This window comes from Perca fluviatilis, chromosome 11, assembly GCF_010015445.1.
Source record: "Perca fluviatilis chromosome 11, GENO_Pfluv_1.0, whole genome shotgun sequence".
NCBI lineage: Eukaryota > Metazoa > Chordata > Actinopteri > Perciformes > Percidae > Perca > Perca fluviatilis.
This window is the reverse complement of record NC_053122.1, coordinates 3,795,641-3,860,121: the sequence shown is the minus strand read 5'-3', so window position 1 is coordinate 3,860,121 and position 64,481 is coordinate 3,795,641. Positions and strand designations below refer to the sequence as shown.

General features: G+C 38.5%; 2 protein-coding genes and 2 long non-coding RNA genes across 5 annotated transcripts; 1 reads left to right on the top strand and 3 right to left on the bottom strand.

The window, feature by feature from the left end:
• Positions 1 to 34,687: 34,687 nt before the first annotated feature.
• Positions 34,688 to 44,302, bottom strand: LOC120568332. The gene is made up of 6 exons (XM_039815756.1): positions 44,110 to 44,302; positions 43,689 to 44,015; positions 38,603 to 38,647; positions 36,397 to 36,711; positions 35,894 to 35,968; positions 34,688 to 35,536 (listed from the first exon to the last, which is right to left on the bottom strand). Exons 1-6 carry the CDS (start codon positions 44,150 to 44,152, stop codon positions 35,388 to 35,390), a joined length of 954 nt encoding a protein of 317 aa, XP_039671690.1. The 5' UTR covers positions 44,153 to 44,302; the 3' UTR covers positions 34,688 to 35,387.
• Positions 44,303 to 52,431: 8,129 nt separating this feature from the next.
• On the bottom strand, positions 52,432 to 56,224 carry LOC120568529 (the record flags this gene model as incomplete). Its single annotated transcript, XM_039816100.1, has 4 exons — positions 52,432 to 52,735; positions 52,860 to 52,955; positions 53,396 to 53,704; positions 56,098 to 56,224. Coding segments are annotated over 4 exons (690 nt in total), but the record flags the coding sequence as incomplete, so codon positions are not given.
• Positions 56,225 to 56,615: 391 nt separating this feature from the next.
• On the top strand, positions 56,616 to 59,927 carry LOC120568335. 2 transcript variants are annotated; one of them, XR_005640700.1, is made up of 3 exons: positions 56,616 to 56,759; positions 57,792 to 57,866; positions 59,712 to 59,927. It is a non-coding gene; the product is annotated as an uncharacterized LOC120568335 (long non-coding RNA). The 2 variants fall into 2 exon arrangements; XR_005640699.1 differs by lacking the exon at positions 56,616 to 56,759 and having other exon boundaries at positions 57,627 to 57,866.
• Positions 59,928 to 61,781: 1,854 nt separating this feature from the next.
• Positions 61,782 to 64,323, bottom strand: LOC120568336. The gene is made up of 3 exons (XR_005640701.1): positions 64,121 to 64,323; positions 63,922 to 64,026; positions 61,782 to 61,999 (listed from the first exon to the last, which is right to left on the bottom strand). It is a non-coding gene; the product is annotated as an uncharacterized LOC120568336 (long non-coding RNA).
• Between the last annotated feature and the right edge of the window lie 158 nt (positions 64,324 to 64,481).

Here is a 64,481-nt window from a genome sequence, read left to right as displayed (position 1 = left end):
ACCGGGACCCCCCCCCATTTGTTGTATCATGTTACCATGATAACATGGACGCTCTAGTTGGGCTTGAAGATGAGATGCAGATGTTTGTTTGAGGGGGTGAAACAACAAGATGACTTCTTTGTCTTAGCTTATTTTTCAACCCGTTCTCATTCCGAACTTGTAAAATAAGGACGTTTGGAGAGTGGCTGTCAGCGTCTGATGCGACGAAAAAGGCGCCCTTCAGCGTGTTTGTACAACGCACCGGGGAGAGCCGCAGTTAGATAAGATGTAGCGATTAGTATGTAAGGGAGAATTTCTGCGTAAGAAGGTTGGTTGGGGTGGTGGATGGGTCAAACACAAGACTTTCGTCGCTTTTTTCTTTCCTCCCACGTGTCAACAGAACTGTGCGACCCTTTCCTAAACCCAACCGTCCCGCTCTTCCCGCACATCACGGAACAGTACAACCTTTTAATAGTCCCGACCAAGCGCGTCAAAAGGGACGGCAATAATGCCGACCAAGCACGTTTACTTGAAACGCTAAAGGAGACTTTTAGCGTCAATAAGAACGAGAAAGGCTCCTGACCAAACATCCTTATTTTACGAGTTTGATGTGAGAATCTGTTTTTTTTTTTTAAATACTGCGGTCGAGTTAAATAACGTAGAATCATAAAGTATTATAATAAGCAATAATGATACATTACTACACATTCTTATACATAATTTCAACTGTTTTGTTAATTTGGCTTTAGTACTAAATTAATAATGATTCATGATTTAAGTAGAAAATATAAGAAACCACTGGCAAATACATAAATACATACATCCTTTTCATTTTTGCTGAAATAGAAACATCAATTTGCTTTATTGCTAAATGAAGCAGAAATTAATTTTTTAAACATTGGATTTTTAATTTGTTTGTCTATAGGCCTGCAGCACATGGTTGAGTACTGAGCATTGAAATCAAACTCCAGTTCCTGGAATGATCCTTTAACCAGAGTGGATGGTTGTAACTGTCATTGTGTTGTTAATGTGAGAAAGGCTGCAGAGCAGAAACCCACACAGCCCGTCTGCTGCAGGAAAGGAAGTGGTGATTCGCTGTCAACAGTTTTTTATGATTTCTAATAACCACTGAGAACAGATTCATATCTGCTGCTGCTGTAAACACTCAGGAACTCCTCTTCCTCTCTGCAGCTGTGTGTCTTTTCTCTTGTGGTCTGGAAGCCTTTTTTTCCACTGAGCCCTCTACCCACACACAGTTTAACTGAGCCCAGAGAGCAACAATGATGACCCACCTGGAGGTCACGTCCATGGACTTTATTTATGGGGATTTTAGCCATCAAAGGTGAACTTTACAGTTTACACTTGGATTTGATGAGAGTCCTCATACAAACACGACAACTCACATGAGTGTTTCTGATCTGATGTCTCAGTGGTTAATGTCTGCAATGAAAATAAGGCATCTTCTTATTAAATATGTGTTAATTTGCATATTGTACTTACAATGTTGTACAAGTCAGACTCATGTAAGTGCTACAGAAGTGGAAATTTCTGGCTCAAAGTATTAGAACAAAACCTTTAAAGATAAGGATAAAAAAATATTGACATTTTGATTACAGGGTTAATATGAATTTTTTTAAGATTATTTTTTGGGCACTTTTAGGCCTTTACTTCCACAAGACAGATGAAGACATGAAAGAGGAGAGAGAGGGGGAATGACATGCAACAAAGGTCAGAGCCGAACCCGCGGCCGTGGCGCCGAGGAGCAAACCCCTACATATATGAGCGCCTGCTCCACCAACCGAGCCAACCCGGCCACACAGGGTTAATATTTTAACTAATAGATATGATCATGAAACCTCCCCAGTTGATTACCTACATTAAGACAATTAGTTTTTGTATTATGAGTTTTCTGAAATTTAGTGTTTAATACTGTTAATGTATCAGTAATAATTGTGAAGTCTGGACTGTTGGTTTGACAGAAGAAACATTGTGAAGGAGTCACTTTGGGCTCTGGATAATTTGGGATGAACTTTTCTCACTATTATTACAACCCAATCAATCAATTAATGAAGAAAATAATCAGCAGATGAATCCAGAATGAAAATAATCATCAGTTCAAAGTTCAAAATGAGCTCCAGCTAAACCAACTCCAACAGTAATATACTGCTTTTACATTAACGCTGAGTATTAATAATCTAATTTATGATATTAAAACAGTCACAGGGGACATTTTAACTTTCAAAACTACATTTCACTGATGATGCTTACAGACTTTCACTGAAGGAACATTTTCATTGCAGGACTTTTACTGTAACAGAGTATTTGTACTGTGTGGTATCACTACTTTTACTGTAACAGAGTATTTGTACTGTGTGGTATCAGTACTTTCACTGCAGTAAAGTTTTCCGAATGAAACTACTACTGTGTAGAACATTTCCTTCACACTGCTGCCCCCTAGTGTCTGCAACAACAACCTGATTCACACACACAGCCTTTACTGTAAGGGTGAATCCCAAGTCTCTTATTTGATATCTCCTCGGTCCTCGCTGGAACCAGAACTTGTTCTGGCTCTCCTTCATGAAGGCCGTCTCAAAGCTCTTATTCCTGCCCAGAGGAGCGAGGATGGAGGAGGGATCATCGTGGAGCTATGAGCGAGGATACAGAGAGCAGCCTTCCTGGAAGCCGTGCAGCTGAAAGCCGCTGCTAACTCCGCCCAAACAGCTGACAAATTCATGTTACACTTTAGAGGAAAGGACGTCTCATCTCTCTAAAACACATTTCCTTGTTTCCTCTCTCCTCACATCTCGCCCATGCTTCCTCCGTGGGATGGGAAGGAAGGAAAGCAAGTGAAGGAAACGTGGAGACAATTTAACAACCTGAGACGAGATTCAGTTTACCATCAGCAGACCCAAACACAATCTGTGGATTTTTATTATTTTTGTACTGTTTTTTCTGCTTGGGTTGGAGATGTGATAACATTCTGAGTTTTATTTTATTTTCTGAAATGTGTTTAAAATCTGTGAAAAATCAGCAGAACTCTGCATCTGCAGATTCAGCGTGGCCCTGACGATCACATGTGACAAAGCAAAGATTACTTTCTTTATCAATTCATCTGCTGATTTGGTCTATAAACCTTCAGATAAAAAGAGAAAGATGTCTTTATGACTTAAAATATTCTGTTTATTCATTTTACTGTAAAACAAACAAAGTTGAGACTTTTTTTTGCATTTGTGCTTGAAAAAAGTTGAGGATTAATTTTAATTGTCAATTGGTCAATTATTGGACCAAATATTGCTGCTGCTGCTGCTGCTGTCAGGATTTTTTGTGTATTTAATCTCTGTGCTTTCTTTGTCAAATGTCTGCTCATTGTCATTACGTGTGTCTTTTTATTACATTACATGTCATTTAGCTGACGCCACAGCAACTTCCAATTAAGTGCTTTCAACCCTGAAGGTGCAAACTCCAGACAACAAGTAGTAAGTGTAAGTACATTAGCTTTAAATAAGCAAAACTACAAAGAGACATGTGAAAGTGCAGCTTCAAGAAATAGGGTTATATATATATATATATATACACATAATTTTTTTCCCCTCTTCTCTTCTTTTCCTTCTTCATGTTTATCCGAAGTGTAGTCAGAAGAGATGTGTTTTTAGCTTAAGGCGGAAGATGCGTAGGCTGTCGGCCATCCTGAAGCCAATAGGGAGCTCATCCCACCATTTGGGAGCCAGGACAGCAAACAGTCGGGATTTGGTTGAGTGATTAGTTCTCCGTCGCTGTGAGGGGGCAGCAAGCAGGTTGGCTGATGCAGAGTGAAGTGGGGGGGTTGGGGTATATGGTTTGACCATGTCCTGGATGATGTAAGCTGGGGCTGATCCCTTCGTGGCCCTGTATGTGAGTACTAGTGTCTTGAAGTGGTTCCAGATGCAACTGGTACAGTGAAGAGAGCGGAGGAGCAGTGTAGTGTGAGAGAACTTGTAATGTGTGTCTTTTCCTGCGACTGTAGTGTTGTTCCTAGTGTTTCTGGATTTTCTTTTAGTCAGTTTTAGACCTGCTTGCTTCAGAACACTTTTTGTTGCAGCCGTTTTAATTTAATAAACCTTGGAAACCTTACGCTGCCTCCTTGTCTTGAGGCCGGCTTCACGCTGCCTGTGTGGCGTGAGGCGGCGTTCTGCGCGTGTCAGCTGTGTGGCGTTTACTATGTCTGTTCACACCAGAAAGGTGTCTGACGCCACTGCTCCTGCTGCTAGCCTTGTCTGGACATATAGTTTTTCCATTCATTTACTGCACTCAAGCAGTAGTATACTTCATGTTAAACATAAATATATTCTGATCTGATTACAGCAAAGACAACGTCGGAAGTATTGACCGGCAAAATAGGCTACAAAATATTTTGTTCTGTATGGACAGGTACAATATTTGAAAATGGATACTCATTTATTATAATTTTTTATATTACATTTATATTTGCATTTATGTCAAAACCTCGAGACTTTCAAACATCAATATGTCATTTATTAATATGTATTAGTGTCAAAATGACATATAAACATCTTTTGTATTCTATTTTGCCTGGAAACGCTTCCAACACCGCAAATAGGTGTCCTACTTCTAGCATGCATCGTTTTTGGTGCGGCTCGAGCCGAGACGTACGTGTCAACGCGGCAGGCAGTGTGCACGCTCTGGCCTGTTACCATGGGAACCCAAATAAAACGGACAGCCGCCACGCAGCTGACACGTCGCACGCACGCAGCCAGTGTGAAGCCAGCCTAACTCTCTGCATTTTGGGGTCCAAGCCTGCACAAATCCTGACACTAGGCCTCTTAAACACACTCCAAAATGGAGATACAAGACAAGAACATTTCTGTACTTACAGGTTCACTCTTTGAAATGTTACCCTAACAGTACAATTTAGTTTTTAAGAGGCCAGAACTGTACATTTCGACCAATTTAAGGGTACAACATGAAAGAGAGAAACATGTGTACCATTTCAACACCAAGGGTAAAAATATGAAAAATGCACTCAAGCATTTATTTCATATTCTTGATATCAGACGTCAGTTTCCTCAACGATTTCAGTCTTTGTCAGCACTAGTTAGACATCTCGTTTCACTAGTTGAACAACACCTCTCACTATTTACTCTTTATCATCATCTAGTTATCTAGTGAGGATCAAAATGTCCATTAGCTAACTAACTAACTTTACTATTATACTTACAGACTTTCACTGAAGGAACATTTCCAATGCAGGACTTTTACTGTAACAGTGTATGTTTACATTACATTTACTGCAGTAAACGGATCAGAATACTTTCTGCAACATTGCATACAAGAAACAACAAAAAGAGACAAGAAAAACACAAATGAAGAAACACAAGACATGTAGTTTGAAGCAGTGAGTCTCAGCAGCCACCAGAGGGCAGCAGTGTCAAAGTAACAACAGGAGGAGCACAGAGGTGATCATCATTTTATTGGTTATTATAAGGATCCCCATTAGCTGTCGTCTAGACAACCTGCTGGTCTTCCTGGGGTCCAAAAACAAGAACTACTTTAGCAACATTCAACAAGATTTCATCCATGTTATATTACACTAAAACTCAAATAAGAAAAGGTAGGACTAGGTGACCAAAGTCAGTCTTGTCTGTTCCTGTCTGGGCAGTGTGGACTGGCAGTTGGTTTATGAACATTCTAAAGACGACCAACTGACAACTGCCACCCAACTGCCACCAACTGACAACAACTGACAACAACTGCCAACTTTAAATACTTTGTTGGTATTTGTTGGAGCGGTGTGCAAACTCCTTTAAAGTGTAAAGTGCAGGTTAACCACCACAACCAATTAATATGTAAATAAAGTGCTCAATATGTATATATTTAAACATTTCTGTCTTGAAATGCGTTAAAATAACATTTATTGGGGTTTCTTCAAAGGTAGCATGTTTTTTACAGTAACTGGCGATGACGGCGTCATAAGAGGGAGTAGCAACCCCTAGCAGGTACATAGACAGGCCAACAACGGGACAATTTTATCCATTTTTGCCGTCTTATTCATCACTAAATTCACTTCTGACAACGTTTTGGGCGAGAAATTAACTGTTTAGATTTCGAATATAGGCAGTCTTGTGAAAATCGTTGCTGAATTGACAATTTGGTTCAAAGTTTTCGGAGTTGAGAAGCTCCGAAGTAACGCCGACAGCCAGCAGCCTGCCCCGGCCACTGGCTCGTCGCCGGAAAGTTTCGGCTCGGACACCCCGCTGTAAACCGGAGGTCTTTCAGACCGGTCTCACACACACACACACACACACACACACACACACGCTGTAAACCGGAGGTCTCTCAGACCGGTCTCACACACACACACACACACACACACACACACCGCTGTAAACCGGAGGTCTCTCAGATCGGTCTCACACACACACACACACACACACACACACACACACACACTGAGCAACAGCGCAGCAGGCAGAGGAGAGAGTGGGTCACAGAGGCAGCAGTGAAATCAGCCCACGCCAGTAGCCACAGACCTCACCCAGGAAACGAATCAGCCGTTTGTCCTGGTGGACCCTCTGCCCTGTTTCTGATGTACTCTCGACATCCTGCACAAACACAATAGTTTACCATTTTTGCTAGCTAGCTAGGTCTCCAATATAACTGCTAGCCTACTGGCTACTGTCCGTTAGACTCTTGGAGTCCCTCTTATGACGTCACCCCCCCCTAGTGGAAGGGAAGGGAGTGCTTAAAACCACTGTAAAACCAAATTTTCATATTATATTCAGCATTTTGTTATAAAATGCCATACAAAAACAATGGTGGGCGGCTCTAATCTTTATGTTTAATAAGCACATTGCTTAACTTCATGAAAAATTTAACCTGCAATTTACACTTTAAGATGAAATGAACCTGTATGGTTGGTTATGTAAATTATGATTGTGTTTTCAAAAGCTTGAGTTACCGCGGTGCACCGATAGGTTGTTTCATGTTACCATGGTAACATGGACGCCAAGTTCTGCTTTTAGAGATGCAGATGTTTTTTGAGGGGTGAAACAACAAGATGACTTGTTTGTCTCTGTGGTTTGTGTTCTGTCGCTCTGATCAATGATAACAGATGTACCGCTTATTTTTGGAAAATACTGCGGTCGACTTCTTAAACGCGTTTATGTGTATGTATAATAATGATGTATTACTACACATTCTTATTCATAATATCCACTGTTTTATGAATCAGAGTTTTAGTTAACAATTATTTATGATTTAAGGAGAAAATAAGAAAAATTTTTTTGCACACTTTAATTTCCTTTGTAATTTTATTTTTAATTTCTTTATTACTAAAAATAAACAAATATAATTCATGTTTTTTTTATTATTTGAGCTGTTTCTTTTTCAGATTAATGACGCAGATCCAAGCTGAGAGAGTGAATACTGAGCGCTGAAATCAAACTCCAGTTCCTGGAATGATCCTTTAACCAGAGTGGATGGTTGTAACTGTCATTGTGATGTTAATGTGAGAAAGGCTGTAAGTATTTTTCAGGTATTATATTATATATGCCTATTTTTAAAGCATTTAATGATTAACAAATACCTGTGGCCCATATACCGCATGACCCCAGGTATTACCGAGCAACTCACCATAAAAGATTTGTCCTGGAGAAGACTCCAACGTGGAACACCCACACCTACTGATCTGTATACAACAACTGGTTACATATATTTGTTACCTTTGGTTAGATGTCCAATGACAATGATTTTGATCTATATTACTATAATTAATTATTTTAACGAAATCCAAAAAATAAGGATGAAAAAACAGAAACTTTTATTTCTGCTCATTTACATTCATTAAGAATGTTACACTGAAAAAAGAAAAAGCTGCCACACTCTGCATAATGTATTAAAGAGAAACACAAGAACAGAAAAAATACTATGAACTATGAAATATCTACCAGACAGCTGATTATTCAAAATGATCTATCAATATACAAGTTAAAATTAAAAGTAGAAATAAACTAAAGTATATAAAACACCACAGAATTTAAACGTAGTAACTGCTAAGATATATATGTATTTATATGGTTAAGATGACAACTACAAGTCATAATTGATATTTCTGAATACTGATCAAAGTGATAAATGAGATGAATTGATGAGATTTGAAGGCGAGAAAAGTCGAGCAGAAAACAGTCAGTCAGCATGTGAGCAGCTGGTGGACGGTCCCTTGTTTCTGAGGATCATCAGCAGAGAGAGTCCACAACAGTACACCAGACTCTTCACTATCAGCTGGGTGTACAGCAGACAGAACAGCTTCACCCTGCACTGGGACTGGAAGGACACTGACACACACACACACACACACACACACACACACACACACGGAGACGGAGACGGAGACGGACACAGTTTCAGTATGTTCTACTCAACCCGGTCTCACTTCGAGCGTACAAATAACACGGGTTTCTACCTGTGAAATAGTGCGCATTGTGTACGCGAAAGTGAAATTCTACGGCATTACATAGCGGAGCTCCAATTGAAGTAATGGGGACCGGTGCGTTTTATACGACGCGAGCTCTCGCGTAACCGCCGTTGTGTGTTATCGCGGAACAGCATACACACAAAAAACATAGATATGGTTGGGTTTAGAAAAATAATGCAGGGAAAGGCTTTAGTAACACAAGAAAGTCACAAAAACACACTAATAAACGGTTGGGTTTTAGGAAGAAACATTAGGGAAGGCTTAACAAAAAACACTACAAAGTCGCAAAAACGCCGCCATAAACATCAACACGCTAATAAACGGCCTAACAAAAAAAACACATGCTGAAAATCGCCAAACACGGGATGCTGAAACACAGGATGCTGAAAATCGCTAAACACGGACGCGAACCCCGGTCTCCTGGGTGAAAGTCCCGTGTTTTACCCATCCATCACCCCAACCAACCTCCTTACGCGGTCCCACGCCCCTTTATACTATAAACACAGTGGTTTCCATTACTGTAATTGGCGCTCCACGTATCTACTGTACGCACAATTTCACTTTCGGCACACATTGCACGTATTTCACAGGTAGAAACCCGTGGTATTTGTAATGCGTTTTTTCAGTGAGACTGGGCTGCAGAACAGCTTCAGATCTTCATCAGTATAACTTGGATGTTTCCAGACGGGATAACCACCTTCACATAAAGACGGGGTCCGCTACAATTTACATGAAAGCTCAAAGGCCCCTATTAAAAACTAACAAGTCAAATCTCTACCAAGCTTTTCAGTTATGGAGCCAGGACAGTGACTTTAAGTGTTGGCATTGAAAACAAAAGCTGAAGTGCAAAAGGAAACATAGTTATTAAAGGAGAGTCAGCAGGTGATCTTACAGTCAGCTTCCTCCAGAGCTAGCTGGTCTGGTGGATCTCTCTCTGGAGGACAGGAGGCTGCTGGAGCTGGAACCTCTGAAACAGAAAAGCAGTGAAATGTTTGGAGTTGCAGTGACAAATGTCAGTCATCTCCTCCTCTGCTCTCTTTGACAGCATCTCCACATGAAGCTGAATCACTGCTGAACACAGTCACCAAGCCTTCATCACTGTCAGCTCTGTGCGTTGCTATGGTTGTTGTACAAAAAGCAACAGTTTGCAAGGCTGCTGTAGAGATGCTGACTTTTTCAAGAAGCTGGTTGAAGGAATGAAAGAGGGAGGCTGTGTTCACATAATCCAACAAGTCCACCACCGCTGGAACAAAAATCCTATTTTGCACAGCTGCATGTTAACGGGAGTATTAGTGGAATATTGTCTTTTTCAGAATAAGAGATGAAAACTAATTATTATAATTAAGTGCATTTAAACGTAGTCAGTACTGAAAACAGTCACCAAGCCTTCATTACCTTGTTCTGTTTGGGCCTCCACTGTCCCCCCCTCATGTAGGACATCACAGCGGTATTTATATGTGCTGTTCTCTTTCTGATGGATCAGCAAGATGGAGGCGGTGTGTCCTGACTCTCTGATCTCCAGCTGTTCTATATCATCAGGGGGCAGCTCCTCCAGAGGACCAGTCTCTTCCGTCTTTTCCAGGAGAACTGGACCAGAGGAGGAAACATGGCTGAGGCCAGACACAGCAGGGAGCTCTTCCCTCCAGGTGGGCTCTGGATGCTGCTGGGTACACGCCACCACGGGCTTCACTCCCGGCTCATCTGAAGTTTGACAGCAGCAACAAGCAGCACAGACACACATTCACACAGTCACCAGCAGCTTCCAGCACTGCATTCAGTCTGATCCTGGAAACTACATGGACTCTGATCACTAAACTACTCATCAATACAGCACAAAGTTCACTACATATACTGGATTCACCTTCATATGGAACACACACATCATCTCATGTCAGCACGGGTTATATGGGGGACTACAGACAATAGGGGATTAATCTAAAAAGTCTATTCACTATAATTATTATTACTAACATAATATAGTGATGACATTTTCGTTGATAGAATGAATTTCTTTCTCTATTATGATAAATAAAATGTACTTTCAAATGTAATACTCGAGCAATTTTGAATTATTACAATCTATATAACATTTTAATATATATTGAAACTACACAATTCATAAAATATGTCATATCATTGTTAACAACAAAGTTCACGTTTATACACAACTACAATAAAATGTTCAACAATAAGTGATAAGTAAATATAACAACAAAAAGATTTCCAATTATTTATATTTTAAATGTATGCGGGTCAAAACAGATAGAAATCACTGTCTCTCCGGTAAGTTAATTAATTGTAATTATAACAGCCTCCACTTTCAGTATGAACTTTAACTCATCTATGACTCTGTTCATGATGTGTTTATACATTTTATATAAAGATCAAATATAACAATTTATTTGAGTCTTAGTCCTTATTTGATAACCACTAATGAAAAACTATTCATAGGAGCCAATAAATATTGACATTGAAAGAGTAGAAATAATTTTTACATAAAAAAAAAAATCTTAACATTAAACCGTGAATGATTTTTATTCAACAGATTCTCACTCCCATCTCATAAAATACAGACTCTTGGTCCGGTGACTTTGGCGTTGTTATTGACGATAAAAGTCTCCCTTTAGTGTCAGATCTAAACGTGCTTTATCTAAACGTGCGGGGTCGGGACTATGCGGCCCATTTTTGACTCAGTCAGGTTTAGGAAAAGATGGTGGGGGCTTACGTTTCCATGACACGCGGGACAAGAACGGGACGGGTTGGGTTTAGGAAACGTGACACGCCGGACCCGATCCCGGTCTCCTGGGTGAAGGTCCTGTGTTGTTTGACCCATCCACCCCCAACCAACCTCCCTACGCAGATTTTGGGGCTTTCATACTACTCTCTACCGTAGTCTCTCTTAATGCTAAGTCATATTCAAGCTCCATGTAGCTGCTGCTCTCCCTGGAGCGCTCTACAAACACGCTGAAGGTGTTTTTAGGCCTCTCTTCAGACGGCTGACAGACACTGTCCAAACCTCCTTATTTTTTACGAGTTCAGAGTGAGAACGGGTTGTTTTTATGATATATCAAATTTAAATAAAAACTGCAATATAATAAACAGACTACCTTGATTCCTGATTGTAAATTAACATATAATAATTATAAAATATGTTGAAATATATATGAGTGTTGTAGAGTTAACTTACATATTAAAATAAATTACATATTTATCTTTTCATAAAATACAATTATCATTTTAATTACTACAAAAGGCTACATATAACATATATATACATATTTACCATATTATATTTTACTCTAATTGCGTAAGAAACAAATCAATATATCAGTAATTTCATAGTTTTTCACAACAATTTAACCTTTTATACACAATTACAATAAAATGTTAAGATTATGTTAATCATAAAATACTGTTTATATTAACGGTGCGCTAAGATACAAAAACAATAACTGTTTAAAAGGATTCATTAATTATCCTAAACAATATAAATAAAGTGATACTATTTACAAAATACATGTAGTGATATATATTAGATTATGTTTAACATCATATATTATCTTATTGCTGATTAACTGAGAGAGATCCAATACTGTATGTTTCTAACATTTCATCAAACTTTTCTATAAATCAGATTAATCTCCTGCAGAAATAAAAAATAATTGGAGTTGTGCAGAGATATTTAAACATGTTTTCAGGAACTATGAACCTTTTTTATGTAACAATAGCTGCAAGACTGCAAGAATTCTCTTCTACTGATGAAAAACTAACATATGAAGCCTGAAGCAGCAGAAACTCATTAAAACTAATTACAACTTGTTCATTAAAATAACTGAAGGAAATGAATATTTATTCTTACCTGTTACAATCAGTTTAGTTCCAGAGCCAAAGATCCTGTACCATGCCTCTGCCTCTCACAGTGAAACTGAGTGATACAAAAACCTGTCAGCTGTTGAATGTGTCTGCTGAGGTGAACCAGTCCATATTATTAACCAGTATCATATTCCAGCTCCATGATGTGTTTCTCTAATGTTCATATTAATATGACTGTCTCTTCTTTTATGTCCTTTTTAGACCCACTAGCAGAGTGTCTCTGTGGATCGTTGGTTCAGACGTTCATGTTCCTCCGAGGATGAATCCTACTGACTTTGATAACGTTTTTATCCTGTAACATCAGCTCACATTTTTATATTTAGTCCATTACTATAAATGTATAATGTCTGTGTTGCAGTGTAGTTACTGACAACACACCCTTCAGGAAGGCCTCATCACACAACACCACAACCAAGGTATTCACCAAATCAAAACCACACTCTAGAGATCTACACACCTGACCGTTTGACGAGCCCCCCAAATATGTTACCGACAGCAAACAAACACAACTTATGTGGCCCGTCAACATATCGAATAACACCAAACCTGAGGATTAGTTAAAGGAAATTAAAATTTATTCACAAATGAACTATATAATTAAACCAAAACTACAGGAGTCTGGAGGTCTGGCCAAAAGAACAAAAGAAGAGGGAAGAAGGCCATTGGACCCGAACTCCCCTCAACTAGAAAGTAGACTAATTCAATTCAATTCAATTTTATTTATAGTATCAAATCATAACAGACTTATCTCAAGACACTTTACAGATAGAGTATGTCTAGACCACACTCTATAATTTACAAAGCCCCAACAATAACAGTAATTCCCTCAAAGGCAAGCATTAGCAGTGGCTGTTGCCACAGTGGGCGAAAAAAAACTCCCTTTTAGGGAGAAACACCCGGCAGACCCAGACTCTTGGTAGGCGTTGTCTGGCGTGGCTTTTGGGGTGTGATGAACAGTGGCAATAATAGTCACATTAAAGATAATGGTACAGTGACTTGCCGAAGGTAGTCGTTGTAGTTCAACTAACTAACAGAAATAAAGCCACCGAAAACTAGACTACTAGACCTCCATCCTCAAAGCAAAGAAACCCAAAAGAGAGAGAGAAACCAACGGTGATCAGCTGCTTCAGTCTCAGAGACAGATTTCTGTCTCCCAGCCTCTTTATATCCAGGGAGGGCCCCCTCAATCAGAAATCAGGAACACCTGAGATGAACAGAGGGAAAAGAGAGCAGGGCAGGGAGCGCCTAACATCCATTACTATACATTTATAATGTCTGTGTTTCAATGTAGTCTTGTTGTTATCTGAAGTAGAAAGAGTTGTGATCCTCCTACTTTTATATAATTGCTGAACTTAAGCTCAGAAATATTAAAGCTGAAAGAAGCGTTATTGGATGAAAAGGTTTGTTGCAATTTAATCATTCATTCAAAGTGATTTCAGTGTTTGGATGAATATATATAGGGTTTGACATTAATATAATTATACTTTGTTTTAAAACCTTCAAATATCTTCAATCCATATTCTGTCACATGTTGTCATTAGACATTTCTCTGTTGATTAACAGTTTATAAGACATCTTAAAATGTGTATAAATATTAGGATGTATCCTCTGGGGACCATAAACATCATGTCTGGTCTCTGGTTCTGGATCCAAGTTCTGGTTGGATGAAAAGACTAAAATGAGATTATCTCATTATCTAATTAAATCAGTTCCAACATGTGATGTTAGAAATGTGTCTGCAAAGCTTTTATTGTGAAGGAGACACAGGAAGTGTTTGCATTAAGAGCAGATCAGCATTGTGAGGAGGAACAGACTTTATTCCTGCAGCAGGTCAAATCAGAGGATTTTAATCTTTAAATGTTGAAGCTGGTTTTGGTTTCATCATTTTTGACAATTTTGTCTAAATGATTGTAATCAGGAACTGGTTTTCAAAAAGGAATTATTCATGTTTTTATCACATGTACATACATTTATTTGTATTATTAATGTAATTATTTGTATAGTTTTCTGTTTCAGATCTTTTATTAGTGTTTCTCTGTGTTGGTAAGAAAAGAAACTTCAGCTCAGTTCAGTGTGTTTGTGACCAGTGTTAGAAAACTTACTCAGGAAGTGGAATCAGTTACTTGTTTGTTATTACTACTTAAAAAGTAATATTATCTTCCATATTGCTTAGTATTAAAACTAATTAGTTACAGTACTTGTTATATGACTATATTACTTAATGATTGGATTAATAAATTGTAATCCCTTACACTAGTCATTACTGGGGAAAGTATCCTAATAATATAACAGTAATAGATTACTTAGTAATGTGTTACTGCCCAACACTGTTAGTGACTCTGGCTGAGATGGAGGTGAAATATGTGAACCTGGGCTGTGGTTTACTGATCTCTTCCTGTCACAAACACTGTTTGACATCTGTTCATCTGGAGGTTTTTGTTCAGGCTGCAGGGAGCATTTCTCACTGTGGGGATCAACCTCCAACAGCAGCAGTAGTAGGTGGCTGAATGATCGAAATTAACCTTCTGGATCTGCAACTCAGAGCCGTCCTCTTCATACACAGCTGAGAAATCATCTTCCTGAGGATGATTGAATCTCTTATGTATGTTACCATTACTTTTGTCAATAGCAAGAATCAGTGTGACTGTTTCTGTTTCTTTCTTCTGCAACCAGCCAACAGAAGATCCGCTGTGACACTGCTCAGTGCCTCGACAGCTGAAGGAGACGTCTCCACCAACTCTCCTGGTCAATGTTAAATCCTCCTGAATCAGCTGTGTTGCCATGGCAGCCAGCGCTGTAGAGAAACAGACAGGTAGATGAAGGTGAGTGTGAGCCAGTGTTTGTTAAAGGTGGAGTTTGTTGGCTCCTGATTGGCTGGAAACACTCACCTGAACACAGACAGCACAGAGCAGCAGCTGGGAGGAAAAGCATTTAGTTCAGTGGTGTTTCCTCTGGTGAACCTGGGGAGAAGTGGTGCTCTGATGCAGCTGAGGCCAAACAAGGACGAGCTGTGAGATCAGACGGAGGGCCACGTGGTTTCTAACAGCTCCTCACATCTCCCATCAGCCCCTGCAGCAGACACATAAGGCTGCTGTCTGAGTTTAAAAACAGGTGGATCATTTTATCTGATAAAATTATATGAAATACAGAAAATTAATGTGAAAGTATTTTGATGGGTGAAGTCATTTTTCATTTAAAAACATTTTATCAATGTTCATGAAGTTAATGTAAAAGTAAAAATGTTACATTTCAGGAAGAAATATTCAAATATCTTTAATATTTTTTTTTATAATTTGTCAAAAATTTAATTCAGACTTTTTTAATAATTAGATTTTTGTGATAAATGCAATGTATTCCTTAATTTTCTTTTAAAAATTCCAAATTTTTTGACTATTTTTTATAAACTTATTTTTAATTTTTTTATTGTATATTTACTATCTTTGATTTATTTTGATATAGTTAATAACAGTTAATACTGTTAATGTATCAGTAATAATTATGAGGTCTGGACTGTTGGTTTGACAGTATAACTTTGTGAAGGAGTCACTTTGGGCTCTGGGTAATTTGTGATGAACTTTTCTCACTATTTTTACAAACCAATCAATTAATGAAGAAAATAATCAGCAGATGAATCCAGAATGAAAATAATCATCAGTTAAAGGTTCAGATTGAGCTCCAGCTCAACCAACTCCAACAGTAAAATCCTGCTTTTACATTAATGCTGAGTATTAATAATCTAATATATAATATTAAAACACTCACAGGGGACATTTTAACTTTCAAAACTACATTTCACTGATGATACTACTGTTGTTACTGAGTAGAACATTTCCTTCACACTGCTGCCCCTAGTGTCTGCAACAACAAACTGATTACACACACAGCGCTTTACTGTGACGGGGTGAATCCCAAGTCTCTTATTTGATATCGTTGATTCTCCCTCGGTCCTCGCTCTGGAACCAGAAGTTGTTCTGTGTCTCTCCTTCATGAAGGCCGTCTCAAAGCTCTTATTCCTGCCCAGAGGAGCGGGGATGGAGGAGGGATCATCGTGGAGCTACGAGCGGGATACGAGAGCAGCCTTCTGGAAGCCGGCGTGCAGCTGAAAGCCGCTGCTAACTCCCGCAAACAGCTGACAAATTCATGTTACACTTTAGAGGAAAGGACATCTCATCTCACTAAAACATATTTCCTTGTTTCCTCTCTCCTCACATACCTCCCATGCTTCCTCCGTGGGATGGGAAGGAAGGAAAGCAAGTGAAGGAAGCGTGGAGACAATTTAACAACCTGAGACCTATCCCAAATATTACTATTACCAGGCATTACTACTACTACTGTGGCTGCTGCTGCTCCTAATACTGATAGTTCTTTCTACTTATGGGCTGACACTCACTGACTTAATGTTATATAGTTAAATGTACATTTTATTTGTTTCTGTATTTATAGTTTGTTTATTTCATGTTAATATTTTAAAATGTTTTTATGTACGAACCATCAACCCCAAACTAATTCCTAGTAAGTGCTACTTACCTGCGCAATAAATCTCCTTCTGATTCTGATTCTTAACTTCATCTGTTTCAATTCAATTATTTTATAGGATGCAAGAATGCAGTAAAAATAAATCTAAACTAGATTCAGTTTACCATCAGCAGACCCAAACACAATCTTATGATTTTTAAAAAAATTTTTTACTGTTTTTCTGCTTGGGTTGGAGATGTGATAACATTCTGAGTTTTATTTTCTTTTTCTTAAATGTGTTTAACTCTCCTGTTGTCCACAGGTCAAACTTGACCCCTTTTTCAAAATGTTTCTATATCAGAAATGTGGGTTTCTTTCAACCAAATTTTAAAACAAAATAACCTGGATGGTTCCATACACCGTTCTTCACCAGTTAAATAAATGATCAGTTCACTACTTTCATTGAATTTGGGTGTTTTATTCAATTTTATAGCATGTAAAGAAACATTGATAATAGAACGTTGAAAAGTAAAAGTGACAAAAACATCCGGAAGACAACACAAGGGTTAAAATCTTTTTATGTGTTTAAAATCTGTGAAAAATCAGCAGAACTCTGCGTCTGCAGATTCAGCGTCGCCCTGACGATCACATGTGATAAGCAAAGATTACTTTCTTTATCAATTCATCTGCTGATTTGGTTTATAAACCATCAGAAAAAAAAGAAAAAGATGTCTCCGTTGACTTAAAATATTCTGTTTATTCAGTTTACTGTAAAACAATCTCAAATTTGAGACTTTGTTTTGCATTTGTGGTTGAAAATTACTAAAGCAATCAATTGATTATGAAAATAGTTGCAGATTGATTTCTATTTATTGACTAGTCAATTAATGGACCAAATATTGCTGCTGCTGCTGCTGCTGTCAGGAATCAAACTTTGACTCTGACTTTTGTAAAACACACAACTGCTTCAAACTAGGCGTCCCTAGTTGTGTTTTTCCTGTTTTATTTTGTCAGTTCATTCCCTGTGTTCCTGTTTCCTTGTTATGTGTTCATGGTTATGTTTTCCCCCGTGTTCTTTCTGTGTTCTCTGTTCTGTTTTCCTACTTCCATCCTTGTGTAGGTTTTCATGCTTCAGTTTCCTGTTTTACTTCATCATGTCTGTTTCTCCTGTGTCATGTCTTGTTTTACTTCCCTGCCTTGTGTGTTTTACCTCCTTTGTGATTGTCTGTCCACCTGTTCATGAGCCCTCATGTCACCTGTAGCTCGTTACTACCCTCGTTATCTTGGGTATTTAGTCTCTGTGCTTTCTTTGTCCAAGTCCAAAATTTGTATGATTTCCAGAAGACTACAATAGAGAACATATTCTGGAGACTGCTCATCAGATCCGAGCTTCTGCACCAGCAACTGTCAGCATCTTATGAAAAAGAGAGGAAGATGGAGGAACAGAGAATGCTGCTAGAGTCTGAGATCTCAGAGCAGTCAAATATGCAACAAGCGATCCAAAGGAAGGCTGAGGAGGATTTGCAATCCAAGGAAGATCTGTTTACTCAACAACCGCATGAAAATAAAGACCCCTTCCAGCTGCAGCTTGTCTCAGTAAATGCAGAGCTGAACCACTACAGCGAGACACAAGCTGCAGACTTCAGACTGGAAAAGGCTCTACTGGTTGACACTTTAAGCAAAAAGAAGGCTCTTGTTCAGGAAAAGTACTCACTGCCAGGCTACTCCAGGTAATAAAGAATCAGAAAGCTCTGGAGAAAGAACTTAAAGTCCTGGTGATTGAGGAAAAGAGACTTGCTCAAGCCAAACAGGCCATACAGAAAGCGAAAGAGGAGCTGGAAATGATTAGAATGCAGATACTCTTGAAAGAAAAAGCTGAGGAAATTGAGACGCTAAAGCGAGGCCTGCAGCAACAGCTCTTAGCTAAATTGGAGGCCGCAAAATTCTACAGGGCTCAGATTGTGACCACACACTGTCCCCACACAACATGACACCATTCAGTTTCACCACTTTTACAGTACAAAAAAAATATTTTTTTAATTGATATTTTCTTTCTGCTTGTTACTTATTGATTGCTCTACAGTTTAATGTGCATACTTGGTTGGTTTATCTGTTTGGTGTTAGATTAGTAGTTTGGACTAAGTGATTCATGCTGATAGCGATTTTAATTTAATAAACCTTGAAAACCTTACGCTGACTCCTCGTCTTAACTCTCTGCATTTTGGGGTCCAAGCCTCCACAAATCCTGACACTCCACATGTTCCCCTAACAGTACAATATTGTTTTTTAAGAGGCCAGGGGTCTCATTTATAAACGTGGCGTACGCACAAAACGGGGCTGAAAATGTGCCGTGCACGCTTCCGCAAAGGTCTTGATTTATAAAAAACAAACTTGGCCGGAGAATGTGCGGTCCTCCACCAAACTCTGATCCATGCGCGCAGTATTTTGGAGACAAAATAGGATTTGGCGACGCAGATGTTGAGGTGGTGAACTGAAGTCAGACTGCAGAAAGTACATTTTTAAGTATTTTTAAGATTACTCGTAATATTTTCTAGTATTGATGCCTCACGCTCATTCTTTCACTCCACATCCAGCCGCTACCATGAAGATGAAATCCAGCAGTGTTATTTGCGCTTGTACTGAGTGATAACTGTTCCATAAACACCTTCAACTCAAATCATAAATAAAATGTGTTCTTAATATTTAATCGGTGCTGTCGCCGTCACATTGTCCACTACGGAGGGAGGAGAAGATGGCCCGACTGCATGGAATACAGGATAGCATCAAATACCTTACCATTAGATAATGGCAGAACACAGTGTAAATAACTAAGTATCTGTCTTTAATACTGTGCATATATCATCAAATGTCAAAGTCTGAAAATACAGCCGTTAAGCTCTCGATCAATCGTTACACTTAATGTCCTCATTATCTGTCCAAACTTTAATACTGTTTTTTGACAAAACCTGCATGAAGAAAAGTGTGTTTGCCTAAAACACTTTATTTTGTCTTCAAATTGTATCTCGGGATGGGGAATACTTTCTTTTTAGCTGTGATGGCAAGGTGTTAACAATCACAAATTGCTGTAAACATATAAATACTGCGGTGACCCCGTGCATAATGCTGCATGATGGCACTGCAGGAGGACTACGCTAATGGAACAATCAGGAGAAAAAGAGACTTCAGAGACTATGACGATGACTGGCTAATATGCCGATTTAGATTTTCTAAAGCTGAGCTCTTGGATCTATGCACTGAATTGGGTCCAGTAGAGAGGGCAACGCACCGGAACCGTGCAATCCCGGTCCATCCCGGTCCAAATACAGGTCCTCGCCACTCTGGGGGCAACCGGCTGTTTCCTGACGGAAATGTCAGACAGATAAGTGTTTGTTTTTTTAAATAAATATTATATATAATCTTCAACTTTATCACTAAGGCTTGTTTGGATATAATATATAGTTCTCTTAAATCTTATCATATACGTCTGATATATCGAAGCTGTCCCCGAGTGCCGTAATGCCTGCCATTTTGGACATATTAATATATGTAGTCTATAGATCAGGGTTCCATACACTGTGCAAGAACAGGCCGAAATAATAATTCAATTTGCAGCAATTCCTGAACGTCTGAGAAGTTTTTTGCTTTTTTCTCTGCGAGTCATCATGATTCGGTGTAACAACTGCCAGTGTCATTCATACACTGATCAGCATTCACAAGGTGCTTTGCATTGAGTATTTATGGTTAAAAATGGGTGTACACAGGGCGGGATAAGAGGCTGATCCGCTACGCATGCTTGTAGGTAATCTCTGATTTATAAAGGGAACATTGCTTACAGGTGTCGCATTACACGGTTTTATAAATCTGACTTTTTGGGGGCTCTTTTGGGCTTTTGACGGCGTAGACGTATAGTAAGGATCCTACGCACAGTTTTATAAATGAGACCCCAGAACTGTAACCTTTCACAAATTTAAGGGTACAGCCAGAAAGAACACATTTGTACCATTTGAACACCAAAGGTAAAAATATGAAAAATGCACTCAAACATTTATTTCATATTCTTGATGTCTTGTCAGTCTTTGTCAGCACAAGTTAGACATCTCGTCGCACTAGTTGAACAACACCTCTCACTATTTACTCTTTATCATCATCTAGTTAACTAGCGGGGCTCAAAATGTCCAATAGTGTTTTCATTTGCATAGTGTGTGTGTGTGTGTGTGTGTGTGTGTGTGTGTGTTGTGTGTGTGTGTGTGTGTGTGTCTGACTGTCTGTCTGTCAGGTATACAAGAAACAACAAAAAAGAGACGGGAAAAACACAAATAAAGAAACAAAAGACGTGTAGTTTGAAGCAGTGAGTCTCTGCAGCCACCAGAGGGCAGCAGTGTCAAAGTAACAACAGGAGGAGCACAAAAAGAACAATCTTTTTTTTTTTTTTTTCACCTTAAGGTGGCATGACAAAGTTTGTTTTATTTTTTTTTTTTTTTTTTTTTTTTTTTTTTTTAAACCCAGACAGCAGTAAAACACATACACAGAGGAACACACAGGTACATGGGTGAGTATATCAAGGAAAGAACCCCCAAAAATAATCTGAAAAACTAAATTACATTACACAACATAACACAGGGTTAAGAGTTAACATAGGTAGCTCACAAAGATGAACAAATATTTATTACAACAAAATAAAATAAGAAAAGAAAAATATGGCAAATGTATTCAAAATTACATGAGGAAAACTAAAATGTGTTAACATGTCTTCTTTCAGATTAGTGGAAAGATAACATTTATTTTACTACACTTTGTTTATATGTGTCTGTAGATTTCTCCTAAATCTACCAAAAGATATTTCTGAAATTTCAGAAAACGTGTAATACAAAATCAAATTCAAGTTCATGGTGATATCTATTAGTTACATTTTCTCCCCTTAAGGCCATTTTCCAACAAACGGCAACATTCTAACAGCTCGAAATGCTGTCTCTAAATTGGGTGTTTTTTCCGGCAATTAGTGGAGTAACCATAGTGAGTAATTCCTCAAAACCTTGAGGAGCAAAACAGGCAAAATTCGCAAAAACTGGAGTATCTTCTGAGTGAAGTTCTTGACACAAGTTAGGATAGACACCCTGTTTTGTATGTCACAATATCCAATGGGAAAACTCGACCCCCTACCTGGTGGGGGCCTAAATATATTTTCATCTTTCTAAAACTGCTTTTCCATGTCTCCCCTCCATAAATTATTGTATAAACACAGACATTTGGGCAATTACTTAAAATACATGGAGTTACAGCCAGGTCGGGGACAGTTGAAACAGCTGTTTCAACCGTCCCAACATCGACATATGCCATTATCACCTGTTTTGCTTTCCATGTAAACAAGCATGCAATATGAAAGTCTGGGATTGTGGAGAACACTAAATGGTCTACTGAATAAGCACGTAGTCAAACCTTTAAATGAAAAACACTCATTAATAATCGAAAAAATTACTTTCGACCATCAAAACTCGTTTATCGCCTGTAACTCCGTGGTAAAAGGAAATAACAGGAAGATATTTGGCTGATAGTAGGACGTTAACATGCTCTATGTTTTGACCTAAGGAAGTCTGTCTGTCATCATTGCATCTCGGAGAAAACTGGAATGTTTCATCCATCCCTTTCACATCGTCCCGCTCTCCCCTATTAAGTATTTTAAACTTCATCATCTGTTAAAAACATCATAGAAAGTCTTTCACGTTGAGTTAGGAACTCACATACATGGGACTATTGAAGAGTGGGCACAAACAACCAATGCTGGTGTATCTCTGGTTAGGACAGTGTCATTGAATCATTAAAATATCTGTATTTAACCCTAATTGAAATGCTGATTTATTATATGGAGATCACCTGATACAAACTGTTCAGGAAAACATATGAAAAAGGTCAGTCCTGTGGTTGTATATCTATGGGTCAGTCAATGTAAGTTGAATGTAAACATTTAAAGAACAGCGGAAGTCTGGAACATGAGTTAGAGAGAATGGAACTGTTTCCAGAATGTCCTTTAAGTTATGACATCACTTTTATGATGTTATCATAAAGGTTCCAATTGGCCTTTGTATCTTTAGTCAGTGCAAAGCAACCTTTCAATAGAGAGAGAGAGAGATTGTGAGAAACAACTGTTCATCATTGACAGCATCTACAAGAAACTTTGAAAATCTACCAGCTAAAAATGGATCAGGAGTGGAACAGCAGGAGGCCAAGGGACTCCGTCAGCCTGCATGACCAAGTAGAGCAGCTGACTGCTCTTTTGAAGCATGAGCGTACCAGAAACCGCTGGCAGTATAATGCGAGGCTGGAACTCAGTAAAGACCTGAACGAGACTAAACAACAGCTGGTCGCTCGTCAGAAGAGCCTAAAAGAAATGTTCATTAAGAGAGGAAAGGACACACGCAATGAACTGGAGAGGCTGAAGAGGCTCAGTGACCCAGAGACCATGGACACCATGAGGATTGCCACTGAGGTTCGAAATACCATCAAACTAAAGAGGAAGAAGGTGCTTCAGCAAGCATTTGAGGACCTCAAAGTGGCTTACATTATCAGCCAAGAAAAGTTCTCAGCAGAGCTCCAGGTTGAAAAAACTAAAAATGGAGCTCTTCAGCAAGAACTTGAGCAGCTGAGAGCTTCACATCAGATCAACCCGAGCTTTAAAACTGAGCTGAAAGGTGAGAAGGAAAAGGGCGACAGCCATCAGAAACACCTGGAGAAAGAGATTCACTCCCAAGCTGAAAATGTGTCAGAGTACCTGGAGGCCTTAAAGCAGCAGATGGTTGAAAAGGATGCTCTGGTTCATCAGATGGAGGAGGAGATCCAGACCCTGAAAAAGGACGCATCTGAGCAAGAGATGTTTTTCAAAAAGCAGGAGGACGTGATGTCTGTAAAGGATGCTTTGGTCCATCAGATGGAGGAAGAAATTCAGAACTTGAAGAAAGACGTCTCTGAGAGAGAGAACTCCTTTGTCAAAGAGTTGGAGGACCTGAAGTCTGTGAAGGACACTCTGGTTCATCAGATGGAGGAGGAGATCCTGACCCTAAAGGAAAATGCATCTGAGAAAGATAAGTCCTTTGTCAAAGAGTTGAAGGACCTGAAGTCTGTGAAGGACACTCTGGTTCACCAGGTGGAGGAGCTGATCCAGACCCTGAAAAAGGACGCATCTGAGCAAGAGATGTTTTTCAAAAACAGGAGGACGTGGTGTCTGTAAAGGATGCTTTGGTCCATCAGATGGAGGAAGAAATTCAGAACTTGAAGAAAGACGCCTGGAGAGTTTTTTTAGTTTTTTTTCCTTTGAGGCAGAGAAGTCCTTTTGTCAAAGAGTTGGAGGACCTAAAAGAAGAACAGTCCTCAACCAAACAGGATCTGATCAATAAGCTCCAGACTGAGCGGGAGATCAATCAGACCCCTCGAACTGAACTTTCCAAGCTGGAAGAAGAAAAGGACAAGACCAGGCAGCGGAGCAAGGACTCCCCCATCATGTACTAGATGTTGAGCTACTGGAAGAGATCGGCCACTCTGAGGAACAGCTTGAGGAGAAAAAAAGAAACCTTCAGCCTGGAAACGATTTAGACACCACATTGGTCTGAGGAAAAATGAAGAAGAAGGAGGAGAAGCGGTCCTCCATCTGACGGACCGAAGCAGGAAGACCTGATGTCTGTGAAGGACACTGTGGTTCGTCAGATGGAGAAGATTCAGACCCTGAAGGAAAACGCCTCTGTGAGGAGACGTTTTTGTCAAAGAGTTGGAGGAGCTGGAGTCTGTGACAGACACTCTGGTCCATCAGATGGAGGAAAAGATTCAGTGCCTGAAAAAAGACGTCTCTGAGCAAGAGAGGTTTTTCAAAGCGCAGCAAGACTCTGATGTAGTTGAAGGACACTTTGGTTCGTCAGATGAAGGAGGAGATTCAGACCCTCAAGGAAAACGCTCTGTGAGAGACGCTTTTTGTCAAAGAGTTGGAGGAGCTGGATTCTGTGACAGACACTCTGGTCCATCAGATGGAGGAAAAGATTCAGAGCCTTTCTGGTTGTAATCGGAGGGGCGCTGTGGTAAAGAAAACCCTTATAGTCGCTGCAAGGCTTCCTGCCAAACGTGAACACATTAACTCTGGTGAGAGATTGTACGTTTTACACAAGACGGCTCCTTTATAAAAGAGCATAAAGATGGAGGAGGACCCAGAGGAACATTTGTGCAAGGCTTCTCACTAAATTGTCCGACTCACTGAATAAAAACATCTTTAACAATTTCATATGTGCTAGTGATTATTTAAAGATAAGGTAGATTTTGTGATTTGAAATTAACACTAAATCAACATGTTAAATTCAGTTTTACACAGAGTATGTCATCTAGGAATCTGTGCGGTGTACTGAGAATCATTTCCTCTTAATGTTACTTATTCTTACACAGTTATTAGCTGTTGGCAAATAGGCTACTATCTGCCTTAGTCTGTATGTTATACTGACTGTAGAATATGCTGCGTACATGTTTCATGGTGTTGTAAAGACACATAGTGGTGGAAAAAGTAGTCAGCTCCTTTACTTAAGTTAAAGTTGTCAGGGATCTGAGACAAGGGAACCCAAAAGCACAACTCATGAGGCAAAAGGTGGAAACAAAATGTCTTTTCCTTGATGCAAAACTCCAGGCAGGCAAAATAGAGAAAGGGTAAGGCTGAGACAAAACTGAAAATTATAAACTATGTACAGATCAACAAACAGGATGCTGAAAGCTAGGGCAAAAGCACTCAGACAATCTGGCAGAGGGCTAGAGGAAATGTCTTGTTGATATACTAAGGAGCTAATGAGTGCATGGGGAACAGAGTGGGAAGGATGAGCAGGTGAAGTGAATTAAGTGATGGGAGGGCAGGCAGGTGGAAGTGATAAAGTCTGAAATGACAGCAGAGTTAACCCCGTTTACACGAAAGGAAAGGCGAGATATTTTCCCGCGGTTTGGCCTCTCATTTACACGAAAATCCTGTTTTTATCACAGAAAACGATTATTTTTAAAAACTCCGGCCAAAGTGGAGTTTTTGAAATCTCTGTTTGCCGCGTTTGCATGTAAACTGAGACAAACGGAGGTTTAAGGCAGCCAAAAAAAAAAAAAAAAAAAAAGCCCCCCCCAGAGCAGCAAGACCTGATGTCTGTGAAGGACACTGTGGTTCGTCAGATGAAGGAGGAGATCCAGACCGTGGTTGCTGTTGTTGCTATTGTCGGGATTCTGATTGGCTAACCTGGGCTTGAGCTTCTCGTTACACTGCCACCTACAGGTCTGGCATGCTCTTGGCTGCATTGATGGCATATATACGCGGGTACATATAAACAAACACTTTCCTGAAAACCGAGAGGTTGAAATGTCTGTTTATGAAAATAGCCCGCCGCGATGTAAGCGTAGCATTAGACACAGGTATAATAAAGCAAACAGGAGGACTGCAAAATCAAAACCATGATCAAAAGTACTAAATACTACACTGTAAAATACTCTGTTTCAAGTAAAAGTCCTGCATTGAAAATGTTCCATAAGTAAAGGTATGTGAGTATCAACAGGAAAATGTACTTAAAGGGTCAATATGTAATATTTGTACTGTAATAAATCCAAAAATGACACCAATGCCTCATCAGATATTAAGGAAACATGTTAAACTGAAATACTATCTTTTCTGACAACAATGCTAATTTCAGTATTTTTCTTTTTGAAATTTACATTCCGTGGACGGAATTTCTGTTTATGTTTTGATCTGTGTGTTGTTATCAACGGCCCAGTTTGACAGCCAGGCTGGGTTGCCAGATATACCTGAAAAAGCGTAAACCCCGCGCTACAGCTGTAATGGTAGTACAGCCATGAAAGCAGCAAACAAACGAACAGGATCAACAGAGATAGATTCTACCCGACCTAAAAAAGAAAACAGCATTTTTCTAACAGTTGCGTGACCAGAAGCGCGTAACAACCCCTGGTAAATATTGGAGATGTATTTCGAAAGATGGAGACAGCTTAGAGCCCAAAGGACGCAGAATTGGCTTATTTCCTCCTGAACTGGTAAGCATTAGCTTCAGGCTAATTTATCACAGCTACTAGGGGCATTTTTGTCATTTCAACATTTGTGTACTCACATTGAATCATATAGCTAGAGTACCGGAGTTGGTTACTTGCAAAACAATTGAGACAGTAAAGTGATCCCGACTGGTCCTGGCTAACGCTGCCTTGCTAACCCTGCTAACTGCTAACGTTACCGCGGGGGACCAGGCAAGGCCCATGGCTGTTTACAGCATGTAGCCTCTTCAGCGGCTGGAGCCGACAACGGTGAGTTATTTTAAGCCACGAGGGGGGCTGTAAATCGGAAAGAGAGGACTGTGAGTTTGCAGTGTGTTTCGCGATTGTTGCCGTAATTCTAAGCCAATGAAGTGTGTTCCGTCGGCAAGGTAGCTAGTGGTATTTTTAGCGTTTGCGTATTGTAATTCTAAGCCGAGGAAGTGTGCCTGACTGGCGTGTGGAGAGAACGGTGAGGTTGTTGTGTTTTTAGCGGTTCATACTGTAATTTTAAACCCGGAAAAGTGTGTCTGTCAGTTGGTTACAGAGCCCCGAATGAGGCACGGGCTTTTATGACTGTCAATATAGCCAGAATCTAACGTTAGCTACCGCTGTGCTGTGGAGTAATGTCTGGTTATGTGAGACTAGCATCTAACGTTAGCTACTCTGCTGTGCTGTGAAGTAATGTCTGGCTATGTGAGAAAAGCATCTAGCAACGTTGTTGAGAATGCGCGGTCTCAGCCTGGCAACCTCCGTGAACTTCGAGTCTGGGCAGGAGGGGGGGGGAAACGACTCTGCAGTAGTTTGAATTTGTACTGCAATAACTATTTTAACCGCTAGCTGCCAGTATTACACACAATATTACATATTGCACCTTTAAAGTGTTAAAGGTAAAAGTACTCAATGCAGAAAAAAAGATTATTTTTGGACTTTTCCGCCTTTAATGGACAGGGGGGGAAGACATGCAGGAAATCGTCACAGGTCGGAGTCGAACCCTGGACCTCTGCGTCGAGGCATAAACTGGAAACTGGAAACGATCCAAAACAGTTCTGTGTTTAATGGTCTAATCATTTCAGCTGGACTCGTAGAACGTTATATTTTTGGGTAGTTTAATTTATGATAAAACATCGTATTTTGTGTGCAAAAATCTTAATTTGTAAAGTAACTAGTAAATAAAGCTGTCAGGTTAATGAACAAATTGGTCAGTACCAATAAAGTACTGAGGTTTAAATAGCCAGCCCTGGTATTTTAATGCTGATCTTTTTCAAGATAAAGATTAAAGATATGCTAAAATTTGGTCGAAAGAATTACTATTAAAGTCTTAAAAGTTAAGAGGATTTTACAGCCTTGGCAGAGCTAAGAACCACTGAGTTGGTTTCTATCTATTCTGTCCTTTCTCTCCTCCCTTAGGCAATATGCGTTATCACTTGTTATGTAAGGGAGGCTCCATTTCTCTGTTTTGCTTTGCTATTTTTGCACTTAAATGAACCTTGAAAACATTAAACTCCCTCCAGGAGACCAAAGGACAACAGTTGAACTTAGCCCAGAAGGATGTGGCGGAATTTTTTCTGCTTCCTACTAACCAGATAAACGAGACATTTGCATTGTCTACACAACAGAAGTTGTATTTATTTCATACCCGTTGGAGTTGGACACTACTTATGGGCTGCCACTCACTGACCTAATGTTATATAGTTATATGTACATTCATTTGTTTCTGTATTCATAGTTTATTTATTTCAGAATAACATTTGAATATGTTTTTATGTATGCACCATCAACCAAAACAAATTCCTAGTAAGTGCTACTTACCTGTCTGTTTCTCCTGTGTCGTATGTCGTGTTTTACTTCCTGCCTTGTGTGTTTTACCTCCTTTGTGATTGTCTGTCCACCTGTTCATGAGTCCTCATGTCACCTGTACCTCGTTACTATTCTTGTTATCTTGTGTATTTAATCTCTGTGCTTTCTTTGTCTGTTGGATGATCATTGTCATTATGTGGGTCTTTTCCTGTGAATGTAGTTTTGTTCCTAATGTTTTGGGATTTTCTTTTTGTCAGTTTTAGACCTACTTGCTTCAGGACACTTTTTGTTATAGCTATTTTAATTTAATAAACCTTTAAAACCTTACGCTGACTCCTCGTCTTAACTCTTTGCATTTTTGAGTCCAAGCCTGCACAAATCCTGACACTAGGCCTCTTAAACACCCTCAAAAATGGAGATACAAGACACGAACATTTATGTACTTACAGGTTCACCCTTTAAAATGTTCCCCCTAACAGTACAATATTGTTTTTTAAGAGGTCAGAAATGTACCTTTCGACTAATTTAAGGGTTCAAAATAAAAGAAGGAACACATTTGTACCATTTCAACACCAATGGTAAAAATATGAAAAATGCACTCAAACATTTATTTCATATTATTGATATCAGACGTCAGTTTCCTCAAAGATTTCAGTCTTTGTCAGCACTAGTTAGACATCTTGTCTCACTAGTTGAACAACACCTCTCACTATTTACTCTTTATCATCATCTAGTTAACTAGTGAGGCTCAAAATGTCCATTAGCTAACTAACTAACTTTACTATTATAGACTTTCACTTAAGGAACTTTTTCAATGCAGGACTTTTACTGTAACAGTGTATGTTTACATTACTTTTACTGCAGTAAAGTATCAGAATACTTTCTTCAACACTGCATACAAGAAACAACAAAAAGAGACAAAAAAAAACACAAATATAGAAACAAAAGACGTGTAGTTTGAAGCAGTGAGTCTCTGCAGCCACCAGAGGGCAGCAGTGTCAAAGTAACAACAGGAGGAGCACAGAGGTGATCATCATTTTATCGGTTATTATAAGGATCCCCATTAGCTGTCGCCTAGACAACCGGCTAATCTTACCTGGGTCCTAAAAATCAATAATTCAGACAATATTAAAACATTTTATGACACAAACAGGAAAAGAAGAAGTAATGAAACATAACAAACTCTAACAAGTATAAAACAAAATCCTTTTTTTATTTAGTTAAATCATTAAGAACAGGTCCTTATTAACAATGGTGGCTGACAAGTGGCTAAGCCCCTTAGGGAAAGGGAAAGACGGCTAGAACATGAATACATTAGACATACATACAGTTTAAATAATAAAATACAATTTGAAATACTACCCAGACAGCAGTAAACATTATACAGAGAGGAACACACAGGTACATGGGTGAGTATATCAAGGAAAGAACCCCCCAAAAAATAATCTGAAAAACTAAATTACATTACACAACATGACACAGGGGTTAAGAGTTAACATAGGTAGCTCACAAAGATGGACAAATATTTATTACAACTAAATAAAATAAGAAGAGAAAAATGTATTCAAAATTACATGAGGAAAAATCTAAAATGTGTTAACATGTCTTCTTTCAGATTAGTGGAAAGAAAACATTTATTTTACTACACTTTGGTGTGTCTGTAGATTTCTCCTAAATCTACCAAGAGATATTTCTGAAATTTCAGAAAACGTGTAATACAAATATTCATTTTCTAAATAATGTAATCAAATGGGGAAAGTTCATGGTGATATCTATTAGTTACATTTTCTCCCTTTAAGGAGCTTGCACACTGCTCCAACAAACTCCAACAAACACCAACAGTTGGGTCAGTGTGGGCCGGCCGTCTGTGTTTGTTGGTGTTTGTGTGATGGAGTCGTTAGAGTTTATGTCCAGTCTGGTCTGGTGGAGTTGGAGAATGTCGGACCAATGGAGCCCATTTTACAACAAACGGCAACAGTATAACAGCTCGAAATGCTGTCTCTAAAATGGGTGTTTTTTCCGGCAATTAGTGGAGTAACCATAGTGAGTAATTCTTCAAAACGTTGAGGAGCAAAACAGGCAAAATTCACAAAAGCTGGAGTATCTTCTGAGCAGTGGCGGATCTAGAAAATTTTACATGGGGGGCAAAGGGGTAGCAAGAGATCTTGGTAGGGTGGCAGGGGAAGACGGTACATGGAAACCCTCATACATAAACTGATATGCACCACTACACCCCATCGCCCTGCTATGCCCTAAACTGCTACGCCCTAAACTGCTACAACTATTATTTCTATTCATAGTTCCATTATCTTTTTGTTACTATAATTACCATTATTATGAATCATAATTCTCTATATCTGTATCCATCTGTATGTAACCGAGCCACCACGACCCTGGATATGTCTGATGTTTCTGTTGCACCAAATGCTTGCTCTTGGGAGAATTGTTGGGTCATTGTAACTTAAAGAGTGTGGTCTAGACCTACTCTATCTGTAAAGTGTCTTGAGAAGAGTGAACTGTTGTTGTATATGTAAATATTTACATATCTAACCCTATAACATATACAACAGAATGGAAATAGCCAAAAACTGAAAACACATCATGTCACAGGACATGTTATGTTACTGTACTGCAATTTATATGTAAGGAGAATATAAACCAACCATATGGTCCAGGGGTTACTGCAGCCTCCTCTTCCTCTCTGTCATCTTCATCCTCCTGATCACTCTCTGCCTCTGTCCCTCTCTCTGAACCTGCAGCCTCCTCTTCATCCCTCACTGTCAATTCTTCCTTTCCCTCTTCTCTTTCACTCATTTCTGCATCTCCTTCTGTGGTCTTCTCCTGCTCTGACCTGCCTGGTCTCTCCAGTTTACTGTCTTCTCCTTCTTCATTTCCCTCCTCCTCTTCCTCCTGTGCACTACTCAGGATTTTCTTGGCTCGCAATATCCCCACTTTTAGGCTTCAGCTAATATCTCCAGCTACTCTGGCCTGCAAAAGTCAAGATGTGAAAAGCTCTTGTTATTCTTGTATTACATTACACTGCATGGCCCTGTAGCTAATAAGTAGCCTAAAAACATAACATCAGACGAGATTTATTACATGCACACATCAGTTATGTTTAGACTAGCATTCTTAATCCACGTTGTATTTGTTGTTTTCCCAGTTTGACAGTAAAGTATGTTGCCTGGTTTAATTTGTGCAGCCGTATTGCCGTGATATGTGAGAGGAAGTGGATTTTATAGTAGCCTACTCCTTAACTAATCATATACAAATGATCGGTCTCAGCAAGCACTGGGTAGTGTGTTGTAACGTAACGCCACGAAACGGCGACCCTCTGTAAACGTTATGAATTCAAACATGCCAGTTTGTAATATTCTGTATTATGCTCTTCTTGTCTTTACTGAAATCAAACTAATCAAACAGCAGAACGCTTACAACCTACGAGGGAGCGATTTGACTTTTGGCTAACAGACACGCTGTTGTTGATGCTGACTCGCCTTTAGCAGACATTATAATTATTACAAATTTAACTTCAGATGAAACGTGTGTTTTAACTTCACCTGGGAAACAGACTTCACTTTGAGAGGCTCGGGGGGGGGCAGCTCAGTCGCTCCAGTCTTTGCCGGGATGCAGGCCCCCCCCACACGCAGCAGACTCGGTGGGTTGCGTGTGCGCGAGCCTGAATGAATGCGAGTGCCTGTACGTTTGATGCAGAGACGTAGCTAAGTATTTGAGGGGCAGGGGGCTAAGATTACATCTACAATTATTATTTATTATGAATTAATATAAATTAATTGTTTGTTTCAATGTTTTAAGAAGCCTGTGCACATAGTGGCAGTTTGTTTTTACAAGCAAAAATTTTTGAATGCCAAAGTTAGGGGGCAGCTGGGGGCAAGGCCCTACAGTGGGGGCAGCTGCCCCCTTGCCCCCTCTAGATCCGCCCCTGCTTCTGAGTGAAGTTCTTGACACAAGTTAGGATAGACAGCCTGTTTTGCATTTCACAATATCCAAGGTTTACACCACAGTCTCCTCCTGGCTCGTCTTGATTGCCGTCTCTCCTGTACACGGCTAGCAGCTTTACAGGCCAGGTAGACCAGAACTACTTTGGCCACATTCAACAAGATCTCCATTTCATCCATGTTATATTACACTAAAACTCAAATAAGAAAAGGTAGGACTAGGTGACCAAAGTCAGTCTTGTCTGTTCCTGTCTGGGCAGTGTGGACTGGCAGTTGGTTTATGAATATTCTAAAGACGACCAACTGACAACTGTCAACAACTGCCAACAACTGCCAACAACTGCCAACAACTGCCAACAACTGACAACTTTAGAATGTTGGAGTTTGTTGGTATTTGTTGGAGCGGTGTGCAAACTCCTTTAAGATGAAATGAACCTGTATGGTTGGTTATGTAAATTATGATTGTGTTTTCAAAAGCTGGAGTTACCGCGGTGCACCGATAGGTTGCTTCATGTTACCATGGTAACATGGACGCTCTAGTTCTGCTTTTAGAGATGCAGATGTTTTTTTGAGGGGGTGAAACAACAAGATGACTTGTTTGTCTCTGTGGTTTGTGTTCTGTCGCTCTGATCAATGATAACAGATGTACCGCTTATTTTTGGAAAATACGTGCGGTCGACTTCTTAACGTTTATGTGTATGTATAATAATGATGTATTGTATTACACATTCTTATTCATAATATCCACTGTTTTATGAATCAGAGTTTTAGTTAAAAATTATTCATGATTTAAGGGAAAATAAGAAAAAAATATTTTCATAAAATATATATTTTTTGCTTAATTCTTTAAAATATAATTGATGTAATATTTGTGCTAATGGACATGGTTGTTTTTTATTCATTAAATATGTTTTTCTTTTTGATTCGAGCTGTTTCTTTCTCAGATTAATGACACAGATCCAAGCTGAGAGAGTGAATACTGAGCGCTGAAATCAAACTCCAGTTCCTGGAATGATCCTTTAACCAGAGTGGATGGTTGTAACTGTCATTGTGTTGTTAATGTGAGAAAGGCTGCAGAGCAGAAACCCACACAGCCCGTCTGCTGCAGGAAAGGAAGTGGTGATTCGCTGTCAACAGTTTTTTATGATTTCTAATAACCACTGAGAACAGACTCATATCTGCTGCTGCTGTAAACACTCAGGAACTCCTCTTCCTCTCTGCAGCTGTGTGTCTTTTCTCTTGTGGTCTGGAAGCCTTTTTTTCCACTGAGCCCTCTACCCACACACAGTTTAACTGAGCCCAGAGAGCAACAATGATGACCCACCTGGAGGTCACGTCCATGGACTTTATTTATGGAGATTTTAGCCATCAAAGGTGAACTTTACAGTTTACACTTGGATTTGATGAGAGTCCTCATACAAACACGACAACTCACATGAGTGTTTTCTGATCTGATGTCTCAGTGGTTAATGTCTGCAATGCAAATAAGGCATCTTCTTATTAAATGTGTGCTTATTTTCATACATACAATGTTGTAGAAGATAGACTCAGAAAGATATCTGAACAAAGCCCTGCGTAACAAAATGTCGGAATTAAGATAGGAATCAAAGTGTGAAGTTTTGTTTATGTAAGTTCTACTGAAGTGGAGTATTAGAACAAAACCTTTAAAGATATGGATTATGAAATTAAGACTCTACAGGTAAATAAGTGTTCATATTTTAACTAACAGATATCACCATGAAAACCTCACAAGTTGATTACCTACATAAGTTTTCATAATGTAGGTAATCAACTTGGGAGGTTTTCATGGTGATATCTGTTAGTTAAAATTTTTTGTATTACAAGTTTTATGAAAGTGAATGTTTAAATACCTGTGCCCCATATACACCACGACCCCAGGTATTACCGAGCAACTCACCATAAAAGATTTGTCCTGGAGAAGACTCCAGCGTGGAACACCCACACCTACTGATCTGTAAACAACAACTGGTTACATATATTTGTTATCTTTGGTTAGCTGTCCAATGACAATGATTCTGATTCTAATTATTTGAATGAAATCCAAAAAACAAGGATGAAAAAAAACTTTTATTCATGAAAAAATTTGACAACGCTGCCACACTCTACATAATGTATTAAAGAGAAACACAAGGACAGAAAAAATACTATGAACTATGAAATATCTACCAGACAGCTGATTATTCATATGATCTATCATTATACAAGTCACAATTAAAAGTAGAAATAAACTAAAGTATCTAAAAACACCACAGAATTTAAACTTAACTTTTAAACTTAGTAACTGCTAAGATATATATGTATTTACAACAGATTCTCACACCAAACTCGTAAAATAAATAAAATAAGGACGTTTGGTCAGGAGCCTTTCTCGTTAATATTGACGCTAAAATTCTCCTTTAGCGTTTCAAGTAAACGCGCTTGGTCGGGACTATTAAAAGGTTGTACGGTTCGGTGACACGCAGGAGGAAAGAAAAAAGCGACTCTAAAAAGCAACTCTAGCAAGCATGACCTGCAGTAATTCTCCCTTACATACTACTCGCTAAATCGTATCTAACTGCGGCTCTCCCTGCTGCGTTATACAAACACGCTGAAGTGCTCCTTTTTCGCCGCATCAGACGCTGACAAGCCACTGTCCAAACGTCCTTATTTTACGAGTTCGGAATGAGAACGGGCTGGTATTTATATTATTAAGATGACAACTACAACAAGTCATAATTGATATATGTGAATAGTGATCAAAGTGATAAATGAGATGAATTGATGAGATTTGATGGCGAGAAAAGTCGAGCAGAAAACAGTCAGTCAGCATGTGAGCAGCTGGTGGACGGTCCCTTGTTTCTGAGGATCATCAGCAGAGAGAGTCCACAGCAGTACACCAGACTCTTCACTATCAGCTGGGTGTACAGCAGACAGAACAACTTCACCCTGCACTGGGACTGGAAGGACACTGAGACACACACACACACACACACACACACACACACACACACACACACACACACACACACACACACACACACTTTCAGTATGTTCTACTATATACATTTCATCAGAACATCTTCAGATCTTCATCAGTATAACTTGGACGTTTCCAGACGGGACAACCAGCTTCACATAAAGACGGGGGTCCGCTACAATTTACATGAACGCTCAAAGGCCCCTATTAAAAACAAACAAGTCAAATCTCTACCAAGCTTTTCAGTTATGGAGCCAGGACAGTGACTTTAAGTGTTGGCATTGAAAACAAAATCTGAAGTGCAAAAGGAAACATAGTTATTGAAGGAGAGTCAGCAGGTGATCTTACAGTCAGCTTCCTCCAGAGCTAGCTGGTCTGGTGGATCTCTCTCTGGAGGACAGGAGGCTGCTGGAGCTGGAACCTCTGAAACAGAAAAGCAGTGAAATGTTTGGAGTTGCAGTGACAAATGTCAGTCATCTCCTCCTCTGCTCTCTTTGACAGCATCTCCACATGAAGCTGAATCACTGCTGAACACAGTCACCAAGCCTTCATCACTGTCAGCTCTGTGCGTTGCTATGGTTGTTGTACAAAAAGCAACAGTTTGCAAGGCTGCTGTAGAGATGCCGACTTTTTCAAGAAGCTGGTTGAAGGAATGAAAGAGGGAGGCTGTGTTCACATAATCCAACAAGTCCACCACCGCTGGAACAAAAATCCTATTTTGCACAGCTGCATGTTAACGGGAGTATTAGTGGAATATTGTCTTTTTCAGAATAAGAGATGAAAACTAATTATTATAATTAAGTGCATTTAAACGTAGTCGGTACTGAAAACAGTCACCAAGCCTTCATTACCTTGTTCTGTTTGGGCCTCCACTGTCCCCCCCTCATGTAGGACGTCACAGCGGTATTTATATGTGCTGTTCTCTTTCTGATGGATCAGCAAGATGGAGGCGGTGTGTCCTGACTCTCTGATCTCCAGCTGCTCTATATCATCAGAGGACAGCTCCTCCAGAGGACCAGTCTCATTTCGTCTTTTCCAGGAGAACTGGACCAGAGGAGGAAACATGGCTGAGGCCAGACACAGCAGGGAGCTCTTCCCCTCCAGGTGGGCTCTGGATGCTGCTGGGTACCACGCGCCACCCACACCGGGCTTCACTACCGGCTCATCTGAAGTTTGACAGCAGCAACAAGCAGCACAGACACACATTCACACAGTCACCAGCAGCTTCCAGCACTGCATTCAGTCTGATCCTGGAAACTACATGGACTCTGATCACTAAACTACTCATCAATACAGCACAAAGTTCACTACATATACTGGATTCACCTTCCTATGAAACACACACATCATCTCATGTCAGCACGGGTTATATGGGGACTAAAGACAAACATGGATTAATGTACAAAGTCTATTCACTATAATTATTATTACTAACATAATATAGTGATGACATTTTCCTTCGTAGAATGGACAATTTCTTTATATTTCATAATAAATAACATTTACTTTTACATGTAATATTTCAGCAATTTTAAATTATTCCAATCTATATAACATATTTTAATATATATTGAAACTACAAAATTCATAAAAAATATAATTTTTAACAACAATGTTAACGTTTATACAGGACTACAATAAAATGTTCAACAATAAGTGTTGCCCCATGGCCCGGGGCAAGTAAAACACAATGTCGGGCAAGTAAATATAACAACAAAAATGTTTTGAATAATGTATATTTTAAATGTATGCGGTCAAAGGCAGATAGAAATCACTGTCTCTCCGGTAAGTTAAGTAATTCTAATTAGATTTGATAGTTTTTTTTGTAATTAACAGCCTTAGTATGAACTTTAACTCATCTATGACTCTGTTCATGATGTGTTTATACATTTTATATAAAGATCAAATATAACAATTTATTTGAGTCTTAGTTCTTATTTGATAACCACTAATGAAAAACTATTTGTATAGGAGCCAAGAAAGATTGACTTCAAACGAGTAGAAATCATTTTTACGTCAAAACATTCTTAACATTAAACCATAAATGATTTTTATTCAACAGATTCTCACTCCCATCTCGTAAAATATTGACGCTTGGTCAGGTGACTTTGGCGTTGTTATTGACGATAAAAGTCTCCTTATTTTACGAGTTCAGAGTAAGAACGGTTTGTTTTTATGATATATCAAATATAAATAAAAACTGCAATATAATAATTGGACTATCTTGATCCCTAATTGTAAATTAACATATAATAATTATAAAATGTTCCTTCACACAAATGAAAAGTGTTGTGGAGTTTTCTTACATATTAAAATACATAACATATTTATCTTTTCATAAAATACAATTATCATTTTAATTACTACAATAGGCTGCATATAACATATATATTTACCACCTTATATTTTGCTCTAATTGCTTAAGAAACAAATCAATATATCAGTAATTTCATATTTTTATCCACAACAATTTTACCTTTTTTTACACAATTACAATAAAATATTCAGATTATGTTAATTATCAAATACTATTTATATTAAAAGTACGCTGAGATAAATATAAATATATGTGTGTTTGTGCAGTTATATATCATCGTTTATCATATATATATATAAATATATAAATTATTATGCATGATATATTTATTGTAATATATTCAGTATCTCTGTGTCTTCATGTATAAATATATCTTCCACTAAAAGACAAATCTACCATCATAAAAATACAATAACTTTTAAAAATGTTTCATTAATTATCCTAAACAATATAATTAAAGTTATACTCTTTACAAAATACTCCTAGTGACATATATTAGATTATGGTTAACATAATTTATTATCTTATTGCTGATAAACTGAGAGGATCAAATACAGTGAGATTTAAACATGTTTTCAGGAACTATGAACGTTTTTATGTAACAATAGCTGCATCGCTGCAAGAATTCTCTTCTAATGATGAAAAAACTAACATGTGAAGCTTGAAGCAGCAGAAACTCATTAAACACATTTTCAACTTGTTCATTTAAATAACTGAAGGGAATTAATGTTTATTCTTACCTGATACAATCAGTTTAGTTCCAGAGCCAAAGATCCAGTAGTATCCTACAATAGTACCATCTGGTCTCTCACAGTGAAACTGAGTGATACAAAAACCCTTACTGCTGTTGAATGTTTCTGCTGAGGTGAACCAGTCCAAATTATTAACCAGTATCATATTCCAGCTCCATGATGTGTTTCTCTAATCTTCATATTAACATGACTGTCTCTTCTTTTATGTCTGTATGTATGCTGTACTAGTGTCGTATAATATAAAACAAGTGGAGTAGTGTGATTGATGATCTTAGTTTATTTTGTATAATTGTTATTGATCGATTTTTGCCTTAATACTCTGATATTGTTTGCTGTGGATTTAATTTATTATATTTTGCTGTGGACAATTTATCTTTTCCCTCTTTCACGAACTGCAACAACAAACACTAATTGACCCACCTGTAGAACCCCGTTCACATCAGCGATCTGATTGGCCAGCTGATCAGACCACTCCCTATTAAAGGAGGCTAGACCTCTTACTGAGGGGGACAATGCTCTGGACGGATGGACCGGCTGTATGCTGCAGCGGCCTGGCCTGCTGATCTTCTCCCTCGGTGTTGCTGCTGACTGGATCTCCTGTGCCCTGGTGGAGCTGAATCCCAGACTCTGCAGTGAAGTGGTCCTTTTCTCCCACACTGATGCGTGGGTATATTTTAGCATTTGAGCTAAAGGAGTCGTTTTTACTAGTTGTTCATTCCTGTGAAGGTGCCAGATCCTGGGGCCGACGGCAGAGCAGCAGACACGGCAGTACTGTTGATGAGCCCACTTGAAGTAGAGGAAAGGGAAGTTGTCACCAGAGTCTAAACCTGGAGAGTAACATGTCAGTCTGGAGACCATACATTACTCCTGCTTTCAAATATTGACCTCTGAACCTTGAACCCATTCCATGTTTGAAGGCTTGTCATTTAGCAACAGAAGGTGCTACACACATAAAACCAGCTGTTATAGAAAGCTCTGGACCTCAGCTATCATATGGTCTCCAAAGTTTATCCACTGTAAGCACTGTCAAATATGGTAATAAGCTATTTTCACCTATTTAATGATTCTGTTTTTAAAATCTGATGACATCAGTGTGTTCCCCATCCCAAAAAACCCCAGGGTGTATCCAGAATTCTACACTACCAACTTCTACTTTGAGAACTATACCAATATATTTAAAAACTACAACTCCCACTATAGACGCGGCCCAGAATCTGTTACAAAGCTTGAGCACTTGTAGTTCTTCCGGGGTGGGTGGGCGGACGTGTTAGGCTCCTGTTTCTGCTGTCTGCCGTGAGTGGGCTTCGTTCTGTTTCAGATTGATGCCACCCGCCGGCCGGCTGAGCAAACAGTACATGAGACAAATACATGAAACTGTATTTTATTATTATTGCTATGTTTATTGTTTAACTCCTCAAATAGTTAGACAAAAACATCAATATTACGAATATTATGTATTTGTATCTTTTCTACCCGCCGAGCGGTAATTACGACGTCACTTCCGGAGTCTTCAGCTGATTTTTTTTTTTAAACGTTATTACGATGCATAACTTACTGAAACGTGTTGTTGCTGGTGACAAAACTACTGATTATATATATAATTTTTTACATGGCTTGCTTATATTCTAATGTACAATGCGGTCTGTTATTTTCTTGATAACAGACCGTTGCTAAGTATAACACAACGTTGCCATGCATAGCATAGCGTTGCCATGGACGCAGTTCTGTTCCCTCTGGAGGAGAGCTATCAATCAAAGATTGGCGTCGGGGTCCTGATCACCCTGCCGTTGTTGTAGTCGCTATAACAACGCTCTAAATGATCCCTAACGTACATTGAAGTGATACAGGCGTTAAAGACCCGCTGATCGCCGTCTGATTCTGTGAATGAATGCCCGCATTGCATCTTTGGACATCAGCTTTGAATGCGCCCAGCTCGGCTCATTTCGTAGCCCAACTGTTCTGTCTTATTTACCTTAATATTTCACCGGTAATAAGACCGAAATAATATTATTAAAATAAAGAAATGCATACCATGATAACAGCTAAATACATGTTGCAAGATGTAGCGTTATAGTTTTAAAAATATCAATAAACAACAAAGCAATCCAGCTTCCCTGGCCGAAATAGACCAAAATAAAAACATTAAAAGAAATACATATAAACCGTGATAAGATCTGGTGAATAAATGTTGATTAAAACAGCGATTATTGGGCTAAAAATACCAATAAAATCAAAGCTGTATCCAGCTTCTCTGCTGCAGCCCGACTGGCAGAATGTTTCGTGCAGTGAGATGCTTCTCATTGAAATACATTAGTAAAAACGTGACCCCAACACGTAAATCTTCAAAATAACGTGAGGGTATCACATTCTAATAGATTTAATTTCGTAATGCCATCACGAACTGACGTGAGACTGGGTTGAAATTCATAATGTCTGTGTGTTGCAGTGTAGTTACTGACAACACACCCTTCAGGAAGGCCTCATCACACAACACCACAACCAAGGTATTCACCAAATCAAAACCACACTCTAGAGATCTACACACCTGACCGTTTGACGAGCCCCCAAATATGTTACGGCCACAGCAAACAAACAACTTAAATGTGACCTTCAACATATCGAATAACACCAAACCTGAGGATTAGTTAAAGTAAATTAAGATGTATTCACAAATTAACTATTACTGATTAAACCAAAACTACGGGAGTCTGGAGGTCTGGCCAAAAAGAACAAAAGAAGGGAAGAAGCCTGAGCCAACCCACCAAGGGCCGTCAGACCCAGAACTCCCCCCCCAAACTAAAAAGTAGTAACTAAACTAACAGAAACAAAGCTGTGAAAACTAGACTACCAGACCTCCATCCTCAAAGCAAAGAAACCCAAAAGAAGAAAAGAGAAACCAACGGTGATCAGCTGCTTCAGTCTCAGAGACAGATTTCTGTCTCCCAGCCTCTCTTATATCCAGGGGAGGGGCCCCCCTCAATCAGAAATCAGGAACACCTGAGATCAACAGAGGAAAAAGAGAGCAGGGGGGGAGCACATAACAGCCATTACTATACATTTATAATGTCTGTGTGTTGTAATGTAGTCTTGTTGTTATCTGAAGTAGAAAGAGTTTTGATCCTCCTACTTTTTAATATATATATATATACATATATATATATATATATATATATATATATATATATATATATATATATATAGGGTTTGACATTAATATAATTATACTTTGTTTTAAAACCTTCAAATATCTTCAATCCATATTCTGTCACACGTTGTCATTAGACATTTCTCTGTTGATTAACAGTTTATAAGACATCTACAGTACAGGCCAAAAGTTTGGACACACTTTCTAATTCAATGCGTTTCCTTTTTATTTTCATGACTATTTACATTGTAGATTCTCACTGAAGGCATCAAAACTATGAATGAACACATATGGAATTATGTACTTAACAAAAAAGTGTGAAATAACTGAAAACATGTCTTATATTTTAGATTCTTCAAAGTAGCCATCCTTTGCTTTTTTATTAATAATAAAAATTAATCGAACATTGGGAGAGTTAGCTAGAGTAGCGTTATCAGCTGAATAGCTTAGCGCAGGGGCTAATGGACCCACGTTTGTATCTTGTAAGTTACCCCACTAATAATGCCCGAAATGATACCAAACGTCTACAAGTAGTACAAATAGGTTATGCTCTCATAAAACAATGGATTGGAAAGTTTGTAAGTACACCAGAAGTTTATGGACACTTGCCTGCTCTCTTCAGCTCTCTGTTGCTGCTGCTGCTACCTGCAGTTAGACGAGTGCTTAGGGCCGTCTACAAATTACTACACCGAAAAGAGATACAACAAAAATATTTATTAATTCAATGATTAAATAAGGTAATGTCTCCAAACTTACCTCAATTATTACTTGTCTCCTGCTAGTTATACTACAGAACTTACTTAAAAAAAAAAGTTAAATTAATAAATATTTTTGTTGCATCTCTTTTCGGTGTTGTAATTTGTAGATGTCCCTAAGCACTCATCTTACAGCAGCAACAACAACAGCAGAGAGCAGAAGCAGAAGTGTTATTTTTCATAAACTTCTGGTGTACTTACAACTTTCCAATCCATCGTTTTATGAGAGCATAACCTATTTGTACTAGTGTAGACCTTTGGTATCATTTCGGGCATTATTAGTGGGGTCATTTACAAGATACAAATGTGGGTCCGTTAGCCTCTGCGCTAAGCTATTCAGCTGATAACGCTACTCTACGCTAACTCTCCCAATGTTAGACCCAGGTGAAAAAAGCTTCTGGGGGGGTGTTTGGCTCGAGGTCATGGTGCAAAGGACCCTATGATTTACTCTGAACCATCACTTTAAGAGCAGATCAGCATTGTGAGGAGGAACAGACTTTATTCCTGCAGCAGGTCAAATCAGAGGATTTTAATCTTTAAATGTTGAAGCTGGTTTTTGGTTTCATAATTTTGCCAATTTTGTCTAAATGATTGTAATCAGGAACTGCTTTTCAAAAAGGAATTATTCATGTTTTTATCACATGTACATACATTTATTTGTATTATTAATTTAATTATTTGTATAGTTTTCTGTTTCAGATCTTTTATTATTGTTTCTCTGTGTTGTTAAGAAAAGAAACTTCAGCTCAGTTCAGTGTGTTTGTAACCAGTGTTAGACAACTTACTCAGGAAGTGGAATCAGTTACTTGTTAGTTATTACTACTTAAAAAAAGTAATATTACCTTATGTATTACTTTGTATCACAACTAATTAGTTATTTTACTTTTTATATTGCTATATTACTTTTTAACTGGATTAATAACTGTAATATAATTACTGTTTTGGAAATTGTAATCCCTTACACTACTCACTACTGGGGAAAGTATCCTAATAATATAACAGTAATAGATTACTTAGTAATGCGTTACTGCCCAACACTGTTAGTGACTCTGGCTGAGATGGAGGTGAAATATGTGAACCTGGGCTGTGGTTTACTGATCTCTTCCTGTCACAAACACTGTTTGACATCTGTTCATCTGGAGGTTTTGTTCAGGCTGCAGGGAGCATTTCTCACTGTGGAGAACATTCTTCACACAGGAGCAGTAGTAGGTGGCTGAATGATCGAGTTTAACGCTCTGTATCTGTAACTCACAGCTGTTCGTTTCATAGACAGCTGAGAAATCATCTTTCTGCTGATGATTGTATCCCTTATATATGTTACCACTAGTCCTGGTAATTCGAAGAATCCTTGAGAATGTTTCTGTGTCTCTCTTCTGGTACCAGTATACAAAAGGTAGGTCACACTGCTCATAGCCTCGACAGCTGAAGGAGACGTCTCCACCAACTCTCCTGGTCAATGTTAAATCCTCCTGAATCAGCTGTGTTGCCATGGCAGCCAGCGCTGTAGAGAAACAGACAGGTAGATGAAGGTGAGTGTGAGCCAGTGTTTGTTAAAGGTGGAGTTTGTTGGCTCCTGATTGGCTGGAAACACTCACCTGAACACAGACAGCACAGAGCAGCAGCTGGGAGGAAAAGCATTTAGTTCAGTGGTGTTTCCTCTGGTGAACCTGGGGAGAAGTGGCGCTCTGATGCAGCTGAGGCCAAACAAGGACGAGCTGTGAGATCAGACGAGGGCCACGTGGTTTCTAACAGCTCCTCACATCTCCCATCAGCCCCTGCAGCAGACAGATAAGGCTGCTGTCTGAGTTTAAAAACAGGTGGAGCATTTTATCTGATAAAATTATAAATAATACAGAAAATTAATGTGAAACTATTTTAATGGTTGAAGTCATTTTTTATTTAAAAACCTTTTATTAATGTTAATAAAATGAATATAATAGTAAACATTTTACATTTCAGGATGAAATATAATTTCTTGTTATAATTTCAATAATTTTAATATGAATGAATATGTTCATTAATTTATTTTTAATAATTTGAAGAAAAGAAATTTAATTTAGACTTATTTTTAATAAGTAGATTTTTTAATAAAATCTAATTCATTCCTTAATTTAGATCTTTTTAATTTTCTTGTAAAAATTCCAAATTCTTTTAGTATTTTTTAACTTAGTTTAAATATTTTTTTTAAATTTATGTTTAACTTTGATTTATGTTGATAAACAGTAGGTAATAATAGTTAATACTGTTAATATATCAGTAATAATTATGAGGTCTGGACTGATGGTTTGACAGAACCAACATTGTGAAGGAGTCACTTTGGGCTCTGGGTAATTTGTGACTTTTTTCACTATTTTAACAAACCAGTCAATCAATTAATGAAGAAAATAATCAGCAGATGAATCCAGAATGAAACTCAACCAACTCCAACAGTAAAATCCTGCTTTTACATTAATGCTGAGTATTAATAATCTAATATATAATATTAAAACAGTCACAGGGGACATTTTATCTTTCAAAACTACATTTCACTGATGATACTTACAGACTTTCACTGAAGGAACATTTTCAATGCAGGACTTTTACTGTAACAGAGTATTTGTACTGTGTGGTATCAGTACTTTTACTGCAGTAAAGTATCTGAATGAAACTACTGTTGTTACTGAGTAGAACATTTCCTTCACACTGCTGCCCCCTAGTGTCTGCAACAACAAACTGATTCACACACACAGCCTTTACTGTAAGGGTGAATCCCAAGTCTCTTATTTGATATCTCCTCGGTCCTCGCTGGAACCAGAAGTTGTTCTGTCTCTCCTTCATGAAGGCCGTCTCAAAGCTCTTATTCCTGCCCAGAGGAGCGAGGATGGAGGAGGGATCATCGTGGAGCTATGAGCGAGGATACAGAGAGCAGCCTTCCTGGAAGCCGTGCAGCTGAAAGCCGCTGCTAACTCCGCCCAAACAGCTGACAAATTCATGTTACGCTTTAGAGGAAAGGACGTCTCATCTCTCTAAAACACATTTCCTTGTTTCCTCTCTCCTCACCTCTCTCCCATGCTTCCTCCGTGGGATGGGAAGGAAGGAAAGCAAGTGAAGGAAACGTGGAGACAATTTAACAACCTGAGACTATTTGTATTGATATTTTTTACAGTTTTTTCTGCTTGGGTTGGAGATGTGATAACATTCTGAGTTTTTTTATTTTCTGAATGTGTTTAAAATCTGTGAAAAATCAGCTAAACTCTGCGTCTGCAGATTCAGTGTGGCCCTGTCGATCACATGTGACAAAGCAAAGATTACTTTCTTTATCAATTCATCTGCTGATTTGGTCTATAAACCATCAGAAAAAAAGAGAAAGATGTCTTTATGACTTAAAATATTCTGTTTATTCATTTTACTGTAAAACAAACAAAGTTGAGACTTTTTTTTGCATTTGTGCTTGAAAATAGTTGCAGATTAATTTTCTAGTTATTTGTCTAGTCAATTATTGGACCAAAATATTGCTGCTTGCTGCTGCTGTCAGGAATTTTTGTGTATTTAATCTCTGTGTTTTTTTTGTCAAATGTCTGCTCATTGTCATTACGCTGTGTCTTTTTATTACATTACATGTCATTTAGCTGACGCCACAGCAACTTCCAATTAAGTGCTTTCAACCCTGAAGGTGCAAACTCCAGACAACAAGTAGTAAGTGTAAGTACATTAGCTTTAAATAAGCAAAACTACAAAGAGACATGTGAAAGTGCAGCTTCAAGAAATAGGGTATATTTTTATATATATATATATATATATACATAATTTTTCCCCTCTACTCTTCTTTTCCTTCTTCATGTTTATCCGAAGTTTAGTGAGAAGAGATTTGTTTTTAGTTTTCGGCAGAAGATGCGTAGGCTTTGGGCCATCCTGAAGCCAATAGAGGGGCTCATCCCACCATTTGGGAGCCAGGACAGCAAACAGTCGGGATTTGGTTGAGTGATTAGTTCTCCGTCGCTGTGAGGGGGCAGCAAGCAGGTTGGCTGATGCAGAGCGAAGTGGGGGGTTGGGGTATATGGTTTGACCATGTCTGGATGATGTAAGCTGGGGCTGATCCCTTCGGTGGCCCTGTATGTGAGTACTAGTGTCTTGAAGCGGTTCCGGATGCAACTGGTACAGTGAAGAGAGCGGAGGAGCAGTGTAGTGTGAGAGAACTTGTAATGTGGGTCTTTTCCTGCGACTGTAGTGTTGTTCCTAGTGTTTCTGGATTTTCTTTTAGTCAGTTTTAGACCTGCTTGCTTCAGAACACTTTTTGTTGCATTTTGAAAACTTCAAACATCAACATGTCATTTATTAATATGTATTAGTGTCAAAATGACATATAAACATCTTTGTGTATTCTATTTTGCCTGGAAACGCTTCCAACACTCAAATAGGTGTCCTACTTCTAGCGTACGCACGCGTTTTTGGTGCCTTTCGAGCCGCGCCTGAGACGTAACGTGTCACACGAGGCAGTGTTGCACGCTCTGGCCTGTTACCATGGGAACCCAAATAAAAACGGACACGCGCACGCGCGAAGCGACGCTCATACGCAGCCAGTGTGAAGCCAGCCTAACTCTCTGCATTTTGGGGTCCAAGCCTGCACAAATCCTGACACTAGGCCTCTTAAACACACTCCAAAATGGAGATACAAGACAAGAACATTTCTGTACTTACAGGTTCACTCTTTGAAATGTTACCCTAACAGTACAATATTGTTTTTTATGAGGCCAGAACTGTACATTTCGACTAATTTAAGGGTACAACATGAAAGCGAGAACACATTTGTACCATTTCAACACCAAGGGTAAAAATATGAAAAATGCACTCAAGCATTTATTTCATATTCTTGATATCAGACGTCAGTTTCCTCAAAGATTTCAGTCTTTGTCAGCACTAGTTAGACATCTCGTCTCACTAGTTGAACAACACCTCTCACTATTTACTCTTTATCATCATCTAGTTAACTAGTGAGGCTCAAAATGTCCATTAGCTAACTAACTAACTTTACTATTATACTTACAGACTTTCACTGAAGGAACCTTTCCAATGCAGGACTTTTACTGTAACAGTGTATTGTTACATTACTTTTACTGCAGTAAAGGATCAGAATACTTTCTGCAACACTGCATACAAGAAACAACAAAAAAGAGACAAGAAAAACACAAATAAAGAAACACAAGACGTGTAGTTTGAAGCAGTGAGTCTCTGCAGCCACCAGAGGGCTTCAAATGCAGAACATTTTAAAGAGTGAACCTGTAAGTACAGAAATGCTCTTGTCTTGTATCTTCATTTTTGAGTGTGTTTAAGAGGCCTAGTGTCAGGATTTGTGCAGGCTTGGACACAAATATGTAGAGAGTTAAGACGAGGAGGCAGCGTAAGGTTTCAAAGGTTGATTAAATTAAAATAGCAACAACAAAAAGTGTCCTGAAGCAAGCAGGTCTAAAACTGGCAAAAAGAAAATCCAAAAACACTAGGAACAAAACTACAGACACAGGAAAAGACACACGTAATAAAAATGCTCAGACAACAGACAACGAGGGTAGTAACGAGGTACAGGTGACATGAGGGCTCATGAACAGCTGGACAGAAAATCACAAAGGAGGTAAAACACACAAGGCAGGAAGTAAGACAAGACATGACACAGGAGAAACGGACATGATGAAGTAAAACAGGAAACTGAAGCATGAAAACATACACAAGGATGGAAGTAGGAAAACAGAACAGAGAACACAGAAAGAACACGGGGAAAACATAACCATGAACACATAACAAGGAAACAGGAACACAGGGAATGAACTGACAAAATAAAACAGGAAAAAACACAACTATGACAACTAGTATGAAGCAGTTGTGTGTTTTTACAAAGTCAGAGTCAAAGTTTGATTCCTGACAGCAGCAGCAGCAGCAGCCATATTTGGTCCATTAGTTGACTAGTCAATCAATAGAAAATCAATCTGCAACAATTTTCATAACCAACTGATTGCTTTAGTAATTTTCAAGCACAAATGCAAAACAAAGTCTCAAATTTGAGTTTGTTTCACAGGAAACTGAATAAACAGAATATTTTAAGTCATCGAGACATCTTTCTCTTTTTATCTGATGGTTTATAGACCAAATCAGCAGATGAATTGATAAAGAAAGTCATCTTTGCTTTGTCACATGTGATCGTCAGGGCCACGTTGAATCTGCAGACGCAGAGTTCTGCTGATTTCACAGATTTTAAACACATTTAAGAAAATAAAATAAAACTCAGAAAAAAAACAGTAAAAACTAAAACAAATCCACAGATTGTGTTTGGGTCTGCTGATGGTAAACTGAATCTAGTTTAGATTTATTTTACTGCATTCTTGCATCCTAAAATAATTGAATGGAAACAGATGAAGTTAAGAATCAGAGTCAGAAGGAGATTTATTGCCAGGTAAGTAGCACTTACTAGGAATTTGTTTTGGTTGATGGTTCGTACATAAAAATATATTCAAATATTAATATGAAATAAACAAACTATGAATACAGAAACAAATAAAACGTACATATAACTATATAACATTAAGTCAGTGAGTGTCAGCCCATAAGTAGAAAGAACTATCAGTATTAGGAGCAGCAGCAGCCACAGTAGTAGTAGTAATGCCTGGTAATAGTAGTATTTGGGATAGGTCTCAGGTTGTTAAATTGTCTTGTTACGTGCCTTGTTTTGCGGAGTTGTCTCTGTGTGTGTGTGTTTGTGTGTGTGTGTGTGTGTGTGTGTGTGTGTGTGTGTGATTCCCTTCAGGTGTGAGCTGCAGCTGCAGCTGATCTGCTAATCAGCAAAAGGTTGTTTCCTTCACTTGCTTTCCTTCCTTATCATCCCACTGAGGAAGCATGGGAGAGATGTTAGGAGAGAGGAAACAAGGAATTGTGTTTTAGAGAGATGAGACGTCCTTTCCTCTAAAGTGTAACGTGAATTTGTCAGCTGTTTGGTCGGAGTTAGCAGCGGCTTTCAGCTGCACGGCTTCCAGGAAGGCTGCTCTCTGTATCCTCACTCATAGCTCCACAATGATCCCTCCTCCATCCTCTCTCCTCTGGGCAGGAATAAGAGCTTTGAGACGGCCTTCATGAAGGAGAGCCAGAACAACTTCTGGTTCCAGCGAGGACCGAGGAGATATCAAATAAGAGACTTGGGATTCACCCTTACAGTAAAGGCTGTGTGTGTGAATCAGTTTGTTGTTGCAGACACTAGGGAGCAGCAGTGTGAAGGAAATGTTCTACTCAGTAACAACAGTAGTTTCATTCAGATACTTTACTGCAGTAAAAGTACTGATACCACACAGTACAAATACTCTGTTACAGTAAAAGTCCTGCATTGAAAATGTTCCTTCAGTTAAAGTCTGTAAGTATCATCAGTAAAATGTAGTTTGAAAGTTAAAATGTCCCCTGTGACTGTTTTAATATGATATATTAGATTATTAATACTCAGCATTAATGTAAAAGCAGGATTTTACTGTTGGAGTTGGTTCATCTGGAGCTCATTCTGAACTTTTAACTGATGATTATTTTCATTCTGGATTCATCTGCTGATTATTTTCTTCATTAATTGATTGATTGGTTTGTATAAATAGTGAGAAAAGTTCATCACAAATTACCCAGAGCCCAAAGTGACTCCTTCACAATGTTGGTTCTGTCAAACCAACAGTCCAGACCTCACAATTATTACTGATACATTAACATTATTAAACACAATTTCAGAAAACTCGTAATACAAAAACTAATTTTCTTAATGTAGGTAATCAACTGGGGAGGTTTCATGGTGATATCTATTAGTTAAAATATTAACCCTGTGTGGCCGGGTTGGCTCGGTTGGTGGAGCAGGCGCACATATATGTAGGGGTTTGCTCCTCGGCGCATCAGCCGCGGGTTCGGCTCTGACCTTTGCTGCATGTCATTCCCCCCTCTCTCCTCTTTCATGTCTTCATCTGTCCTGTGGAAGTAAAGGCCTAAAACTGCCCAAAAATAATCTTAAATATTATTGATATTTAATATTTTTGAATCCTTATCTTTAAAGGTTTTGTTCTAATACTCTGAGCCAGAAATTTCCACTTCAGTAGCACTTACATAAACCAAACTTTACACTTTCATTCCTATCTATATCCTTAAGTTTTTATTTTACACAGGGCTTTGTTCAGATATCATTGAGAGTCTGACTTGTACAACATTGTAAGTACAGTATGCAAATTAACATATATTTAATAAGATTATTCCTTATTTGCAGTGCAGACATTAACCACTGGGACATCAGATCTGAAAACACTCAATGTGTTGTTTTTGAGTTGTTTGTCGTGTTTGTATGAGGACTTTCATCAAATCCAAGTGTAAACTGTAAAGTTCACCTTTGATGGCTAAAATCCCCATAAATAAAGTCCATGGACGTGACCTCCAGGTGGGTCATCATTGTTGCTCTCTGGGCTCAGTTAAACTGTGTGTGGGTAGAGGGCTCAGTGGAAAAAAAGGCTTCCAGACCACAAGAGAATAGACACACAGCTGCAGAGAGGAAGAGGAGTTCCTGAGTGTTTACAGCAGCAGCAGATATGAATCTGTTCTCAGTGGTTATTAGAAATCATAAAAAACTGTTGACAGTGAATCACCACTTCCTTTCCTGCAGCAGACGGGCTGTGTGGGTTTCTGCTCTGCAGCCTTTCTCACATTAACAACACAATGACAGTTACAACCATCCACTCTGGTTAAAGAATCATTCCAGGAACTGGAGTTTGATTTCAGTGCTCAGTACTCAAAAATATTTAGTGAATAAAAAAACAAACATAAACAGCCATTTGCTGCAGGCCTATAGACAAACAGAATAAAAATCCAATGTTTAAAAAATAAATTTGTGCTTCATTTAGTAATAAAGCAAATTGATTTTTCTTTTTCATCAAAAATGAAAAGGACGTATTTATTTGCCAGTGTTTTCTCATATTTTCAACTTAAATCATGAATAATTAATAATTTACTACTAAAGCCAAATTCTCAAAACAGTTGAAATTATGTATAAGAATGTGTAGAAATGTATCATTATTGTTTATTATAATACATTATGATTCTATGGTATTTAACTCGACCGCAGTATTTACAACAATAAGCGGTACATCTGTTATCATTGATCAGAGCGACCAAACAAAAACCACAAAGACAAAGAAGTCATCTTGTTGTTTCACCCCCTCAAACAAACATCTGCATCTCATCTTCAAGCCCAACTAGAGCGTCCATGTTATCATGTTAACATGATACAACTAATGGGGGTCCCGGTAGCTCTCCTTGTGAAGTCGCGGCACCATGTATCAAGAGTCCTGGGTTCTATCCTTTTGCTGCATGTCATCCCCTCTCTACCCTGCCTTTCCTGTTTCTCTCTATCGATATCCAATGAAGCAGAAAATACTTCAACAACACAATACCACATATTGGGAATGTGTGGGAGAGGATAATATTGACTACTGATTTATATATAACAGCTATGTGTATATACAGTATGTTTTTCCTTTGCTTATATTCATATCTTCCAAATCACTTGTATGTTGACACCTACAAGACACACAATATATATATATATATATATATTATTATATACACAGCCAATGATGTTGTTTCTGTTTCTGATAATTTAAATCCAATTCATAAAAATGAGGGTTCTCATAAAAAATAGAAACTTTTGATTATTCAGTTTATTGAGAACGTAACAATGAAAGAATTTGATGGAGCTTTGCATAATGTAATAAAAAGAAACAAGAACTAACCAAAATATTTTACACTATAAAATATCTACCAGACAGCTGATGATTCACATTAATTTTCTATCAATATAAAAGACACAATTTAAAAGGAGAAATAATCAGTATCAAATAGTATTAAAATAACACTACACAGATACACCCTTAGTAACTAAAAATATATTTATATATGAGTATGTTTAGGATGACAACTACAACACATCATCATTTATATTTGTCAATACTGATCAAAGTGATGAATTAGAGGAATTTATGAGATTTGATGGTGAGAAAAGGTGAGCAGAAAACAGTCAGTCAGCATGTGTTCAGTTGGTGGACGGTCCCTTGTTTCTGAGGATCATCAGCAGAGAGAGTCCACAGCAGTACACCAGACTCTTCACTATCAGCTGGGTGTACAGCAGACAGAGCAACTTCACTTGGTACTGAGACGGGACAGAAGCTGATGGTGGAATAGTAGAAACCTCTGAAACAGAAAAGAAGTGAAATGTTTGGAATTGCAGTCAGAAATGTCAGTCCTCTGGTCTCTTTGACAGCATCTCTACATGAAGCTAAATCACTGCTGAACACAGTCACCAAGCCTTCATTACCTTGTTCTGTTTGGGCCTCCACTGTACTGAGGTACTGAGACGGGACAGAAGCTGCTGGTGGAAGAGATGGTGGTGATGGTGGAAGAGTAGAAACCTCTGAAACAGAAAAGCAGTAAATAGTTTGGAGTTCAGGGTTTATTATAAGGCTATAACATGCTGCATTCAAGGCATTTGGGCACCACCTAAACTGAATGAATGTGAGCTTAAAAACTGACTCAAAGACGTTTCTCAAATCTAATAATTGTAGTTGGTTTAGCAAGTTTTTGTCTTTAAGCTTTTTGAGTTTTATTTATTTATTATCTGCTCTAGCGTTTCCAATGTTTTAGACACAAATATGGTAATAATCATGGTCCAAAATGGTGTGATAGTTTTATTAAAAATCATTAATTTTCAGCAAAATACGTGCACCTAACTCTTCCACAAAACTAGAGAAAACACTGGAGTTGCAGTGAGAAAAGTCAGTCCTCTGCTCTCTTTGACAGCATCTCCACATAAAGCTAAATCACTGCTGAACACAGTCACAGAGCCTTCATCACCTTGTTCTGTTTGGGCCTTCACTGTAAACCACTCGTGCTGGACGAAGCAGCAGTATTTATATTCGCTGTTCTCTTGCTGATGGATCAGCAAGATGGCGGCGCTGCGTTCCGACTCTCTGATCTCCAGCTGTTCTCTCTCAGCAGAGGGCAGCTCCTCCAGAGGACCATTCTCCTTTCGTCTTTTCCAGGACAACTGGACCAGAGGAGGAAACATGGCTGAGGCCAGACATACCAGGGCGCTCTTCCCCTCCAGGTGGGCTCTGGATGCTGCTGGGTACACGCTCACCACGGGCTTCACTACCGGCTCATCTGAAGTTTGACAGCAGCAACAAGCAGCACAGACACACATTCACACAGTCACCAGCAGCTTCCAGCACTGCATTCAGTCTGATCCTGGAAACTACATGGACTCTGATCACTAAACTACTCATCAATACAGCACAAAGTTCACTACATATACTGGATTCACCTTCATATGGAACACACACATCATCTCATGTCAGCACGGGTTATATGGGGACTAAAGACAATTATGGATTTGGCAATTCTTCATGTCAATGTACAAAGTCAACTAACTATCATTATTATTACTAACAAGATATAGTGATGACATGTTCCTTCATAGAATGGACCATTGCTTTCTATATTATAGTAAATAACATTTACTTTCACATTTAAAAATTGAGCAATTATGAATTATTACAATCTATATAACATATTTTAATATATTGAAACTACACAATTCATAAAACATTTTTAACAACAATGTTAACATTTATACACAACTATAATAAAATGTTCAACAATAAGTGTTGCCCCATGGCCCGGGGCAAGTAAAACACCACGTCAGGCAACTAAATATAACAACAACAAAAAAGATTAAATAATTCATATTTTAAATGTATGCGGTCAAATACAGATAGAAATCACTGTCTCTCTGGTAAGTAATTAATTAATTGTATATTATATTTTATAAATAACAGCCTCCACTTTCAGTATGAACTTTAACTCATCTATGACTCTGTTCATGATGTGTTTATACATTTTATATGAAGATCAAATATATCAATTTATTTGAGGCTTTGTCCTTATTTGGTAACCACTAATGAAAAACTATTCATATAGGAGCCAATAAAGATTGACTTCAAACGAGTAGAAATTATTTTATGTAAACCAAATTTGTACCATTAAACCGTGAATGATTTTTATTCAACAGATTCTCACTCCCATCTCGTAAAATACAGACGCTTGGTCAGGTGACTTTGGCGTTGTTATTGACGATAAAAGTCTCCTTTAGCGTCAGATCTAAACGTGCTTTATCTAAACATTCTGGGTCGGGACTATGCGGCCCATTTTTGACTTCAGTTTTAGGAAAAGATGGTGGGGGGGCTTACGTTTCCATGACACGCGGGACAAGAACGGGACGGTTGGGTTTAGGAAACGTGACACGCGGGACCCGATCCCCGGTCTCCTGGGTGAAGGTCCTGTGTTGTTTGACCCATCCACCCCCCCAACCAACCTCCCTATGCAGATTTTGGGGCTTTCATACTACTCTCTACCGTAGTCTCTCTTAATGCTAAGTCATATTCAAGCTCCATGTAGCTGCTGCCTCTCCTGGGGGCTCTACAAACACGCCTGAAGGTGTTTTAGCGTCTCTTCAGACGGACGGCCACGGCCACTGTCCAAACCTCCTTATTTTACCAGTTCAGAGGGACAACGGGTTGTTTTTATGATATATCAAATTTAAATAAAAACTGCAATATAATAAACAGACTATCTTGATCCCTGATTGTAAATTAACATATAATAATTATAAAATGTACCTTCACACAAAGGAAAAGTGTTGTAGATTTAACTTACATATTAAAATGAATTACATATTTATTTTTCCATAAAATACAATTATCATTTTAATTACTACAATAGGCTGCATATAAAATATATATTTACCACATTACTTTTTACTCTAATTGCTTAAGAAACAAATCAATATGTCAGTAATTTCGTAGTTTTTTCACAACACTTTTACCTTTAATACACAATTACAATAAAATGTTCAGATTATGTTAATTATCAAATACTATTTATATTAAAAGTACGCTGAGATACATATAAAAATATGTGTGTGTTTGGGCTGTTATATATCATCATGTATCATATATAAATATATAAATTAGTAGCATAAGTTAAATTAATTGTAATATCATATTCAGTATCTCTGTGTCTTCATATATAAATATGTCTTCCTCTAAAATACAAATGTACATCATATAAAATACAATAACTTTTAAAAATGATTTATTAATTCATTAATTATTCTAAACAATATAATTAAAGTTATACTCTTTACAAAATGAATTTACTGACATATTTTAGATTATGTTTAACATCATATATTATCTTATTGCTGATTAACTGAGAGGATCAAATACTGTATGTTTCCAACATTTCATCAAACTTTTTCTATAAATCAGATTAATCTCCTGCAGAAATAAAGAATAACTGGAGTTGTGCAGTGAGATTTAAACATGTTTTCAGGAACTATGAACCTTTTTTATGTAACAATAGCTGCATGGCTGCAAGAATTCTCCTCTAATGATGAAAAAACTAACATGTGAAGCCTGAAGCAGCAGAAACTCATTAAAACTAGTTTTCAACTTGATCAGTAAAACAACTGAAGGAAAATAAATGTTTATTCTTACCTGATACAAACAGTTTAGTTCCAGAGCCAAAGATCCATCCTCCCACAGTGAAACTGAGTGATACAAAAACCCTTACTGCTGTTGAATGTGTCTGCTGAGGTGAACCAGTCCAAATTATTAACCAGTATCATATTCCAGCTCCATGATGTGTTTCTCTAATCTTCATATTAACATGACTGTCTCTTCTTTTATGTCTGTATGTATGCTGTACTAGTGTCATATAATATAAAACAAGTGGAGCAGTGTGATTGATGACCTTAGTTTATTTTGTATAGCCTAATTGTTATTGATAGATTTTTGCCTTAAAACTCTGATATTGTTTGCTGTGGGTTTAATTTATTATATTTTGCTGTGGACAATTTATTTTTTCCCTCTTTCACGAACTGCAACAACAAACACTAATTGACCCACCTGTAGAACCCCGTTCACATCAGCGATCTGATTGGCCAGCTGATCAGACCAGTCCGTATAAAAGGAGGCTAGACCTCCTTACTGAGGGGGACAACGCTCTGGACGGATAGACCGGCTGTGTCCTGCAGCGGCCTGGCTTGCTGATCTTCTTCTCCCTCGGTGTTGCTGCTGACTGGATCTCCTGTACCCTGGTGGAGCTGAATCCCAGACTCTGCAGTGAAGTGGTCCTTTTCTCCCACACTGATGCGTGGGTATGTTTTAGCATTTGAGCTAAAGGAGTCGTTTTTACTAGTTGTTCATTCCTGTGAAGGTGCCAGATCCTGGGGCCGACGGCAGAGCAGCAGACACGGCAGTATTGTTGATGAGCCCACTTGAAGTAGAGGAAAGGAAAGCTGTCATTCTAGTCACCCGAGACTGGTTTAAAGTTGCCGGGCTACGAGCAGGCTACCCATTGATTTTACATTTCTCCACTGACAGAAGCAGAGCGGCACCACAGAAATCCTGGTTCTGGATCTCTGGATTGGAATCGGCCATGGACGTCGTTGAGGGGGGCTGAAGTTACCCCAAAATGTTCCTAAGCCCCCTAAATAATAACAAGAATTAGATTTATCATCATTGATATTTAGACGCAACAAATGATATATATCCAGCTACAAAAAAATAGCCGAAAAGTCCGAAGTTAGACAGAAGTACAGAGAGTCGGGGAAAAGTTAGGACAATTCCAAGGGCCCATGACTGACAGGGGCCCCAAAAAATAGGTAAAAACTAATATAAAATTATTAAACCATCATCATTCAGTGTGTGTATATATATTTCAAATATAATTATTGATCTCTTTGTTCTTACTTGTTTTTGGCAGTAAAAGTTAAATATCCCCATTGACCAAAAAGTAAATATCCATATTGACCGACCACCCCCCTGTATCTGCATGAAATGGTTTGGTCCTGCCTTAGCGCACTCAGTCTACTGCAGTCAGTAGATGCGCCACAACTGTAACCGTGACCACAATGTTGCCAAGTAACGTTAAATCAAAATCTGGTTTTCAGAAAAGGAAAGAGAGGAAAGACAAAGGAAAGGGTGTCAAACTGTAACCCAGTTTTTCACCAAGAGAGGTGGGTAGCCTGTAGTCTGTGAGTGGTATTAACCTGTTGGCTTAATGTCCATAGTGGAATAAGCTAGCTAGCTACAGGCTAGTGCTAGCCTACATTTAATCACCATTTAATCAGTGCAGGGAAACGTTTAGCAAGATGTTCATATTAAATCATTGTCCCTGCCCCTTTTAGCAGCCTTAACAACAGATGAGTCAGCAGCAGCCCAGTCTCCCCCTAACTGAGCCCCTCCCTGTCCCAGTGAAGAAGGTCAGCAACATTGGGTTCAATGACATGCCTGTTAGCATCATTGCAGGGAGTCTGTGGGGATTTCTGTCTTTCCTGCTCTTTTTACCATTACAAAAAAGAAAATGAAGTATTTATTAATGACAGAAAATCAAACATTAATAACAATTAATTAATTAATCTGTTTTGTAGCACTATAATAACCCTGGTGTGGAAATTCCATTTTACATGTCTACTTTATTTTCTTGTTGGCATATATGTGCAGCTAAGTTAAAAAATCTGCTGTTTTCATTGTTTTGAGAGGATGATGTTAATTTAGTTTGATTGAAAAGTTAATATATAATTAAGTTTGTCCGTTTTTTTTAAATCTTTCATTAATTATTAATAATAATAATTTAGAGAATTTTCCATTTTGTCAAATTTTACAATAACAATACATTGAGACTGTAAAAGATGGCCTTCAGCACATTATGGTTGCTTTTAATCTTGCATCAAATAGTGAACTACATACTAGACTTGCATGCATGTACAAATGCCCAGCAGCAAATATTGTGCTAGTACTAGTATTGAACTACAAGAAGCAAGACAGTTTCAAGCCTTTAATGAGAGTTATGTAAAGCTTTTGATGGGACAGTTAGGTCCTAGAGATGTGGTGACAACAGCTGTGCAGAGGGAGCCCAATTTGATTTTTTTTTTTTTGTCATGGAGCCCAAAATTCCTGGCGGCGCCCCTGCACCGCACCATCTCGTTGCATTGGTGTGAACTAGCAGCTTTCAGAGCGTTGCAGAGCGGAGCGTTGGGAGTAACTGGGGGATTCATCTCGTCGCTACTCTTTGGTCTGAACTCGCTATGCTTACCTTTTTAGCTACGTTTTCTTGAGGTAAAGGAAAGGGGATATTTTGGTTTGCTATGGAAAACTAAAGTCTAGCTAGAGTGAACGAGGGAAATACAAGAAATGGTTAACTTAGCAAGCTAATCACAACTCTTTATTCATTGCCAATAATATAGCCTTCAATTCATGGAGCAGATGAGATGGATATTGGAAGATATTTCAGCAGAGAGAGAGAAGCAGGAGATTGGCAGAGCAGTTGATCCTGATTGAAGATCAATAGAATGGTCTATAGGTCTAAGGATTGTTTTGTAACAACAAACATTTGTTGGCAGGCCTAGGCACTATGCATAGCCTAAACTAAATTATTTCATTATATTTATTATATATGCTAGCCATATTCTAACCAATTTAACTTTCTTCATTCATTGGCTTTGATAAATTGAATACATATGTAGATGTTGCCTAAGGCTAGGCTAAAGATGAGCACATGCCCACAGATACACATGTGAAAATAAAATGAAAGCAATCCTACATACAGTACATACAGTATATACAGTAATCATTACTCCAAATCTTTTATTCCTTCCACCATCAGGTTATTGTATTTAGACAGTAGCCACTTTAAATAGGATCCGTATCAATAGCTTACATGATAAAGTATGCAGTGATGCCTATTATGCCTATTTTTTTTCTTTTCTATTTGTCATATTTGTTTAACTTACCAACTTATTAGCTGTCTGGCCTCTGTTTGTCAGTTTTTGGACATTTTGGATGTTGTCTCATGTGACCAATTTGCATTTCGAAGTCATGAAATTAGCATCAGAGTTTTTTATCTTAAAGGATAAGACAGAAGGAACAGAGTAGAAATGGAAGAAAAGGATATGTCTGTCACTTTTTACTTGTTAACATCTTGGTTTCTTGACATAAGTGTAGCTCTAATACGGTAACAAAAGATGTGAGTGCAATGATGTTGCAAATGCAAGTTACAAATACCCTGGGGGCTAACCCCAGGGTAACCCCCTGTCTTTCAATCCTAGTGACGTCCCTGGAATCGGCTATCCAAAGCCCCGCTGAAGCAGATATTCTGTGCCGGCGCCAGGAGAAACACGGAGCTGACTCCAGGCTGGACTGGACTTGGTTGTCGTTTCACCCTGGGACAGAATATTGGACAATCCATGGTTCTATTGTCTCCCCTGGTTTTTGAGGAGATTGTGATTTTAATGTCAGTTTAAACTTAACTTTTAAAATATTAAAATGGCTGGGAGTCTAAATCTTAATTTATTTAAAATTAACAGACTTCCAATCCGTTACACTAGCTGTTGTGGATCGTTGGTTCAGACGTTCATGTTCCTCAGAGGATGAATCCTACTGACTTTGATAAGTTTTTATCCAGTAACATCATCAGCTCACATTTTTATATTTAGTCCATTACTATAAATGTATAATGTCTGTGTGTTGCAGTGTAGTTACTGACAACACACCCTTCAGGAAGGCCTCATCACACAACGCCACAACCAAGGTATTCACCAAATCAGAACCACACTCTAGAGATCTACACACCTGACCGTTTGACGAGCCCAAAGCAAACAAACACAACTTAAATGTGAAGTCAACATATCGAATAACACCAAACCTGAGGATTAGTTAAAGTAAATTAAGATGTATTCACAAATTAACTATTATTGATTAAACCAAAACTACGGGAGTCTGGAGGTCTGGCCAAATAGAACAAAAGAAGGGAAGAAGCCTGAGCCAACCCACCAAGGGCTGTCAGACCCAGAACCCCCCCCAAACTAAAAAGTAGTAACTAACTAACAGAAACAAAGCCATGAAAACTAGACTACCAGAGGTCCGTTCCAGGAAGGAGGTTTAACAAACTCTGAGTGTAACCCTGATCTCTGAGTTGATTTACCCTGAGATGGAAACTCTGAGTTTTCGGTTCCAGAACAGCTGATTTGAGTTGGTTCAATCAACTCGGAGTAGGTTGACTCAGGGTTAGGCGCGTGCACATAAGGCAGCATGAATGGAGCCATGATTCTACGATTCACCATGGTAACAACCACAAACAAACGGGTCGGCGGAAATACTCATGGGAACATACAGCGAGTTTGAACCATAGACAGTATATTATTAATATTAAGAGTCTATGGTTTGAACATGCATTTCGTTAAAACAGCAAGACAGCGGCTGCTGCTGCAAAAGAGAGAGAATTGGTGTGGGAGAAAATTGTTGCTCGAGTCAATGCGTACGCATTAACAGTGTATTAATTTCATATTTAATCAGTTAACTTATAATATTAGGCTACTGGTGAAAACTGGAATTGTAGGCTACACCTATAATTTTATTCAGGTGCAATCCTGCGGGCGAAAAAGTAAACTATACTATTCCCATTCTGAGGCTGCAGCACCATTATCATTAACAGAACTATAAGTATAATCATGTATTTCTTTTTAATGGCTCTCACTGGTTTGTGTCCAGGGAACACGTTTAAAAAACGTTTCAGAGCGATCACACTTTTCTGACGGCTCTACATACAGTGGCTTTACTATTACAGTATGATCCGCTGCTGTTAGAAAGAAAATGTAATGCGACACAAAGAATCTGCTGGGATGTTAAAGCCTGTCCACGATGTTGAACTAGTGGAAGGATAAGGTATCTACATATCTAATAGACTGTGATAAAAAATACCTCTCAAATCGGTTATGTGGAAATGAAGAAACATCTAGTCGGGACTCAATATCATCTCCCGAGGTAAACTCTATGAATTAATACAGCTTTTTCATCAACGCGATCGTCGACAAAAGGACATGACATGTTTGAGAAAAAAAACATTTTATAGTCTGCCTAACATAAACCAATACGTTTTCTTATTCATGCAGATAACAAACTGCATTAAAATGCGCCTGATACAGACTGAATGAATGAGGGAATGAGTTTCCCCTCCCTCTGAGAGGGAGGAGAATGAGAGAAACTCAAGTTTTTTTTGAAGAAAACCTGCTCTAATCCAGGTTAGTCTGAATTAAGTTACCATAGTAACTGACTCTGAGGTGAAGTTACCATAGTAACTGACTCTGAGGTTAAGTTACCTCTCTTCTGAACGGAAAACCCAGAGTTTCCCTCATCTCAGGGTTAACCAACTCAGAGTTTTCACTAAACCTGCTTTCTGGAACGGGCCTCAGACCTCCATCCTCAAAGCAAAGAAACCCAAAAGAAGAGAAGAGAAACCAACGGTGATCAGCTGCTTCAGTCTCAGAGACAGATTTCTGTCTCCCAGCCTCTCTTATATCCAGGGGAGGGGCCCCCCTCAATCAGAAATCAGGAACACCTGAGATGAACAGAGGAAAAAGAGAGCAGGGCGGGGAGCGCCTAACATCCATTACTATACATTTATAATGTCTGTGTGTTGGAATGTAGTCTTGTTGTTATCTGAAGTAGAAAGAGTTGTGATCCTCCTACTTTTTAAATAATTGCTGAACTTAAGGTCAGAAATATTAAAGCTGAAATTAACGTTATTGGATGAAAAGGTTTGTTGCAATTTAATCATTCATTCAAAGTGATTTCAGTGTTTGGATATATATATATATATAGATAGAGAGAGAGATTAATATAATTATATTGTTTTAAAAACCTTCAAATATCTTCAATCCATATTCTGTCACATGTCATTAGACATTTCTCTGTTGATTAACGGTTTATAAGACATCTTAAAATGTGTATAAATATTAGGATTTATTACAGACTTTATTCCTGCAGCAGGTCAAATCAGAGGATTTTAATCTTTAAATGTTGAAGCTGGTTTTTGGTTTCATCATTTTGCTAATTTTCTCTAAATGATTGTAATCAGGAACTGCCTTTTTTATTTTTATTTTTTTAAATCACATGTGTTACGACCTGATGTCTAGGGGTTAAACGGATGCAACATAACAGGTGCCCCACTCCCAAACAGGACAAAGAATTCAAAGTAGCAGTTTCTATTTATTTTGGAGATGAGGCCCCAACACAACAAACAAAACAATTCTAAAGGCAAACTAAACCCAAAACAAGTAAAGAAAAGAAAAAGCTCTAACCTAAGCTTCTGATCACAAAACAGGAGAAGAATAAAAAAAGGACTTCTCACTCCTACCAGACTGCTACTAGCAACATAAGATATTGAAAAATGTCTTCACAACTAACACAAAGTGGCTGAAGGATAACAAATCAAAGAACTCAAAACTGAAGGCTGTTAACACAACTCACAACCACTTGGACCACAAGACTCAGGTTACACAGGCACATGTTGGGAATGGCAGAGCGAAGAGAGGGGCACAGGTCCTGTCTGATGAGGCTTAAGATGGCTGCTGTCCTCCCGGGGACCAATCAGGAGACAGCAATCAGCTCTGCTGGACCAATCCGGTGGTCACACCTGTTCTTCGTTACCTGTGTACCCTCAGGAGAACAACTGATAGTGCAGGGCCAAACAAATTACAAAATATGACCTCAGGGTCATAACACATGTACATATATTTGTATGTTACATTGTATTATTAATGTAATTATTTGAATAGTTTTCTGTTTCAGATCTTTTATTATTGTTTCTCTGTGTTGTTAAGAAAAGAAACTTCAGCTCAGTTCAGTGTGTTTGTGACCAGTGTTAGACAACTTACTCAGGAAGTGGAATCAGTTACTTGTTAGTTATTACTGCTTAAAAAAAATATTACCTTACATATTACATATCAAAACTAATTAGTTATTGTACTTGTTATATTACTATATTACTTTCTAACTGGATTAATAACTAATATAATTACGGTTTTGGAAATTGTAATCCCTTACACTACTCATTACTGGGGAAAGTATCCTAATAATATAACAGTAATAGATTACTTAGTAATGCGTTACTGCCCAACACTGTTAGTGACTCTGGCTGAGATGGAGGTGAAATATGTGAACCTGGGCTGTGGTTTACTGATCTCTTCCTGTCACAAACACTGTTTGACATCTGTTCATCTGGAGGTTTTTGTTCAGGCTGCAGGGAGCATTTCTCACTGTGGGGATCATCCTTCACACAGGAGCAGTAGTAGGTGGCTGAATGATCGAGTTTAACCTTCTGGATCTGCAACTCACAGCTGTTCTGATTATTCACAGCTGAGAAATCATCTTTTGAGCATGAGGATGAGCTTATATATGTGCACCATTACGCTTGTGGCAAACCAAGAATAACTGTGAATGTTTCTGTGTCTCTCTTCTGGTACCAGTATATATAATTACTGTCACACTGCTCAGTGCCTCGACAGCTGAAGGAGACGTCTCCACCAACTCTCCTGGTCAATGTTAAATCATCCTGAATCAGCTGTGTTGCCATGGCAGCCAGCGCTGTAGAGAAACAGACAGGTAGATGAAGGTGAGTGTGAGCCAGTGTTTGTTAAAGGTGGAGTTTGTTGGCTCCTGATTGGCTGGAAACACTCACCTGAACACAGACAGCACAGAGCAGCAGCTGGGAGGAAAAGCATTTAGTTCAGTGGTGTTTCCTCTGGTGAACCTGGGGAGAAGTGGCGCTCTGATGCAGCTGAGGCCAAACAAGGACGAGCTGTGAGATCAGACGAGGGCCACGTGGTTTCTAACAGCTCCTCACATCTCCCATCAGCCCCTGCAGCAGACAGATAAGGCTGCTGTCTGAGTTTAAAAACAGGTGGAGCATTTTATCTGATAAAATTATATAAGATATATATAAGAATATACAGAAAATTGATGTGAAACTATTTTGATGGTTGAATTCATTTTTACTTTAAAAACATTTTATTAATGTTGATAAAGTTAATTCAATAGTA

Coding starts and splice junctions, on each gene's coding strand:
- LOC120568332 (XM_039815756.1), bottom strand. CDS start 44,152: ATGCTTTTCCTCCCAGCTGCTGCTCTGTGCTGTCTGTGTTCAG. Junction 38,648..43,688: donor TGTGAAGAATGTTCTCCACA/GTGAGAAATGCT, acceptor GTACTATTGTAG/GATACTACTGGATCTTTGGC. Junction 36,712..38,602: donor AACTAAACTGATTGTATCAG/GTAAGAATAAAC, acceptor GTCAAACTTCAG/ATGAGCCGGTAGTGAAGCCC.